Below are 72,089 nucleotides of genomic sequence, written 5' to 3' on the forward strand. Positions count from 1 at the left end.
TATGTGTTCCATTGGCAATAGAATGAGTAGATCTATTTACTGAAGTAGTGTTTTGATTCAAAACTTCAGATTGCACATCAAAGAAGCAAAGAATTGTACCAAAGGTGTTGGTAGAGATGGAGAATTTAGTATAGCTCCATATTTGAGACTCTCATTATTGTTTTGTAGGTGTTGTTAGTGAATTTGGCACATAACCATTGTGTTGTATGGTTATAATTATATTATGCATAATTTACAGTTTGGAGTGAGGGTTTTATATGGTGGTTGAGTGTGTGATATGTTTATGCCGCTAGATGATTATATTGTTGCAGATTTAATGATTATATTATGGCCACTATTTTTTCTTGAGTGGAGAGCATATGTTTCTGGTGAGTTTATTTGATTTACTTATGGTGTCTAGTTGTTGGAGATCGTATTACATAGTTGAATCATTTTGAGTACAAAGTCTTGGGATCTAGTATGAAAATAGATGAAACAAGGTCCTTATAGAGTAGAGGAGAGATGACTTCATGGGTGTGGAGCAGTGTTGGTGAAGCTTCAGCGAAAGGAACAATTTCTCCATCCAGTTAGAGTTAGGTGAGGATCGTTAGGCGTGGTGGCCTTCAGCGGATGGTAGTTCATAGATCCATGTGAGAACACTTTCTTTTGATTTTATCAGTAGTATTGAGTGTCCAGGTTGATTCGTGTTAACCAATAATATATGAGGTCGAGTCATCTGACCGATGGGAGTCATTCATCTATGTAAAATACATTATTTTATTATTAGAATATTTAGAACAACGCAACTGTAGCAAGGGTGGTTTTTTTCCTGGTGAAGGTTTTTCCACTAGATATATTGTGTCTCATGTGTTGATGCTTTCTTGTGTTCTTGTTCATGGTTATGTTACTCAGATGGTTTACTTGTTGCTTATTATTGTGAATAGATCTACAATTTTTTGATGAGTTGTTGCTAATCAACTGTCTATGATTTAGTAAGAATTTTAAAGTTGTAAAATTGTATAACAAGTCACAATATTGATTCACCGCCTCCCCCCCTCTCAGTAGTGTTCAATTTTTTCCAAAAATTGGTATCCTAGTGGCGCTCTTGGTTTCATCTTGATCACTAGAGAGTAGGTCTAGGGTTTGTTGGAAAAAATTTGAAAAAAATAAATAGAATGAAATCTTAAGGAATACCTATTCCTACTGCTGAAAATTTCAAGGTATGGAAAGAACATGTGGAATATAAATTATTTTCTAGTGGATATAACTTATGTATATTTGTTTTTGAAGGATATGGTGATTATTCACCTTCATCCAAAGAAATGAAGAAAAATTCTCAAGCAAATCGAATTATTCTTGAAAATCTCCATAATGCAGATTTAGAAAAGGTTGGAGATTTGAAATCTATCAAGGAGGTTTAAGATAGATTGCATATGTTATTTGGAGCAAGCTACAACAGAAGTGATGAAGACATTGAGAAGAGCAACAAAAATAAGAAGAAGAAGAAGAAATCCAAGAGGAACAAAGCTTCAATTGAACCAATTGTACAAAAAGAAAATAGATTTGAAGATATAAACCATAATGATTTAGTTTTGAGTTATATTTTTTATAGAAACCATGATAATAGTTTAGATCTGGTTAGTGAAGAAAAATATGATCACCTTTATATGCTCTTTAAAGATAAATACAAATCCGCATTAGTTATTGTTGAAGAACTTTCTAATGAAATTGGTAGACTAAGTGATGCATGTAAGGAGCATGGGAAGAAATTGTAGATTTGTAATGAAAAGGAGAAAAATATCAAGGAAGAGATCAATACCTTGAGGACATAACTATAGAATCGGGAAAAAAATAGAAGAGGTCAATTAAAACAAGCAAAAGGATAGGAAAAATTATGTCGAAGCACTTGAAGGTGTGATTGGCAAATTGATAAAGCATCTTGGAGAAAAGGACCAAAAACTTGAGTAACTGAACAGCACCATAGTAGTGAACAAATATGGAAGCACTTTTCAAAAAGGAGAGAAAATCATGCATGCAGGAAAGAATGATAAAGAAGAACCAAAGAAGCATGAAACAAAGGAGAAAGGAGAAAGAAAAAAAATTCACTAGCAACATCAAAGTAGAAAACCAAAGGGAGCTTTCACATTTAGAATATATTTTTCTCCTAATGTTGAAGGTAGCAACTTTCAAAGGAGAAGTAAAAACTCCTTTTTCCCCCTTAATGGACGAGATTTAGTGCTTCAACTACCACAATTTTGGACATGTGGCAGCTAATTTTAGGATGAGAATGCACACTTCTATGTGGTAGTTTGATCAGCCAAGTAGAGGATCTACGTTCAGGTGTAGAAGTTCATTTAATGGTTTTTTTTTGCTTGTAACTTCTTTGGACATAAGGCCATTAACTAAAAATCTAACATGAGGAGATGGAGATTTGGAATGAGAAATAAAATATCATATCCTTTAGCTACATATCTTGCTCATATAGAGTGTTATGTGTGTCATAATTTTGGGCACATGGCCAAGGATTGTAAGATGCCTAGATCCTTGAGGCCTTCAAATAAAAAGCAACAGATAAAGGAAAATGTACAAACAAGGAACCAACCAAGGAATACGTGGGAGAAGAAGGATGGGAAGCTAGGATGTTGTGGCATTACACTTTTTTCGTGTGATGAGGATGCTATGTGGTATATTGATAGTGGATAGTCACACCATATTTCAAGAGATAAGAGAAATTTGCATTTTGTGAATAGAACCAAGAATGGTCGTGTTGTGTTTGAAGGTAATGAATCAACAAGAGTATTGGGAAGCAATAAATCCAATCTTGGTGAGAAAAGGACCAATGTTGATGATGTTTGGCTCACTAAAGGTCTAAGGAATAATATTTTGAGTGTGAGAAAAATGGTTGATAGAGGGTAAAAAGTGATCTTCAATTCCAAATTTTGCACCACCTAGCAAGAATGTTCAAAGAAAGTGATTGCAAAAGGAATCAAGAAACCAGATAATGTGTATGTGTTGAAGGGAAGAGTGGTTAATAATAAGAGACCAACAGAGTACTCTTCCTCATCAGATTCAGAGTATAAGAGATCAACCCCTACTGCAATCCATTCTTGCATGTTATATCTACTCGACTGTAACAATATATATGAGACATGCATGATCTTAGGGGGAGTATTGGTAGCTTGAGGAGTACCGAAAATAAGGAATTTTTATCCAATTCCACCATGCCTACTCAAGTCCAAAACATCAACATACTTTTAGCTATATCAAGCTTAGGGGTAGATATTTCTCCAAGGCTTCTTTTTTCTGTTTATATTTCTTTTCACTCGTTATTTTTGTAGTTGATGTATTTACAATGTATGAGTGGAAAATACATGTATATCAACCTTGTTGCAACATTTGTTGATCATCTTTTTGCTACGCTAGCATGACGACATGTTTGAAATGTCATGCATACTGTGACTTGAAACATATACCATCCATGTATGGGTTGTTATATTCATTTTATTACAATGATTTATTTATCATGATTCATCATTTTATGTTGGTCAAGGGTCCAATTATTAGTGGTTTCAGTCTATGTCGATAGTCATGTTAAGGAGGAATCTTATGGAGTCATCTTCCAGCCACATGTATGGGCTAATGTTGATGTAACAATCATGATATGTCAGTGATTCATTGATCCATAGGATATGATCATAGTCGCCATGTATTTATTGATATATTCACGTAAAATGCTCACGAAGCCTTCTTTTATTGTACTTATCTTTGGTTCATTTAGTCATGATTCATGAAGTGAGGTTATGGTCATATATTTGTCATGTATGAGGTCTTATGCCATTTCTATAGTCATGTATTTATCAATGTATTAGTCATTTGAGTCATAGTCATGTGGAGTATTGGTCCATATGGTGCTTCTTTCTTAGCAAGGAACCAATCTTTCAATGGAGGAAATTCACTTCAGGATGGGGATGATATTAGAGATTGCACATTTTCAGGGGGGGAATTATTTTCTCTTGTTTCCATCAACCATAAAATATTTCTGGCATTATGATCCACTTGGAGGTGTTATAATGTGCCTCATGCCATGTTATGTTTGTTGAGGGTTGGCCTCATTATATGGGCAGAGAGGTTGATGATACCCATTGATGTTGTTGTTATGTGGTTGCTCTGTAGATGTTGGTTGATTCCTTGATGTGCATATTATTGGATATTGTTTGATGTTTCTTATTGTTTACTGTTGCCTCATGTGCATATTGTTCTTGCTGCTAGAGGTTGTTTAGTGTGGCATGTTGCTTTGACGTTGTTTGGTTCATATGTTGCTTGTTGCTTATATGGAGAGTATAGTCATTGGTTGATATGTATTATATTTCAACCATATAGAGATTAATTTCTCTAGTATGTACTTGTATTCTTTTTTCCGTATTAGATAGATTTGACCCCTTTCCATTGATGTCAAAGTGGGAATGATATAGGATGATGGTCTGGAGATTGTGTGTGGTTGTTGTCGTAACTTATTTTTACCCTTAGAATTATTTTACAATTTTATTTTGATTGCAAGAAAATATAAAAAATACAAATAAGAAAAGAAATGAAAATAAAAGATTAAAAAAAGGAGAAAAAGAAAGAAAGAAATAAAATAAAATAAAAAGGAAAAAAAATTATCTTTGAGAATATGCACACACATTTAAATGTGACTAACTGTATTGTTTTTATTCAGCAATTTTATATATATATATATATATATATATATATATATATATATTTTAAATAAATATGTAAAATAATATTTTGATTTGATTGTCGCCAAACACATAATTTGTTCACATCTTCCAATGGTGACGATGCCACGTTCCTACATAAATGATGATAGATGAATTGCGAGAACCCTCACATTCTTGACAGTTAATTGATGGTGGGTGTGCAAAATAGTTTCCCTAATCCTGCGTTGTATATGTGTCCACCTGAAATGAATTGTGGGACCCCGTCCATCAAAAACCATATATTGCCACCACCCCCCCACAAACCCCTTATCATCCTCCCCTACTATTTTTGTCATTACTACCCTCTACCAGCCTTCCACAATTTCTAGTCTCATCTATTTCTCCTACCAAACTAGTCTGGTGACCATTGTCGCATTTATTACTCCCGTCATCATTCAAAACATTTAATCCCCCGTGCCAATAAATGTTAATTCAAAAGAAAACTGTTATGAACAAAAAAATAAAACCATTACCCTGCTAAAACAAATTACTTTAGCTTCTACTTGAAACCAGAGCTTCTAGAACATCAGCGAAGTGAATTCCAATGACCAGCAGTGTTGGAAATAATACTGAGAGGGGGTGTGAATCAGTGTTATCAGATCAATAATTTTTCATTTCCCAAACAAATTTATATATGCTACTTTTATGAAGTGAACTAGCATGTACACGCTATTGTGATTAGATAAACTAGTGTATACCTAGAGAAATTCTGATTTAGCCAATTTATCATGTGTTCATCTTTAACCAGTGAATCAGTAACTTATTAAATAGTGCAGAAAAATTAGAATAAAAAATCACACATAAGAAACACACATGAACACCAAGATTTAAGGTGGAAACCCAATGTGGGAGAAAAATCACCTACTGCTATCTTCTTTTAATATAAGAAAAACCTGTTTACAATCTTGTACAGGTGCAAACTCATACCAGTACACAGGCACCCACCTGCAAAAGGCTACAACCTTCTCTCATTTTCCAGCTGCAACTAGAAGGGAGATCTAACCCCCTAGCTCTTGTACTAGATGATCCATTTACTATTACATAGGTGCCGACCTACAGAAGGCTCCAACCTTCACTATTTTTCGAGATGCTATTGGAAGGGAGTTCCAGCCCCCTTGCCCTTGTACTAGCCAATCTATTTACTAGTATGTATGCGTCAACCTATAGAAGGCTCCAACCTTCACTCGTTTTCCAGCTGCTACTGGAAGGGAGCTCCAACCCCCTGGCTCTTGTATTGGCCGATATGTTTACCAATACATAGGCACCAGCCTATAGAAGGCTATGACCTTCTCTCTTCCTCAAGGGACCATGTTTCATTAATTTTCATACTGGATACCCCTGCAACACAACACCACAATCTGAAGGCCACGTTTCATCGAATTTTCATACTATACATGTCAGCAACATTGAAGCTCAAAATCAATCACCACTGTAATACAACTAATTACTGAAAACCCATCATCACTGAATCAAATCACAATCAATCAAACTGAACATTCAGAACACTATCACCATAACACGGAGTAGAACCCATAACTCTGCAACAATAACTAGAACCAATTGCAACTTCAGGCATCATGTTTCATAATGTATACGCTACTTTTATGTATCGGACCAGTGTGTATATGCACTTTTAAGAAAGTGAACCAATGTATAGGTCTGCAAATACTAACTTAAAACTTCACAACTATTCTACACTTCAGCCATACCCATATTATAAAATTTACAGAATAAAACATGTGTTCATATTAAGATCTAGACCAATCAACATCAGATCATGCAATCATAAGTCATTTGAGTTCTTATGATCCCGATCTAACATTGTATCCAAGGTACACAAAATATTTCAGATCATCTCATAATCATAGCCCCTACAACATAACATATACTTCAGATAGAAGTATTCCTAAGAAACCCATTCACTTGCACCCCCTGGCCTAATGATCTTATCCTCCTTATATAGTTTTAGGAATTTCTCAATACCTCGGACCAAACCCACTTAGGACCCATGGTATTCTTGAGTGGGATCAAATAGCCATTACTCTGCTCAAGATTGTGGGATAATGCCATGGCATAGACCCTTGGTATTCTTTTCTCTTGAATTTCCTTGTTTTTCCAACCTGTACTGGCTTTTCCTCTTATGAGAGTGCGTGTATATGTATATTCTCTTTTTTTCTATGGACCTATGCATACACGCTACATAGAAAAAATGAACCAGCGTATACTTCACTTTCGTCAATCTCTGGAGTCTGATCTATAATCCTTTGTTGTTAACCTGTTGCACTGTCAATTGTCATCTATGTGAGTTTCCATCAAGGAAAACATCTATATCATAATGCCAATAATCCCCCACTTTGGACTTGATGGAAACCACAACACCAAGATACTCTCCCCCTTTGACATCAAGGGCAAAGGGAAGACCAAGATATTCTCCCTCTTTGATATTCATTGTGTTGTCCATTCTCCCCCTGAGTACATGCATAGTCTACAATGACATTTTAAAAAAAGAATAGCATGACCCTATAACTCAACTAAGTGAGTATGAATTCCCTAAGACCAATGTCTCATACATACATCAATCACCCAACCAAGTGGGGATACACCAAATTTCACTCATCCACCCAACCAAGTGGGGATATACCAAATGTTTATAGATCACTGAAATACCAATTATCACATCATCCTTCCCATGCATAGCAGGATTACAAATAAAGTATTTTCATGACCTTTACATCAAATGATATACATTACATTTATAGCAAGGACCAACAATCTAAATAATACCATTATAGTCATCAACAACTATCATACACCATATATGATCTGTACCATCAACATTTGTCAGTAGCATCAAGATCAACAACATATATATGTCCATCATTAAAAGAGTCACCTAAATCAAACAACTATGTGGATCAAGAAATATAATTATTGTCATGTACCAAGGTCTTCTAATATAATGCCAACAATGCATTATTAGAAACATATGCTCCCCCTAAACCTGTGCCAACTATTCACTATCAGATCTGATCATTGCATTTGTTAGTAAGAATCATCAAGGCATCATCATCAACCAGTTATTCATCAACTTATTAATAGCTTATGAGGGCCAAAAACACTTCCACATATCATTAGCATACTGTAACCATCATCAATCAGAACAAAATAGATAATTGATAATTAACTAAACCATACCAGACCCCTTTTCCTGAGTCTATCCCATTGCTTTTTCTTCAAAACACCATATACGCGACTGTGCAGCTTCTATCCCACGTATATACGTCACTTCTCTTCATAATAATTGCGTATGAGAATTGGAATACTGAAGCTTTACACTTTCAGCTCCCCTTGGTTCTGTTATGTCTGTAAACTGAGCTATGCCACATCTTTCTGACAACAATTCCTTCTTCTTCAATACCTTGGATTGTGATGATGTTTTCTCCTTTTGGTATGTTGGATGAAATTTTCTCTTTCATTCTTTTCCTATGTGCCCAAACTTGTTACAATCATAACATATTATATGTTTCATATTCCCTCTATATCAGTCAATGGCTTTGTGACCAAACATATTGCAAGAAAAACAATATCCCTTAAAGTACTTGAAAGCTGATGATCTTTCTGTGTGACTGTTAGTAGCCTGAACCATTCTACTTCTGCATCTGGTTGCGACATGTTGAAAATTATGACATACAAAACATTCAACATTATTCATCAGAGGAAATAGCCTAATATCACTTCCATAGTTAGGAGTAAATGATTTTCTTTGAAGACATTCTTTCCTTGGTTGTTGATGGGGTTGACCTCTTATCTCCTTGTTGATAATTTTAGAATTTGCATTAGAGTTCTTTGCCTCATCTTGTGAGCTACATTCACCTTCAATAGTTTCATGAAAACCAAGACCAGTTTTGATGGAAGGAGACATTTGACTACTAAGAATATTATCCAAAATCTTAATAATGTCTTGAAATCAGAATAGTTTATCCTTTTCTTCTAATTTACCTTTTAAGATATTTACATCAACTTGATATTGCTCTTCCTTTTCCAGATGTTGCTTCTTCATGATTTCTTCAGCCTCTCTTCCTTATTCCACTTGCCTTAATTTGAGAATCTCATTTTTTGTGTTCTTCATCTGCTTGAGGTAGTTCTTCATTCTGCTTATTTGGATTTTCAAGATCTTCTTTTAGAGAGAGGATCTTAGATTTAAGACTTTCATAGTAACTGGATCTATCTTTAAGTCTCTAAATTGTTGTACTCTTTTCACTTACTTCATTTCTTAATGATGTCACTTCTTCCTACAGCTTTTGACATTAATCTCCCTATTCCTTGTATTGCTTCCTTACTTTGTTTCCTTCCTCCAATTGAGATTTTAATCTGGTAACTTCTTCTTTGAAGGCAGACTCCCTTTTGTTAAATAAATCTTGTTGATCTCTAATTTTATCTGTGAGTCTTTTAACTTCTGCCTCGATAGTTATTTCACCATCACTTTCAATATCTTCAACATTACATGAACAAAGAAAAGTATCACCAGAGGACCAAAGATTTGTACCTGATACTTCTTTTTCTTGTTCATATTCAATCTAAGGTTGTTTTGAATTTGAATACTTTTTTCCACCTTATGGCCAATTGTCTCTATTGTTGTCACTATTCCTTTGACATGTCTTCTTCTTCTGAGGTGCTTTCTTCTTTAGCTTCTTTCCCATTATTTCTATGGATCTTCTTTAAGCGATCAAGCTTTTGCCAAAGCACCTGCTCTGATACCAATTGTTGGAAATAACACTGAGAGGGGCATTGAATCTAAATATCATATCAATAATTTTTCATTTCCCAAAAAGATTTATATACGCTACATTTTGAAGTGAACTAGCGTGTACACACTAATGTGATTAGAGAAAAAAACGTATACCCAAAGAACTTGTGATTTAGGCAATTTATCATGTGTTTATTTTTAACCAATGCATCAGTAAATTATAAAACGGCGCAGTAAAAACAGAATAAACCATCAAACATAAGAAACACACATGAACGCCAAGATTTGAGGTGGAAACCCAATGCGGGAGAAAAACCACCTATCGTTGTCTTCTTTTAATATAAGAAAAACCTATTCACAATCTTGTATTAGTGCAAACTCAGACGAGTACACGGGCACCCACCTGCAGAAGGCTTCAACCTTCTCTCATTTTCTAGCTACTACTGGAAGGGAGCTCCAACCCCCTAGATCTTGTGGTAGCTGATTCATTTACTAGTATGTCGGTGCTGGCCTACAGAAGGTTCCAACCTTCACTCGTTTTCCAGCTACTACTGGAAGGGAGCTCCAACCCCTAGCTCTTGTAATATCTGATCCGTTTACTAGTACATAGGTGAAACCTATAGAAGACTCCAAACTTACCTTGTTTTTCAGCTGCTACTGGAAGGGAGGTCCAACCCCTGGCTCTTATACTGGCCGATCTATTTACCAGTACATAGGTGCCAACCTACAGAAGGCTACGACCTTCTCTCTTCCTCGAGGGACCACGTTTCATTAATTTTCAAACTGGATACTCCTGGAACACAACACCAAAATCTAAAGGCCATGTTTCATCCAATTTTCATACTAGACCCATCAGTAACATTGAAGCTCAAAATAAATCACCACTGCAACACAACTAATTACTGAAAATCCATCATCACTGAAAAAATCACAATCAATTAAATTGAACATTCAGAACATTCTCACTAGAACACAGAGCAGAACCCAGAACTCTGGAACAACAACTAGAACCACTTGCAACTTCAAACATCAGATTGCGTAATGTATACGCTACCTTGATGTGTTGAACCGGTGTGTATACGCACTTTTAACAAAGCGAACCAATGTATAGATCTGCAAATACTAACTTAAAACTTCACAACTATTCCAGACTTCAATCAGACCCAACTTATAAGATTTACAGAATAAAAATGCGTTGGTATTCAGATCTAGCATAATCAACATCAGATCATGCAATGATAAGTCATTTCATTTCTTCTGATCCTCATCTAACATTGTATCCAAGGTGAACAAAATATTTCAGATCATCTCATAAGTGATAGGACTAGCCCAACATTGTTCGGACTTTAGGCGATTAAATGATTGTTTGTGTGATTATGTGATTGCATAAATATTACAATTGTGATGACATGTGTGAGTATCAACCATTAGATATTTTGGAAAACAGTTAGGTGGAAATAAATTTCACAATTAAGTATGTGTACTCGCCTTAGGTTGCATTTCCCGCTCCTTTCTATGCCAAAACTCCTCCTTCGTCATTCACTTGGTCATTTTCATTGTGCTTGCTGAGGGTTCGTTCTGCTTTGGCTCTATGAGTTGGGTGTGCAGCTTTGCTGCAAGTTCTGGGCGCGCCTCTTGGTAACTTCTGTACTGGTTCCTTTATGTCTGCGTGGGTAGTCTCTGGCCTGGTTCATTGGGTAGTTGTGAATGTTCCTGTCATCACCTAGGTAAGTGCTCTATGTATATGTATATATATATATATATATATATATATATATATATAGATATATATATATTTCGCTGTTGGCTCAACAGGTCGTCGTGTTCCGAGTTGTAGTTTGGTATATCATGTTCTTGTTTGCAACTCAGTGGTTGGCTTGCATTCAGGCTCAAAACGATGGCGTCCTTCCATCCTTAGCTCCAATGCAGGTAGTCCCTCTCTCCTTGATTCAATTTGTTGTTTTCTTTCCTCAGCTCCTAACCTATTTGCTCCTTCGTCTCCGCAGTTGGTTGAAACCCGTGGGTGGAAAGCTTGTCCTCTGTTCTCACTGCAATCCCTCAGGTAAGATAAATGTGATTTCTGTTATTTACTTTTCATGCACTGTAATTTCATTTTCCTTGATAATGTGGCACTAACACCTGTGTGTCAGCCTCTCTGCAGGTGTTGGGGGTTTGCGGTTGGATGTCTTGGCAATGAATGCTTCGGTCTTTGTCTGGTAGGCTCTGTCAACATGAATTTCCTTTAGTCCTCATTATGTTTTTAGAATAGGCCTCTATTTGTGAGGGTTTGTCACCCCTCGATGCTTGTCAAATGGTTCTCAGTTGTAAGTAGTGTCTTGTCGTCTTGTTGGCCTGGGCTTCCACTATCTCGTGATTTTTTACTGTAATTTGCTATGCATAAACGCAATTCTCAAAACCCTCACCTAGGGTTTGTCATCCACTGGATTATACTTTTGTTGCTATGTATGAAATAATTTTCGAAACCCTCACCTAGGGGTTGTCATCCACTGGCTTTACACTTTTCCGTGTTTTATCTTGCAGTGCTACTATGTATTTTTATACACTTGTTTTTGTAATTTGAAGAAAAGAACTTCAGGAAAAGAAGTTGGGTTCAGTTTACCTGAATGTCGTTTATGCGATTAGGCCATCATTCTTTTGTTTACTCTAGATTCTATGTCTGAAAATGCAGTTATTGTTTTATGGCTATGCTTGTGATATTTTACACGAACATGAGAGAATGTTGTAGTTGCTCTGGTAATTTTTTTGACAATCAATTTAAAAGAATAGAAAATTTTGTCTGGCCTATGGATGCTTGGCCCATACTGGAATTTATTTGTGTTACTCCTTTTCTGTCAACGTTGTTAGCTTCAATGGAAATGTAAGCCCTCGTTCTGGCATCTGCTCTTCTGTCTCGTTGTTAGGACTGGTTCTTTTTCTCAGGAAAAGAAAAGAGAATTAAACACAATGGTCTGTGAACAGTATGTTGTCTATTCAGATGCTCATTAATTAGAAAGCACAATAAAAATACAGTAGGACACACAGATGGACTGAATTGATTTCACTGTTATTGTTATTATTCGAGTGCAAGAAGTGTTGAACCCTGTACATGACTTTCACTGTTACATTTATATGTTTCTTGTTCACAGTTAGTGAAACTGTACAATTACTTTTCAGTTGTAGACTTTACAGTTACATGGCTACTAAGCATTCAGTTCTGTCTTTATGACAAGATTTCCCTTTTGGACACATTTGTTTTTTTCCTTTTAGAATAATAGGACAATTATTAATCCATGGTTTATTAAAGATAGACAAGTAAATAATCTGAACCTATCAAACTACCTTTGACTAATTCAAGGATTAAGTTAAAAAACAAAAATCCTACCTCCTATTCTGACAAACTAACATAAAAGACCAAAAAAGTGTTAACTCAATTTTTCAACCTGGTAGAGACTGAAACCTGGTCATGGTGCCTGAGCTAGATGCTCCTGCATCAGGCTCCTGGGCAAAAATAAAATCATGACTCTAGTCCATGAGCTTCTTGACTGAAGAACTTGTTTTCTCAATCTGCCTGGCATCAAGCCATGAACTGTCCTCAATAGGACAATTCTTCCACTTGACCAGGTATTGTAGATACTCCTTCTGCTGAGTTCGTTTGGCCACCTGACTGTCGAGAATTCTCTCTATCTCGGGAGGCGGAACGTAAGGCATCTGTCTCATCCAAGCTTCTCCTCCATCCTGGGTATTCCATGTAGGCCGCATAGTTCTATCATCGTTTCCTTCTTCTGGGCCAGTGGTGTAAGGGAACAGTTCTGCTACATTGAAGATGGGTGAAATATCTATCCCTAGTGGCAGCTGTAACTCATAGGCATTTGCTGAAAATTTCCGGAGGATTTTGCAGGGTCCTATCTTCTTACACTTTAACTTATTGTATGCACCTCTGGGGAAGCGTTCCTTGCGCAAATGCACGAGGAATTCATCTCCTACATTAAACTGTACTTCCCTTCTCTTCAAATATTCTTGCTGTTTATACTTTAGGTTGTTGTCCTACAATTTAATTTTCACCTACTCATGAAAATCCCTCATTGCGTTAGCGAAGTCTTCTCCATCTGTGCTTCAGCTTTCTTGCAGTCCAAGATCCCACAACTCATGCACTCTGAGAGGATGCATGCCGTATAGGGTCTGAAATGGACTGTAGCCTGTGTTGTGATTAGGTGAGTTGTTATAAGCGAACTCTTCCTGTGCAAGCACTCAATCCCACATCCGAAAATTCTCACCAACCAAGCTTCATAGCAGGTTCCCCAGACTGTTGTTTACCACCTCTATTTGTTCGTCGATTTGCAGGTGATAACCAGAGCTGTAACTCAACTGTGCATCCGTCTTCTTCCACAGGGTATGCCAAAAGTTCCCTTAAACTTCACATCCCTATCTGAAAGGATAGACTTAAGCAACCCATGTAACCTAACAATCTTTGTGAAAAACAAGTGGGCCACATGTGTGGCATCACTGGCTTTTCTACAAGGGATGAAATGCGCCATCTTCGAGAATCTGTCCACAACTACCATCACTGGATCATAACCTCACTGTGTTTTAGGTAGACCCAAGACAAATTCCAAGCTGACTGAGTCCCACAATCTGCCTAGAATAGGTAATGGTGTGTACAGTCCCATGTTTTGACTGTGACCCTTCGCCAACTGGCACACTTTACATCTGGTCACAAATCATTGTACATCCCTTCGCATCTTTGGCCAAAAGTAGAAATGACTGAGCTGCTCGAGTGTCTTTTCCATGTTGAAATGTCCAAATAGACCTCCACTGTGCTTTTCCCGAATAATATTCTCTCTCATCGAGCAGTGAGGTATGCATAGCTGTCCTCCCTTAAATAGAAGTTTCTCTTGTAAGTTGTAGTCCAACCATCGACTGTTATCTCTCACTAAGGGATTTTGACATGCCTCATAGGCTTCTTTCAAATCTGTATCAGTCTGGTAGAAATCCTTTAAGTGCTCAAAACCCAACACTTGCACAATACTCTCCTGCAGAAGTAAAGCTCTCCTACTCAGTGCATATGCCACCTTGTTGGCCTGCTCGCCGATGTGTTTCAACATGAAGTTGAAACTCTGCAAATACTCCACCCATTTGGCATGTTTGTGATTCAGCTTGTGCTGTTGCATTACATACTATAGTGCAAAATTATCTGAAAACAACACAAATTTGTTTCCCAGTAGATAATGCCTCCAGTGTTTTAATGCCTGTATAACAGCATATAACTCCTTGTCATAAGACGATTATTTCTATCTGTTTTCATTTAGCTTCTCGCTGAAGAATGCCACAGGTTTATCCTCCTGGCTAAGTACAGCTCGAATAGCCATACCGCTAGCATCATAGCGAACCTGAAAAATCTTCTTGCAGTCTGGAAATCTCAGGATCGGTCTCTCTGTGATCTTTCTATTTAATAGCTGGAAACTTCTCTCCATGGCATCCGTCCATCAAGAAGGCTAACTAACCTTCTTAATGGTGTCCAACATAGGTGCACAAATTTCGCTAAAATTCCTTATGAATTTCTGGTAAAAACTCTCTAGTCCATGAAATCTATGTACATCAAATAAGCTTTTCGGAGATGGCCAGTTAACTATCGTCGCAACCTTCTCCGGATCCATCTTCAATTCACTTTTTGCTATTACAAATCCCAAATAAATCAATTCCTCCTATAGAAAAGTACATTTTTTCAGATTTATCAGCAGTTTGTTCTACTGTAATTTTTCCAGCACTTTCTGAACATATCGAAGGTGCTCCTACCTTGTCCTGCTAAAAATTAGTATGTTTTCTAGGTATACTATCACAAATTTTCTAATGTACTCCTTCAGCATCTCATTCATTAACCTCATAAATGTACTGGGTGCATTGCTCAGTCCAAATGGCATGACCAGCCATTCATACAGTCCCTCATTCGTCTTAAAGGTTGTCTTCCACTCGTCCCCCTCTTGTATCTGAATCTGATGATACCCGCTCTTCAAGCCTATCTTAGAAAAATATGCTGCCCCACTTAAACAATCCATCATGTCATCCATCCGTGGCAGTGGAAACCTATACCGGATGGTGATTTTGTTGATGGCCCTCGAATCTGTGCACATCCACCACTCTCCTCCCTTCTTGGGAGCGAGAACCATTGGGACTACGCAAGGGCTCAAACTCTCCCTTATAAATCCTTTGTCTAGTATTTCTTTCACCTGCTTCCTAATATCTTCATTGTCCTTGGGGCTCATTCGGTATGCTGCCTTGTTCAGAAAACTGGCTCCAAGTATGAAATCAATATGATGACTTATGCTTCTTTTGGGGGGTAATTTATTTGGCAAGTCATCCACCATTATGTCCGTAAATTCCTGCAACATCTGCTGGATTTCTGGAGGTAAATCTAATACCTCTGTATGCAACAACACTATTTTTGTTCTTCTTACAATTGCATAACCCATCTCGCTGTCCTCAACTTGTTTTAGAAACTGTTTTCCGCTAACCAACAATGCTCTTGGCTCACTTGTCCCTGTTGTCCCTTCCTCTTTGTTGGGCACAAGTGTATGATTGATTCCATCCTTGACAAACTTATAACAATTCGTTAATCCATCATGCACCACCTTTCTGTCATACTACCATGGCCTGCCTAGTAGTATGTGACATACATACATCGGCATGATGTCACAAATGACTTTATCCTTATATATTCCTATTTGAAACTCCACCTCACACTGTTCATCCACCAGAAACTGATGGCCTTTTTGCAGCCATGAGACTTTGTAAGGGTGGGATGTTTCAACCGCTTCAATTCCAACATTCCCACCATCTCTGTGGACACCAAGTTATTTGTACTACTACTGTCAATAATTAACTTACAACACTTACCATGTGACTTACAAGTTGTTTTAAACAAAGCCTTCTGCGGTGTTTTTTCAGTGATCTCCTTGGCTAGTTTTAACAACACCTTGTTCAGCACCAGGGCTTCCCCTGTCTTTGGAGCATTTTCTACTTCTTGGGGAGGTGTCGTTCCTTCCTCTGGTTATGCAACATATGCACCCCTCTGTCCAGCTTGATCTACCTCTGGACATTTGAATGATCTGTCTCCCCATTTATGACACCTGTAACATTGATAACTAACCCCTCTACCTTGGCCATTTCCCCTGCCTCGCTGGTATGACCTACCGCCTCTCGCATTGTCACCTCTGTCCACTGATCCGGAAGCTCTAGAACTGCTGCCTTACTCATTACTACTAGCAGTCTGCCCTCTACCATATGACTGGCCTTTTCCCCTGCCAACTCCTCATCCTCTTCGGGCATTCTTCCTTCTAGTAATTTTCTCTTCAGCTTTCATCACACTTTGATACGCTTCTTCAATGTTCTTTCGAGAGAAAATACTAATTTCATCTAAAATTTCTAGTCTTAAACTATTTACGTACCTGGTTGTCCTTTCTGCGGTATCCTTTGTATATCCGGCTCCTAGGTTCACTTGATAGAACTCCTCAATGTACTCCCTCACCGTCATTCCTTTCTGTTTCAGATTCTGCACTTGCCTGTGTAGTGCAATCTGATAATCTTTCGGCAAAAATCTTCCCTTCAACTTGGCCACCATCCTTGAGTAGGTTTTAATTGGAAACTTGTTCAATCTCCTTCTCTCCATTTGGACACTATCCCACCATAGGGCTGTGTGTCCCTTCAATTTCATTGCAGCGAACCTAACTCTGCGGTCTTCACTAACTTCCTCACACTCGAAATACTTATCCATCTCGCTGATCCAATCCAATAAAACCTCTATGGACATTCTGTCGTCATAGGTTGGGAGTTCTGGTTTGGGTTTACTGCTTTCCACTAAAACAGACCTCAACAGTCTCACTTTTGGGGTCTCGCCATCTGGTCCATCTGTTGCTACTTCAGCTTCCTCTTCACTGTGATCGCCTACCTCCGGGTCTCTTCTTCTCCCTGCCTCTATTGCCTCTAAACGGGCAGTAAGAATCCCGATCTCCTCTCTCATTCCTTCCTCTGCTATCCTTCGAGCACCTCTACCACGACCTCGCCTTCCTCTCTCCATTTCTTCAATCAATTTAACCTGCTCTGATACCACTATGATGGGACCAACCCAACACTGTTCGGACTTTAGGTGATTAAATGATTGTATGGGTGATTATATGATTGCATAAATATTACAATTGTGATGACATGTGTGAGTATCAACCATCGGATATTTTAGAAAAGGATTAGGTGGCAATCAATTTCACAATTAAGTCTTTGTACTCGCCTTAGGTCACATTTCTCTCTCCTTGCTACACCAAAACTCCTTCGTCGTTCACCTGGTCATTTTCGTTGTGCTTGTCGACTGTTCATTCTACTTTGGCTCTATGAGTTGGGTGTGCAGCTTTGCTACAAGTTTTGGGCATGCCTCTTGGTAACTTCTGTACTAGTTCCTTTATGTCTGTGTGGGTAGTCTTTGGCCTAGTTCGTTGGGCAGTTGTGAGTGTTCCTCTTGTTGCCTGGGTAAGTAGTTCTCTCTCTCTCTCTCTCTCTCTCTCTCTCTCTCTCTCTCTATATATATATATATATATATATATATATATATATATATATATATATATATATATATATATATATATTCCGTTGTTGGCTCAACAAGTCGTCATGTTCCGAGTTGTAGTTTGGTATATCATGTTCTTGTTTGCAACTCAGTCTTTGGCTTGCATTCAGGCTCGAAACGATGGCATCCTTCTCGGCTCCAATGCAAGTAGTCCCACTCTCCTTCATTCAATTTGATGTTTTCTTTCCTTAGCTCCTAACCTGTTTGCTCCTTCATCTCCGTAGTTGATCGAAACCCATGGGTGGAAAGCTTGTCCTCTGTTCTCACTACAATCCCTCAGGTAAGATAAATGTGTTTTATGTTATTTACTTTTCATGCACTGTAATTTCATTTTCCTTGATAAATGTGGGGCTAACACCTATGTTTCGGCCTCTCTGCAGGTGTTGGGGTTTGCGGTTGGAGGTCTTAGCAATGAATGCTTCGGTCTTTGTCTGGTAGGCTTTGTCAACATGAATTTCCTTCAGTCCTCGTTCTGTTTTTAGAATAGGCCTCTGATTGTGAGGGTTTGTCACCCCTCAATGCTTGTCAAATGGTTGTCGGCTGTAAGTAGCGTCCTATCGTCTTGTTGGCCTAGGCTTCCACTATCTGGTGATTTTTTACTGTAATTTGCTGTGTATAAATGCAATTCTCAAAACCCTCACCTAGGGTTTGTCGTCCACTGGCTTATATGTCTATTGCTATGTATGAAACAATTTTTGAAACCCTCACCTAGGGTTTGTCGTCCACTGGCTTTACGCTTGTTTGTGTTTTATCTTGCAGTGCTACTATGTATTTTTATACACTTGTTTTTGTAATTTGAAGAAAAGAACTTTAGGAAAAGAAGTTGGGTTCGGTTTACCTGAATGTCGTTTATTCGATTAGGCCGTCGTTCTTTTGTTTACTCTGGATTCTATGCCTGGAAATGCAGTTATTGTTTTACGACTATGTTTGTGATGTTTTACACAAACATGAGAGAATGTTGTAGTTCCTCTAGTAATTTGTTTGACAATCCATTTTAAAAAATTGAAAATTTCATTTGGCCTGTGGATGCTTGGCCCGTACTGGAATTTATTTGTGTTACTCCTTTTCTGTCAACACTGTTTGCTTCAATGGAAATGCAAGCCCTCGTTCTAGCATCTTCTCTTCTGTCTCGCTGTTAGGACTGGTTATTTTTCTCAGGAAAAGCAAAGAGAATTAAACACAATGGTCTATGAACAATATGGTGTCCGTTCAGATGGTCATTAATTAGAAAGCGTAATAAAAATACAGTAGGACACATAGATGGACTGAATTGATTTCACTATTCTTGTTATTATTCGAGTGCAAGAAGTGTTGAACCTTGTACATGACTTTCACTGTTACATTTATATGTTTCTTGCTCACTGTTAATGAAACTGTACAGTTACTTTTCAATTGTAGACTTTACAGTTACATGGATACTAAGCATTCGGTTCTGTCTTTATGACAAGATTTCCCTTTCGGACACATTTGTTTTTTTTTCTTTCAGAATAACAGGACAATTATTAATCCATGGTTTACTAAAGACAGACAAGTAAATAATCCTAACAGATCAAACTACCGTTGAGTAATTCAAGGATTAAGTTAAAAAACAAAAATCCTACCTCCTATTATGACAAACTAACATAAAAGACAAACAAAGTGTTAACTCAACTTTTCAACCTACCAGAGACTGACACCCAGTCATGGTACCTGAGCTGGATGCTCCTGCATCAATAAGCATAGCCCCTACAACATAACATATACTTCAGATAGAAGTATTCCTTAGAAACCCATTCACTTGCACCCCCTGGCCTAATGATCTTCTCATCCTTATATAGTTTTAGGCCTTTCTCGATACCTCGGACCAAAACCACTTAGGATCTGTGGTATTCTTGGGCGTGATTAAATAGTCATTACTCCACTCAATATTGTGAGCTAATATGATGGTATTAACCCCTAGTATTATTTTCTCTTGAACTTCCTTGTTTTTCCAACCTGTACGTGGTTTTCCTCTTGTGAGAGTGCGTGTATATGTATATGCTCTTTTTTTTCTATGGACTTGTGTGTACACGTTATTTAGACAAAATGAACCAGCGTATACTTCTCTTTCTTCAACCTATGGAGTCTGATCTGTAATCCTTTGTTGTTAACCTATTGCACTGTGAACTATCATCTATGTGAGTTGCTATAAAGGAAAAAATTTGTATTATAATACCAACAATCTCCCCCTTTGGACTTGATGGTAACCACAACACCAAGATACTCTCCCCCTTTGACATCAAGGACAAAGGGCGGACCAAGATATTCTCCCCCTTTGATATTCATTATGTTGTCCATGCTCCCCCTAAGTACATGCAAAGTCTGGAAAGGTATTTTGTAAAAAGAATAACATGACTCTATAACTCAACTAACTGAGTATGACTTCCCTAAGACCAATGACTCGTACATACATTAATCACCCAACCAAGTGGGGATACACCAAATTTAACTCATCCACCCAACTAAGTGGGGATATACCAAATGTTTATACACAACTGAAATAGAAATTATTACATCATCCTTCCCATGCATAGTGGGGTTACAAATTAGGTCTTTCCATGACCTTTACATCAAATGATATACATGAAATTTACAACAAGGAAAAACAATCTAAATAAGACCATGATAGTCATCATCAACAATCATACACCATATATGATCTGTACCATCAACATCTGTCAGTAGCATCAAGATCAACTGGCTGTATATGTCCATCATCAAAAGAGTCACATGAATCATACAACTATGTGGATCAAGCAAGATAATTATTGTCATGTACCAAGGTCTTCTAATATAATGGAAACAATGCATCATTAGAAACATATGCTCCTCCTGAACCTGTGCCAATTGTTCTCTATCAGATCATATCATTGCATTTGTTAGTAAGAATCATCAAGGCATCATCATCAACCATTATTCATCAACTTATTAACAGCTTATGAGGTCCAAAAACACTTCCACATATCATCAGCAGACTATAACCATCATCAATCAAAACATAATAGACAAGTATAATTGAGTGAACCATATCAGAGCCATATTCCTGAGTCTACCCCACTGCTTTTTCTTCAAAACATAATATATGTGACTGTGCAACTTCTAACTCATGTATATACACAACTTCTCTTCATAATAGCTGCGTATGAGAATTGGAATGTTGATTTTTACTTTCATCTCCCCCTGGGTTTGTTATGCATGTAAACTGAGCTATGCCACATCTTTCTGACAACAACTCCTTCTTCTTCAATACCTTGGGTTGTGATGATGTTTTCTCCTTTTGGTATGTTGGCTAAAATTCGCTCATGCATTCTTTTGCTATGTCCCCAAACTTGTTACAAGAATAAAATCTTATATGTTTCATATTCCCTCTATAGCAGTCAATGGATTTGTGACCAAACATACTGCGAGAAAAAAAATATCCCTTAAAGTACCTAGAAGTTGATGATCTTTCTATGTAATGATTATTAACATGAGCCATTCTACTTCTGCACCTAGTTGCAACATGTCCAAAAATATGACATACAAAAAATTCAACATTATTCGTGAGAGGAAATAACCAACTATCACTTCCATAGTTAGGAGTAGATTATTTTCTTTGAAGACTTTCTTTCCTTGGTTGTTGATGGGGTTGACCTCTTATCTCCTTGTTGATCATTTCAGAATCTGCATTAGATTTCCTTACCTCATCTTGTGAGCTAGATTCACCTTCAACAGTTTCATGAAAACCAAAACAAGGTTTGATGGAAGTAGACCTTTGACTACAAAGAATATTATCCAAAATATTAGTACTGTCTTGAAATCGTAACAGTTTATCCTTTTCCTCTAATTTACCTTTTAATATATTTACCTCAACCTGATATTACTCTTCCTTTTCCAGATGTTGCTTCTTCATTATTTCTTCAGCCTTTCTTCCTTCTTCCCCTTGTTGCCTTAATTTGAGAATATCATTTTTGTGTTCTTCATCTGCTTGAGGTCGTTATTCATTCTTCCTATTTGAATTTTCAAGATCTTCTTTTAGAGAGAGGATCTTAGCTTCAAGACGTTCATAGTAACTGGATCTATCTTTAAGTCTCTAGATTGTTGTACTCTTTTCATTTACTTCGTTTCTTAATGATGTCACTTCATCCTGCAGCTTTTGACATTCATCTCCCTTTTCTTTGTACTACTTCCTTACATTGTTTCCTTCCTCCAACTGAGCTTTTAATTTGGTAACTTCTTCTTTGAAGGCACACTCCCTTTTGTTAAATACATCTTGTTGAGCTCCCTTTTGAAGGCACACTCCCTTTTTCCTCCCCATGAGGATTTTTGCATTAGAATATATCAGATAGATGATAAATATGGATGATACTCATTTTGTTTCTACGAAGAAGAAAGATCATTTTAAGTTGAAGGCGTAGTTTGGCCCATTCATAGTAAATACCAAAACTACAGAAAAGGAATTTAATGATCTATTAAAGCATATCAAATTTAAATTAAGTTTCATTTGGTCATATGGTAGTAATATCGTCCATGAGAGTTGAACAAATGTTTGCACCATATGTGCACATTGCAAAGCCTATAATTGAACAGTATGCTAACTTAGAGGAGTTGGAAGAGAACACACTACAGGATGTTGAAGAGCAAGCTTCTAGTCAGACAACATTGGAAAATCCTAGGCTGAAGGAAAAAGAATTGAAAAATATGAGAGAAACTGTATCCCCAGTAGGTTCAGAGTTCCAGAAAGCGGCACTCAAAGTGTTTAAGAGGAGAAAGTCCATCAATGTTGAAGAAGCGTCATAATAATTCCAAACTTCTAAAGAAACTACCACAATCACAAATTCAGGAGAGCCTATATTCTCAATGTAGAAAACAGAATAAGCCATTGTAGAATCTTCTTCTTCTCCTTCTTCTTTAGGACAACATGGTATTTTCCAAAATTTATAAAGATGAAAAAGAAAAATGAGGCATTGAAGACTTCAACATATGGATAGTTATGGAAGCAATCTTTCACAACTTTGACGAGGTTACTATTTTCCTAAGATAGTGAAAGAGGATAGTTTGAGTTAGCATTTCTGGAAGCAAAGGTCCTTGTCCCTAGAAGTGCTGATGATTATAAAAACTTTGTATTTTCTTTTGATACTAAGAAGATACATCCTATAGTTCAAATTGATATCCAAAAACAAGCAAGAGGAATGATCTACACATCTTTCAGAATGTATTTCATGGCAGCATCGAAACTACAAGCATCATTAAACAACATTCACTCCCAACTAAATCTAGAAAAAATGTCTTCTCTAGCTAAAGATACCAAGATTAAGGGGTTAGAATATCTAGTTTTAAATTTATGATTGAATCCTAAAGATGTAAAAGAAACTAAAGAAATAATAAAAAGTAGAAATGAAGACATTCAGGAACTCAGAAAAAGCTAAAGTTACCAACAACTGAACACCCACAAGCACAGGGAGTTGGACAACTAGGAAGAGAAAAGTAAAACATGCTTCGTATGATTGTGGAATAGAATGTGTAGATCCAGAAAATGAGGAAGAGATGGAGAAATTAATCAAGGAAAGAGAACTTCAAATCAACACTAGAGCAGGGACATCTACAGCAGCAGTAGTATCAACATCAGAAATCGAATCTATCAGTAAGAACCTAACAGAACAATTGTGAAAGGTTTTGGGAGACCTATCATTGAAGGACTTGGAGATTGAGAAGCTAAGTGGTTAACTAGAGAAGGCCTAAGAAAATAAAATAAAGGTTGGTAATGCATACCTTACTAAAGTATAGAAAACCTTCAGACTAACTAAACAATTAGAGAAATACACGAATCAACCATCCATTGCTCTGGCCTTGATAGAAGCGAGACATAAAATCTGGGTAGATATCAATTCAACATTTTCATAATTATGGACTTCAATAGAAATTATATTTGAAGAAGAACAACTTGTTAATAAAGAAAATGAAGCCATAACACAGATCAAAGAAGAATTAGGTCACAAGCTTGGAGAGGCTTCCATAATTATAAAATTCTTGAATTCAAAAACCAAAGAAGAGCTGGAATATTTCAGGATCAAGGACAAAACTAAAACAATCTTCGTAGTTAGGAGAGTATTAAGAAAGAAAAATCTCATGTTATAGTTGGAGAACAATTTCCAAAGTTTGAAAGCTGAGATAAATAGATTTCACAAAAAAATCTATATTTTCTTAGTAGAGGGCTTCCTTTGACAAATCAAAATAATTAGCTCATTCACAACAAACTTACCAAAAGAGATTGTACAATATAGCAAAGGGTAATTCCAAATTTTCTAAGGTGAAATGAATGATCAGTGGAAAATCTTTCTTAGAAGGTCTACAAGATGATTTATCCATTTAACGTGAAATTCACCTCCTCTTCCTAATTAAACCTACATTTGAGAAATATGTTGAAGTGGGTGAAACTTAGAAAAACGTCATTAAGTTTTCATGCCCTAGTGAATAAGAATTGTATAAATTCCTTGAGATTATCAAACAGGAATGGTGAATTTCTCAGAAGTAGTTGCAGTGGAAAAGGGATCAAAATGTAGGATTTCAACAACCAGTTGCAGTGAAAGAAGGAGCAGAGAGTGGAATAACAGGAGCAAAAAGGACATAATTCAATTTGAGGCAGTAGTCATCAAACAACACTCTCGAGTAGTGTGTTGATTAGTCACAATCAGTTCAAAAAGTCTATTTTTGTGTTCTGTTTTTTTGTAAAAATCCAAATCAGTTTGGATAATATTGTATTCTGTAAAATAATTATGTTAGATTTATATATTTTTAAATTACACTATAAAAATATTTTGTAAATTGAAGTAAGAAGGGGTGAACCCTTGTGATGATCCTGTGACACTATTGTACTATTCGGAAAATTTTCTAAAGATAATCAAAGGATTTTAACTTCACTCTTAATAGCTTCTATGTTCATGTGAGTCTTTTTGGTTTATTCATTTATGTTTTTCATCATATATTCAAGTAACATAGTATTTAGGGTAAGGCTAAGTTATGTATTAACCTCCCTGAAAGCCTGCTGAAAAGTTATAATCTTTATGGAGATTAACTAATTGAATAGCCTGTTTAGATTAGTTCCTCCACATCTTTAAATTGTTGCCTTCTGTCATCTCTTGAACATATTTATGTTTGGCTGTAGAATTTTTCTGCATGCATCAACTATATTTAATTAATTAATTGTTCAATATGAATGTATAATTATTAAATATCTTCTGATTTTTTACTTTCAAAATAAATTAAAATATTTTATGTTGTTATGAATGAAAATCAACCCTTTGAACTTCTACGAAATATTTGGATTTTACAAGTGTTAAAGATTTACTACATTGGTCATTCAACTCAGTTAAAAAGCCTTACTTAGATTATTTGAAACAATTCCCTAGCCTAGAACTATCTATAAAGATACACCATCAAATTGGCATCGTTGCTAGGGAACGAATTTTGAATTTTTTCCTTGGGACAACAATCAGACTTACCTCTTAAAGGTGAATAAGAGGTTAGTAGGGTAAAATATTTCACTTGGAGACTTCACATATTAAATATGTCTTCACCCAGGCATACTAGATCACATTGAGATCCAAAGCTCTTCTCTCCTTTAGCAAATCCATAGAGACTTGTGAGAATTGCATCTATTAGACATAGATTAGAAGCTTATACTTCTACTTATGCCTCTCTTCCACTCACAACAGTATCACAAACATAGCATTTTCAATCAACCCCAATCCCTATTGAATTATCAGATTTACCACCTAAAGTTTTAGAACTTCTTTCTAAAGGAGTAGATCTTCAATATACATTACTAGTTCATCAACATGAGTCTTTCGAGTTTGCAGCTTCCCATTCCAAACTGTATGATACTCAAGCAAACCATGAACTTCAATTCCCTGAATTGAAACTAGTTTATTTTACTTCTTCTGTCATACATACTTATCCTTCTATTTATGCTAAACCTGAAGAGGAACTTAGCATTTATAAAAATCCTATAACTTTTGAAAATGAAGAGAAAATCATACCTGAAGTCTAGAAGTTGCTTGTTCATCCTCAGTGTTTCAGGAAGCCTAAACAACCATTTCAGCGATCTTCAAGCAAATTCATCTCTCCTAAACAAAAAATTCTACTATAACATCAAATGGATGGATTTAGGCTAATTGTAGCAACTCGGTATGCATTAGTACTTCCACGAGCAACCCAACTTTATGATTTTCCAGAAGGGTATTTGAAACATTTTCCCATATTTAAGGGGGAAACAAGGACATCTACAGAAGATCATTTGGCCACTTTTCTTGATTTTGCAAACAATATGAACATTGAACATGAGAATGTTTATACAAGACTATTTGTTCAATCATAAGAGGGAAATGTCAAAATATGGTTAAGGCAATTACAAGAAAAGTTTATAAATTCATGGACTGAATTAACCAACATCTTCAAGAATCAATGAGGGATTAAAAAGGATCTTATTTACTAGACTTGAGAAGAAACCCTGGTGAACCCGTTGCAGAGTTTATTAAAATATTTAATAAGATTTACAATAAGATACCACCAAATTGTAAACCCTAGTCAAAGTTAGATTTTCTAAAGCATTTGATGATGATTTTTCTATAATTCTTACATAGAGAAAATATGAAACCATGAAACCTTAGCAGACATGCAAACCAATACAATTGAAGTAGAATAATTTGAAGACTTGAGAAGAAACCCTGGTGAGCCTATTGCAGACTTTATTAAAATATTTAATAACATTTACAATAAGATGCCACCAAATTGTAAACCCCTCGTCACTGCAACTAAAGTTAGATTTTCTAAAGCATTTGATGATGATTTTTCTACAATTCTTACAGAGAGAAAATATGAAACCTTACTAGACATGCAAACCAATACAATTGAGGTAGAAGCTAACAAGTCAACATCTCGTAAATTGAAAGAAAAGGTAGAAAAAGATAAAAGGAAAATGAAAGGTATAGAGGAAAGTACTTCATTATGAAAGAATAAAGAAAAAAACACAAAAATGATGAAATAACATCTTTATTAAGAATTTTTTCCAAAATTTCAAGAATGGAAACTCAGCCTATTAATTATAACCACATTTACTGATGTAAAAATGCAGTTACGCTAATTAATGTAATTTTTTTAAATATTGGATGAAAATTACTTGTGAAAGTAAAATTTTGATGACGATTTTTTTTCTAAATGGCTGTGACTTATATATATATATATATATATATATAAATGAATGTAAAACGTATGTTTATTGAAGAGGAAAACCAGCATTACATCATAGAAGAAACCAGACGATTCCTCTATGACTGGATGACCAACTATTATATCATTGAATTTTAAGTAAAATAGATGATGATTGAGTTTACATTGATAAATATGCTATTTCATCTTCTAGCCCGGAGTGACGCATCGTTCAGACTTATCTACTTTGACCCCCTCCTATTTGCTTCACCCTTTCCCGCCTTCAATTATTTTTAACATGTCACTACTGACTTTCAGAATGTATACTCGCCGTCAAATACGTCTAGAAACCCGAAAAAGCTTTTTGTGGAATTCCAAACCTGTGTATGAGTACCGTGATTCTCAACCACTTGCCTACTGTTCGGTGAGCTTGGATGATGTTGAGTGAGCATATATTTCAACTGTTTGGTGAGCATACATTTCATCAACTACTTGGATAATGTTCAGTGACCATATATTTCAACGTTCAGGCAAATGCACAGAAAAAATCCGGATGGAATATGGCTTTTGCAACTGAATTTGGACATGTGTTCAACGCGCTAGTTTGACTGAGAGCTTTTATTGTTGCTTATGTCACGGGTGTTGTGGACTAGAAGCAATAGTGAGTGTTTACTCGCGTTAAATGAACCTAGTACGAAGGATTGGAAGGGTACATGGTATTGACTGGAGCTTTTATTGTTGCTTATGTCACGGGTGTTGTGGATGAGAAGCAATAATGAGTGTTTACTCGCATTTAATGAACCTAGTACTAAGGATTGGAAGGGTACATAGTATTGACTGGAGCAAATGGTAAGGATTGAGTAGTCATCGAATTGATGACAGGGCGGCTGTCATCGTGTAATATTCGAAGAGGAAACCCGTCAAAGTGGCGGTGTTATTCTCGCATACGCTTCTCGTCTCGTGGGTTGTTCAACTGCTTGTCCAGTGCGTTACACGTCGGCTAAGCGTGTTTGGTTGATTAACTTATCCGACTTTTGAAATTTCTAACAGCTTCAACAATTTCAACTTAAACTCATTACTGAACATTGAATTGCTAAATTACATATATAAATACTTGATCCTGGTCCTTCTTTGATTCATGCCTGTTTTGTCTCTTCATGTTGGCTCAAATCATCCAGGACGCATACATGCTTTTCCCCTCTTCTGAAGTTGAAATCGAAATAGTTCAGTTAGCCAAGTGTTCTCGTGAATCTGCAGGCAATGGAGACTTTCAATCAACATCTGTCCGCACACCCATTTGTGGCCAGATTTGTTCAGATGATCATATGCCTAACCCTGTTCATTACTATTGTCTCGGCCAAGCTGCACACTCACACATTCGTTGTATGTCTTCTTACCCCCAATATTCTACATTTCAAATGTATGTTGCTCGGAATTTTATGTCATATCATCTATATTTCTATTTGAGGCCCTACCTTATTCAGGATATGGATCGACCTTTTATTTTATCTAATAGTAAGTTAGACCTTAATGTAACATCATTTATACATATGGGAGAGAATCCTGATGCATAACTAGAGATTTATTTAACTTGGTTTTGCAGTCTGCTGTTTGAGATTCTTGTTTGTGTTTTAAATTGTTTTATTATTTTGTATATATTTAATAAGATGTACATAATCTGTTTGAGATTCTTGTTTGTGTTTTAAATTGTTTTATTATTTTGTATATATTTAATAAGATGTACATAATTTTAATTTAATTATTAATGGATGTTTAGGATTTAGTTTTATTGGAATATTCCTAATACTATATATAATTAAATGTTGACATTTATTTTTAAAATAGTTAGGTATTTTTTTTCTATTTTTAATAAATTATTTTATTAAAAGAATGCCATATAAATAAGTGTTATGAAGTGAGTTATGACTTTATGAACATATGCTATAGATAAAATATAATATTATAACAAAGTAAAATTTTCATTGTAAAATAAGAATAAACTTTTATGATTAGAAATCTTGTTCTAAGTCGTTATAAATTTATATATACTTAACTTATATTATTATTATTATTATTATTATTATTATTTTAAATAAAAACATAATTTAGTTAGTTTTAATAATTTATATAAAATGAAATAAATATTTTTGTTATTAATATCTATTATTATGTATTAACTATTTCATTTATATAACTACTCAATATATTTATTTTTAGCTTTTTATTTAAATAATATTATATAATTTCATTGTGTATTTATATCAAATACTTAGAATATAAATTGATATATTGTAAATATCTAAAAAATTAAAAATAAATATTATTAAAAATAAAATATATAATTTTATAAAAAGTAATCCATTGAAATAAAAAAATAAAAATAAAGATTATAAATATATTTATGTCAAATACTTAGAATATAAATTGATATATTGTAAATATGTAGAAAATAAAAAATATATATTATTAAAAATAAAATATATAATTTTATAAAAAGTAATCCAATTGAAATAAAAAAAATAAAAATAAAAATTATAAATGTCATTTAATTTAACATTATTTTTTATTTTTATGTGTAGATATCATCTAAAACTCATTTTATTGCTTTAGTATTTTTAAACGTGAAACTACTTGGAATTTTCTTAAATCAAACTGATAGCACTTTTCTTAAATCAAACTGATAGCACTTTGACAATATTTACTCTAACTAAAAATTAGTAATAACTAATAACTAAATTACAATAAAAAAATTATCCTGGATCCAGCAGTCCATTTGCACCGCAAAAACTAACCAGCCTGTTATAGTACATTAAATGTCTGGTTAGCTGCGCCCTTATATCCTATAACACACCCACGCAAATAAAAATAATGGACATGTGTTATAGGAATATCGAGAGGGCAGCTAACCAAACATTTAATGCCCTATGACAAACTAATTAGGTCTTGCCGGTTTGCACTTCCGAAAATACTATACATAGTATAATACAAAGTTATCTCGGCTCACGTAGAAAGCACTTTGCTCACTCAATTCAATAAACAATTACGTACAAGCCTTCTGCAGTTAGAATTTCTTTGATGGACGTTTAGTAATTAATTTCCCGGTTGACTCTGATACGGTATCCGTGCCTGTCGATTCTTAACTTATTAAACTAACGATTTGTGGCTGGTTAATCGAAAACTCAGCTTCGATCCACACCTGTGAAAAGGCTATGCGGCACTCACAACATTATCACTGTGAACGGACAGTTCCCCGGTCCAACGCTTCTGGTTAGAAACGGAGACAAACTTAAAGTCAAAGTGCACAACAAGGCGCAATATAACGCTACGATTCACTGGTACGCATTTCATTCTAGTAGATCATCCTGATATACTGCAATTTAAACTCGGTATATGTCATACCGGCATGTACCTCTGATTTGAATTTTAAAAGACATGTAGCAGCATGTACCTCATGGGAAAATCGTTTCTACATGTAATTGCAGGCATGGAGTGCGCCAATTCCGCACTGGATGGTCTGATGGACCTGAATTCATAACACAATGCCCCATTCGCCCAGGTCGAAGTTATACATATAGATTTACTATCACTGGTCAAGAAGGGACTCTCTGGTGGCACGCACACAGTTCATGGCTTCGAGCTACTGTCTATGGAGCCTTGGTCATCTTGCCAAGGCTAGGCACCTCTTATCCCTTTACCTTTACCAGGCCGCATCGCCTGATTCCAATTCTTCTAGGTCTGCTGGAACAATTCAAATTTTGTGTTCCTCTGTTAGAAATATTCAATTTCAATTTAACTCGTAACCCGATGGAAATACTTGACCCTGTTTGCATTCACAGGAGAATGGTGGAACACAAATCCTATAGATATTGTAAACCAAGCAACCCGAACAGGAGCTGGCCCCAACACTTCAGATGCATTCACTATAAATGGACAACCGGGAAACCTATTTAAATGTTCAAGTTCAGGTACATCTACGCCTGCCTTAATTCATCGAATAAACTGAATTTCTCTGGTTATTTCCCAATCTAGCGCTGCAAAATAATTGGCTAATGGCAAACGATTGATGCAGATACATTTCGTGTCCCGGTGAAAGCTGGGGAAACTAATCTTCTACGCATCATCAATGCTGCAATGAACACTGACCTATTCTTCTCGGTGGCTAACCATTCAATGACCGTTGTGGCTGTGGACGCTTCGTATACAAAGCCTCTTCGAACCAATTTTCTGATGCTTGGGCCCGGCCAGACAACAGATATACTTGTCACTGCTAATCAGGCTACAGGTAGATATTATATGGCTGCTCGAGCATATTCCAGTGGGCAAGGAGTTCCCTTCGATAACACGACTGCCGTTGCCATTTTAGAATACGAGGGAAGCTCTCGCAGTACATCAGTTCCAACCATGCCTAATCTTCCAGCTTATAACGACACCCAGACTGCCACTAGGTTCGCTAATGCTCTCAGAAGCTTGGCCTCACCCGACCACCCGGTCTTTGTTCCTCAGAGTGTGGAAGAGAATCTGTTCTACACCGTCGGTCTAGGATTGATCAACTGTCCAGGACAGTCTTGTGGAGGTCCCAATGGAACAAGATTTGCGGCAAGTATGAATAACATATCATTTGTCCTGCCCACAACTTCTTCAATCCTTCAGGCTCAGTACTTTGGCATAAAAGGAGTATTCTCGAGGGACTTCCCCGATAGCCCTGCGGTGACATTTGATTATACAGGAAATAATATAAGCAGAGGCCTCTGGTCCCCTGTGAAAGACACGAGGGTGAAAGTTCTCAAATATAACACGACAGTGCAAGTAATTCTTCAGGGAACAAACATCTTTGCGGGTGAAAGTCATCCTATCCATCTTCATGGTTATGACTTTTACATAGTGGGATCAGGGTTTGGTAATTATAATTCACAAACAGATCCTCAGAAGTTCAACCTGGTCGATCCTCCCCTGCGCAACACTGTGAACGTCCCAGTCAATGGCTGGGCTGCAATAAGATTTGTAGCTGACAATCCCGGTAAGAATATCTTTCACAACATATCACATTGCATTCGATGTTGCTTCTATTTCTTAATTTCCTCGTACTTTGTTTGTAGCGCTAATGGTGACATAATTATTATGTGACAGGCGCTTGGCTGATGCACTGCCACTTGGATGTGCATATAACCTGGGGATTGGCGATGGTTTTTGTGGTCAACAATGGACCTGGCTATCTTCTAAGCCTCGAATCACCCCCTAGACATCTTCCGTTATGCTAAAGGCAACAGCGAGGGATACCGGACAGCCGATATTCTATTCTTGGCCAAAAAAAATCCTTTCATTAATTTTTTTGCTTCCGCTGTTACGTCAACTCGTCCCTATTTGTCTTCCACTGCTATGTCAAATTTATCACTCTTTGCTTTCGCGAAAATACCGCACATTGTTTGTACAATTTTATTTGTTTTGGCAAAAAGTATTGTTCGTCATGTTAATTTGTGTCCGGAATTGTTATGAAAATATCGCGTGCATTGTTTATACTCTATTAGCTGAGGATATATGGATTGTTTTTAATGTTTAGAATTATCGAAAAAAAAAATTAAATAATTTAATTGTGTAATTAAAAATAATTAGTAATTGTATTATATGTGGTAAAGGAAACATTGTAAGATAGAGGTCAAAAAAATAACATAAAAGTAAAAAATTTATGCAATTTTATTTATTTAATGATGTTTCAAAAAAAAATATTGAAATTTGAACTTTGCAAATTTGAGCTATATCATGGACTATAATTGCAAGATGAGTTTATTTCTAAAATTACTCTCTAGAATTAAGAGAGTACTTTATTGAATGTTTCATCATTTGAATATACATTGTCTATTTTAAATCTGAATGGTTAATCTCAATATACATTTTGTGGCAAGTTTAAAACCTTGAAATTTAAAATTTACAAAATTGAGCTATATCATGGATTATAATTGCAAGATGGGTTCATTGCTAAAATTACTTTCTCTAGAATTAAGAGAGTACTTTATTGAATATTTCATCATTTCAATATACATTATCTATTTTAAATCTGAATGGTTAATCTCAATATACATTTTGTAGCAACCTCTTTTTCATTCCTTACATAATTGAATAATACAATTTCTATTGAGTGTAAAAGACTTCTCATCTTAGGACAACATATCACCATATATACACTAATTGGCATCCTAATCCAAGAATCTTAGGTTAATAAAAATTAATTCAAAGAATGGAATGAAATTATAGTACAAGTTAACATATTAAAATCATATATGTAACAATATTAGCATCAACCAACCAAAATCAAATTTGTGCATTCTATATCTCAATAAATTACCACACAAAAAACCCTACCAAAGCTCAAATTCCTGAGCATTTTGGTACCACTTGCTATAATAGCCAAACATAAATCATCTGTTGTTGTAAAACTAAGATCTAACATATGTATATTAGTACAAAGACTCATTGCAAAGAAGGGATGTATAGTGAAGGCAATAGGAATGGGAGGAGTAGGAAAGATTGACGATATGAAGAAGAAACCACCTTATCCTATGCTCCCACTCCTCCAGACTTTAATCCACATAATACGTGCCTTGACTTCTCACAACCAACTAGGAAAAGAGGCCTTATCCAGTGAGACATGATAAGTTGGTAGCATATGGAAGAAGAACATAGATGAAGAGAGATGTGATATGTTATGCGATGTAGATGTTGTCTAGTTTGGAATTGTTCCTTTGCAACATAAATTATTGCCTATAACAATAGGTAATAAATTAATTTAACTTTACAAGAGGCTTACCTAGGCCTACGTGAATGGAGACCCCCAATTTCATGAGGTATGTGCCTCGTGAGCATATTATATGATAGGGCTAGTTGTAGTAAACATTTCCCAATTGTTTCATGGATACTACTCGATAATTGGTTTAGAGCAAGATTTAATTTTGTTAGCTGTTGGAGGTGGGCAATGGATTTTGAGATTATTCCACAGAGATTATAATTATTATGTTTAAATATTTATTATTTTTTGATTAAAATGAGATTGAGATGTTTAATTTAGGAGGGATCGTATAAGTTGGCATTTATGATCTAGAGAAATCTATGCTCTGAGTTGTGCTCAGTGGTTCACCTCTCAGACCTCTCTAATCACTTATAATGTTTAACTTTGAAGGAAGCACATCAAAACAAATGGTGAGTATTAATTGCTAAAACTAAATTGAAAAATAGTTGTTTCTAGTGACATACCTTTCAAGGGCCATTTTCTGACATAAGGAAGCCATGTGTAGTGGCTCACCTCCTAGGCCAGTTTTAATGTTGTCTAACACATTACAAGAAGCAACTTTAAAAGGATACATAGTATTAATTTCCGAGCTAAACAATATAAAAGTTGGTAAATCTATGTTTGTAAAAACTGACATATGTCGCAAACCCAAGACATATTAGGTTGTGATAATGCCAAAAGTAAAAAAATTCAAATGAATTCTATCAAATAATTTGTTCCAGGAAAAAAATATTATATTGTCAATTATGTTTAATCAATTCAGCTTCTAGTAGAAATGGACTCTCGATTTGATAAGCCAAAACTTAAATTTCCTATTGTACTACAAAATTCACTCAAATTGGACGTTCTTCCAAGGATCTTATTGTTCATCTAAGAGATCTATATTTTATACAAACATACTAAAAGGTAATTCTTTATATTGAGGAAACTATCCTTTCTTTCTAAGTGATTCTTCATTTTTGTTTTAATTTATTCCAGGAGTATTCAAAATAAATTTGTTGCAAATAAAAAGCATAAATTGTGAAACACTTCACCAAATTAAGGCTTTGCGAGGCTAAAAAGAATGAAAAGAAAAAATGTTGAATTCACTGCTTGTTGCACTGTATCACTTGAAATAGATGCGATAATATAGAGAATTTCATATCAGAACAAAACAGATTGACATAAAAGCAAATCTTCATTACAAAATAAGAGCAACCAATCTTTTCAAGAATATAACAAAATTGCAAAAGGAAAATTGTTTAAAAAACTCTACAAATTCTTTGCAAATGTTCACTCCATATGACACTTAATGTGCGTTGTTTAGGAATTTTTTTTGCAATGATATATTTGAAAAATGAGAACTAAAAAATAATTAACGATACAAAATAAATTTTGAAAAATGCATGGGTCAATTGATATCTTCTTAAAAGTACTATCTATTTTCTACATCATGTCATAAATAAAGTTATACATGACAGGTAATATCTTTAGCTACAGGATTGATGCCATCAATATGAAGCTGCAAAGAAGATTTCAACTGCACAAAATAGAAGTCTAGGCAACAAAAAGAGATTACCTTTGATATGCAAAATTATGATGTAAATATAGCTAAAGTATTCTTAAGGAATTTTGAAGGTTGGTAACAACATAGTACTAAGGGACTCTCTACTAGAGCAAAGGTAGAATTGTCATGATATTCTTGATGTATTTTACTCGAGGACATGGTATCCAACATAGTGTAGAGGGATTTCCAGCAAAGGTTGAATAATTTGAATTACCAACTCATAAATAGGTACAAAAACAAAAAATTATGTCAAGTAAACATAATACAAAGAAATACATAAGTACAGAAACTCAAGATCAAGTAAACATGGACAACATTGTTTCATAAGTAATTAATCACCAGGTAAAATTCCATCCATTGAATCCTGATCATAGATCAAGGATGCCATCAGAATGGTAAAATGATTCCATATATGTGTAGAGAAAAATTAGTCATTTGAAATAGAAATGATTTTTGTACAAAGTATAAGGATTCCTAAATTCGAGATCTAACTTGTCAATTGTTTAGTTAGGAAGGGTGATGACCTAATTTTCAAAGTGATAAGAGTAATTAATGAAAATATTAAAATTCATTGTTACAACTCATATTTGAATTAAGATTATGAGTTTGTCATTTAACTTTGCCAAACTACATTTGATTTATCAATCAATGGTTAAATTCCCTCAGGTTTGATAGAATCAAGTCTATCAAGGAAAAAGGATTTTGAATTTCTTTCCACATTCAATTTTCCATATTGTGCTATTAAAAAAGGTTTGCATCAATTTTGGTCCTTGGACACTTAAATCTCACTAATTTGACTCATCTCAATGTTTGAGAATATAGGGAAGAAACATAAATAGTGGGGAGTTAGGGGCTTGTATATCAATTAGGCATTGATTTTTTATAAATAAGGGCATGTTCAATACTCTATTCATCTTCAAACATGGCAATAGAGAAATATGGTTTGAAGGTGATATCCTTTTAAAAATATTCTACTACATCTATCCATAGACTCTAGTTCAAACTATCAAAATTAACCCCTAGATTACAAAGTACATTTTGAAACAGGTTCCTCCCATATACTCTCCAAAAAGCACCATGAAAGACTACAAATATACATAACGTGACCAAAATGTAAAAGACTAGAGAACTAAAGATCCTGAAAACCATGAACGACTTGGACATCCTCTGCTACTGCTTCGAGTTGAATTGGAATGAATCCATGTTCATTGATGTTGATGCCTTCTTCCTCATCCATCTGATTTTCTTACTTAGTCTACTCCTATTGGTCTGCATCCTCGTGCATGAGCTCATGACCACCGTGCCTTCCTTCATTCCTTATTTTCCACACGAAATTCAAGCATCTCATTTGCAAGTTGTAAACAATCCATCTTTAGATCTAACATACCTTTTGGGAGAGAACTTCAATTTGAACCTTGGATTCTGCCAAAATCATCTCAGAATGGTGGGAAATCAGGGTGATTACAAACTCCAAAGTTTCATCCACCCTTGCGAGTAAAAGCCCAAAATCCTCCTCTGTATCTCCTACATTATTCTCCATGACATTGATATTATACTAAATATGATTGAGAACATGAAAAATTGTGTTCCTTAATATAATTCCACTGCTTCCAAATTCACCCCTCTTAAATATATTTGGCTTGTCCCTCTTAGTAACATTCCCACTCCAAACATCATTAATACCTGGATATGAGTACTGATTCCAAATATGTAGACTACATTATGGAAAGATTGCAGACACAACAAGTTTCGATGCGAAGATATCCAATGAATTGAGGACCAGACGCAGTGAACGGACTTTTCCACATCTAAGATGCTATAGGTATTAAATTAGTTATTCTCCATTTGTCCTATGTCAATCTCAATATGATGCTTACTTCCCAATTTTCCTCTACAACACATCTCTCCATTACGACTACACACCTCCATAAACTCTTAATTAATGTAGATCCTTTATAATGCGCTACTAGATTAAAGGAATGAACTCAGATCAATAACCAATGCTTACTAGTCCACTCCCTGTAAACATATCAAGGCCGAGATAAATGCTTACCACTCCACTCCCCATAAACATATTATGGTTCATATAAATTTTGATCATTATGGGATTGATTTGATTATAAAATCAACATTATCAACTTTTAATATTTCTTGTTCCAGTTGTGCTCCCTAATTGACCATGACATCAACTTCCTTATTGAGGTTTCTCTTAATGTGGAAGAATTCAATCTGATCACGTTTGTCTGTAGCTAGATTTATTCAATGTAGATCTATAGGGAGGAACTACTCATTATTTCCTTAAAGTTTAATCACTTGTTGGATCACTATCATAGAGTCTCCAAAAAGTGATAATTGGTGAAGACTTCTGGAGGAAGCCATTTCCAAACCCTTCTAAAACACAAGAAATTCAACTTGATTATTTGTTGATATTTTTAGCGCGTAGAAAAAATGGATCACTCTTTCTTCTTCGGGGCTGTCAGGCCAGGGTAACTCTAGAATGGGTAGAAAAAACTGATTGATCATTTCATTAGCTAACTATTGTTTATATACATAAAATGGACGGATCAGTTCATCTTCTTGATGACTGTTCACGTTCCTGTTTACCCAACCGTTGAAGATTAGGTGTGAACATTCCCCCCCTTAATCTGAAGGGATGTTGGTGAGTCCAAGCATCGTTCTGAATCTTTCAAGCTTTTCTCTTCCAAGCGCTTTGGTGAAGATGTCTGCAATTTGCTCATTTGTGGAACAATGACGGAGATGGATTGTTTTGGCCTCAACATGATGTCGGATCAGATGATATTTAGTATTGATGTGCTTAGTACAATCATGGAACTTTGGGTTCTTGGCCAACTTTATTGCAGAGGTGTTATCAATCATGAGTGGAGTTGATTGTACTTGTTTTACCTGCAAATCTTCAAGAATTTTCCTTAGCCACACAATTTCTTTCGTTGCTTCAGCTGCTGCCACGTATTCTACTTCTGTTGTGGAATCTGCTAGAACTGATTGTTTGCGTGATCTCCAGGAGACAGCTCCTGATCCAAGACTCATAGCATATCCTGAAGTAGATACCCCAGTTTCTTTGTCTCCATCGAAGTCTAAATCAGAGTATCCAGTCAAGCTGAAGTCGTCCACCTGTGTATACTTGATTCCAAGGTCTTGAGTTCCCTTCAAGTACCTTAGAACTCTTTTTGCAGCAGACCAATGTCCCTCACAAGGATTTTGCATAAACCTGGAGAGGATTCCAACAGCAAATGAAATGTCTGGTCTGGTAGTAGTGAGGTAGATGAGACTTCCTACAAGCTGTCTATACTTTGTTGCATCCTCAAATTCCTTTCCTTCAATAGATGTAAGCTTCAAGTTTTGTTCCATTGGAGTAGAAAGAGGATTGCACTCTGTCATGCCAAATCTGTTTAACAAATCTCCAATGTATTTCTTTTGAGAAAGAAATATGGATTTTGGATGTTGGGTTACTTCAATGCCAAGATAGTAATGAACATAGCCCAAATCAGTCATTTCAAAACTTTTTCCTAATTCTTTCTTTATGGATGCAATATAGCTTTCATTGTTCCCTGTCATTAAAAGATCATCTACATATACCACAAGATATACAACTGTTTTGCCAACTTTCTTGACAAATAAAGTTGCATCATCAAGATCAAAATGTTTGAAGTTGAGTTTCAGAAGATGCTCAGTTAGTTTTTCATACCAGGCTCGTGGTGCTTGTTTGAGGCCATACAAGGACTTCACAAGTTTGCATACTTTATGTTCATGTCCTTTCACAGCAAATCCTTCAGGCTGGGACATAAAAACATTCTCTTTTAGATCTCCATTCAAGAATGTAGTTTTTACATCCATTTGATGGACTTTCCAACTGTTCTGGGCAGCTACTGCAAAGAGTGTCCGGATGGTGGCCCATTTTGCTGTGGGGGCAAAAGTTTCCTCATAATCGACCCCTTCCTTCTGTGCAAAACCTTTTTCCACAAGCCTAGCTTTGTGCTTGTCAAGTGAGCCATCAACTTTGTACTTGTTCTTGTAGACCCACTTGCAGCCAATTGGTTTGGTTCCAAATGGAGGATCAACCAGCTTCCAAGTTCCATTCTTTATGAGGGCATCATACTCCTTCTGCATCGCTTCTTTCCATTCATCATGAGAAGCAGCTTCTTTGAAGGAAGTTGGTTCAAAATTTGTAGACAAGTTCAATTCACAATCATAAGTAACATCCATATCAACAGGTGAATTAGAGTTATCTACATCACCTCCATCTTATCGGTTTGTATTTCTGGTTCCTGTTTTTCCAATTTCATCAGGATGAACACTTTCAAGTGCCTTTGTCAGCCACTTTGGGGGACCTTTCTGAGATGGTCCAGGCTGCTCTGTTGATTGAGTTGGGACTGAATCAAGATTGAGTCTCCCAATTCTATCAATTACATCACTTAAAGGATCATCCGGTGTTGGAGTTTCATGCAAGGGAGATTGTTCTTCAGAAGAAGATTCCACATGTTGATCTAGTATAGGGATCCCCCCTTCAAGATGTGGATTCTGATTATCAAACTCTTGAAATGATTTCGTTTTTGTGAATCTATCCAAGCGATCAAGTTGCCGCTCAACAACACTGTCAGATTTGGATGATTCAAGAAAAATGACATCTCTAGATACAACAAACTTTTTATTTACTTCATCATAGAGACGGTATGCTTTAGAGGTGTTTGAATACCCCAGGAAGATACACTTACGACTTCTAGCACCAAGTTTGTTTCTATGTACCTTTGGTATTAAAGCATAACAGGTGGAACCAAAAATCCTAAGATGTTTTACCAAAGGAACATGTCCATACCACAATTCATAAGGAGTCTTGTTTCTTATAGCACTAGATGGACATCTATTCTTTATATATGCAGCACATAGAACATCATCAGCCCAAAACATTATCTTTACATTTTTGAAGAAAAGCATGGATCGTACCATATTCAAGATTGTTCTATTCATTCTTTCTGCTACACCATTCTGTTGGGGATTATAAGGTACAGTTGTTTGATGTTTGATCCCATGTTGGCGAAGATAGTTTTCAAATTCATTTGATGTATATTCTTTTCCATTATCAGTGCGAATAGACCCAATATGAGATTGTGCATCATTTTCAATCCACTTATGAAAATTCTTGAATGTTTGAAAAGCATCAGATTTTTTCTTCAATAAATAAACCCAACACATTCTGGAGTTACCCTGGCCTGACATGTTGTGCATGAGCAGAGGTTCCTTGCAGTTTAAGAAGTCTTTCTTCTTCTATTCCCCTCATGACCAGTGAGTGGTCAGATGCCTTTCTTACCTCAAGCTTTCCATCAAACATATGAATGGAGTGACCTTGCTGGTGGATGTGGACCAAGGACAGCAAGTTTCTCTTGAGCTGTGGGAGATATAGAACATGATCCAGAAGAAAGTCTGGAAGACCAGGCAGTTTAAGCCTGATTGTGCCAAGCCCTGATGGCTTGATTTTTGACTGATCTGCAAAGTATATTGCTCCATCAACATTGTCAGTGTAATCTTCAAAAAAATCTTTCCTATGAGTCATATGACAGGTTGCTCCTGAATCAAGCAGCCAATCATTTTTCGAAGAAGCAAGTGAAGCATTAAACAAATCTTCATTTACTCCAATGTTACATTGTGCCTCAATATAGTGAGCGATTCAGGTGCTTTACCTTTGTCTGTGTCATCAGTTTTACCTTTCTGCTGGTTTCTTCTCTGCTCAATTTTGTCCCATGGTAGCTTGCATGTAGAAGCATCATGTGATCCATTTCGTTTGCAGCGAATGCAATGCAGATCTGCCTTTTCTCCTTGAGAATGTCTGCCCCCCCTGCCTCTTAAGTATCTTCCTCTTCCTCTTCGTCCACCTCTTCCTCTTGTAGAATCTTGAGCAGGATGCTTTTCTTTATGAGCAAGGCAAACAGTCTCTTCAGAAGATTCAGGGACTGTCTTCTTTCCAAAGGCTTTCTCTCTTTCAGCAAACTTTTTCACAAGAGAGTCAAAGGTTATATCTTTAAGATTTCCATTTGCTTGTAATGACTCAAGATAATTGGAGAAGGTAGGATAGAGTGCTTTGAGAAAGGCAATAAGAGAGATATCCAGCTCAACCTTAGTGGATTTAATATCATGCATTATAGACTTTATTTTAGATGCAAGAGCAAGAGGATCATTATTTTTCAGTTCAAGAGTGAAGAGTTTAATCATGAGCTGAACAACTTCAAGTGCAGAATGTGAATCATAGAGTTCTTTCAGCTTTTGTAAAGCTTCAAAGGCAGTGGAATAGGATGAAATATGACGACTTACTTCTTCATTTACAGATGCTGCGATCAATGCATAGGCTTTGCTGTTCTTGTTTTCCCAAATGACAAGTTCTTTATCTGATGTAGGCTGCACAGGGTCTTTGTCTTCTTCTCCGACACACACTCCTTTCCACAACTCATTGTAGATGAGGGTGTGTTTTACCATCCGAGACCATTCAGTATAGTTCTCCTTGCCAGTGAGAACTATTCCGACCATAGAGATGATTGAATGCATTCTGTAAAAAATTACTTCTGCTAAAAAAAATCCTTACGTTACAACCTTCAAATCCCTCTAATATTTGCTAAAAGAATCAGCATTTCATTGTACATATCACTGCAACACTACTATGTTTTGAGAAATGCGCAATGGATCACTTCAATATATCACTTCACTCTATTAATATATCACTTCAATATATCAATATATTATGCAATTGAAAAAAAATGCGCAAGGGATATATCACTTCAATATATATATCAATGCAAAATGCATAAGGGATATATTACTTCAATATATATCAATGCAAAATGCATAAGGGATATATCACTTCAATATATATTACTTCAATATATATCAATGCAAAACTATTATGAAAGCAACGCAATATGTAAAACTTTTGAATGATACTGCGCATTTTAATCTTCACTGATTTAGCAGATTGCAGAGACAGTATGCTCAGAAAAGAAAATTCCTCCTCTTGCGCCGAGTAGAACAACCCTTCCACCTCAAGTTTGCAGCTTATCAACAAATCTCCTCTTCACAGATTTCTGTGTCTACATGTGAAGCAACGGGACATATATAACCCAAGTTCTGCGTGGGATGTCGAGCAACGACACATATATATCACAGATTCTATGGCTATGATTGTCCCACAGATTCGCAAAAACCACGAACAGGCACCAAGGCACCACCATGAATAAACACCACCACACTTCAGTTGTGTCCACAAATCCATGCATCCACCAGCAGTGACTGCTTCTCTGATGTTATACGCACAGATAGTCAATCTGCTACAAACGCCGGCTCTCCAGCAATGCAAGCGGAGCTACAAATGCCGAAAAATACAGTCCGGCCTCAGAGCTCTACTTGTGCCCCACGATGGGCGCCATGAATTCTCCAACTTGGGAATGGACTTCACTGTCTTCACTGTGTGGGCAGGGGACACGTTCAGCAACAAGAACTTGCTCGAGCGGCTTTCAATGAACCGGGAATATACATCCAGACCCTCACAGACACATCTAATACCCAGCACCTCACAAACGCATTGAAGCCCAGTCTTTAGCCGGATGTGTTCAAGGCTTGATGTGGAGCGCTTCAGGTACCTTGACGGTTCAATTTCAAATGTCAGATGCAGGTCAGAGACAAGCGTTGTCACGCAGAGGAACGCTGGAACGATTTTGGATTCTGGGTGAATTCAGGGCAGCGCAGGTGTGGCAGAATGACATAGCCGTTTGAGGACAGAGCGCTGGCAGAGGCAGAGGCGTTAACCAACGGATGCAATTACACTAGAGGAGAGAGCGCTGGCAGAGGCAGAGGAGTTACAAGGCACACCAGAAAAAGGGACCTGGGACTTGGCTCTGATACCATGTCAGGCCAGGGTAACTCCAGAATGGGCAGAAAAAACTGATTGATCATTTCATTAGCTAACTATTGTTTATATACATAAAATGGATGGATCAGTTCATCTTCTTGATGACTGTTCACGTTCCTGTTTACCCAACCGTTGAAGATTAGGTGTGAACAGGGGCGAAAGGATATGGATAATGTTACATGATATGTAGATGTGGTAAATCTATAGGGTATAATATTGATTATCAAACTCATTAATATATATGCTCATGCCACATTGTGTGACAAATGTGAATAAAATGTTCCTTTGGGAACTAATAAGGATGTTGGCAACCTAAGAGAGGTTGAAAAACGATAACTAAGGTGAAGAGACATTTTTATAAGTCCATATTTAAAATATAATTTTAATGCTATATTTACTAACAAACTAATTTGCATGATAACTAATAATAAAATGTATTGAAATGTATGTACAGATAGATGGTATGAAATATCTTTCAAAGAAATTTGAATATTATAGGTTTAACTATCTGTATAATTTAAGTTATAAGATAATTGTATAAGTGTAAGAAAAATAAAGAAATAAATAAAAAACAATATCAAATAGTAGTCGATAAAGGGAATAAATTGTGAGTTTGCTATGAACAATTTAATTGGTGATGGTCATGTTATAGTAGTAGTGGTAGAAATCAACCTTATCATGTGAGTACAAAACTGGTTCAATTACCAATTCCTCTTTTAAAAATATTGCAAAACTAAAATTTAATGAAAATAGTTAAATAAAACTAAACTCTAAGTAAATAGATTGTGATAAAAAAATTCACATTAACCATTATAATGATATTTTGGAAAATGCTCCACGGAGCTTTGGATTGATGGTGAATGGGTGCACTGTTAAGGCACTCCTTGTGATAGGTCACCGGTTCAAATCCCCCGTGGGTACTTAGGTTAGTCTTAACTAGAAAAAAAAAAAAAAAAAGATATTTTGGAAAATGCTACTATTACATTATATTTTAATAAAGAAATTGGATAATGTGTAGAATAGTTTTTTTTTGGATAAAATTGTGTGATGAAGAGTTGAAAAGTCTAATATTTTTGATGAACATTTCATGCATCATAAAAAACATAAATAAAAGACCAAATATTAAATTAAACAAAAAAAAACCAAATAAGAAAAATTAATAATATTATTAACCCTTAATAAAAGTTAGAATATTTAGAAAATTAGATAATGATTAATGTTCACTATGATAATAAATAACATGTTAAAATCAAAAAGATTAGTCCATTATTATTGTATCACAATAATTAATAAAATAAAAATAATTACATTATTACATCACCATAAATAACAAAATTTAGATTTATTGTATAAATATTATTAAATATATGATTAAATTTTTATAAACCATAATATGAAATTTAAGCTACCTTATTAATTTTCTTTCTCCATTTTTTATAATAAAATATTCTACAAAACATATCATTTATTAATTTTCTTTCTCCATTTTTTTACAATAAAATATTCTACAAAACATATCATTTATGTAATGGTTTTTTACAATAAAATATTGTACTAAACATATCATTTATGTAATGGTATGAATATTATTATATGTTTGTATGAACTTCTAATTTCCAGGGGAATTCTACCAACATTCACATTTTCTTTCGTTGGTCGGCAAAGAGAGAATGTATAATATCTCAATAAAATTCATAATACCATGTTATATATATTTTGAAATTTGGAAAATAAAGTGGTGAATGTGGGATTAAACATGTAAATAGGGAATTATAAAATAGAACATGAAATGTGGGATTAAACATGTAAATAGGGAATTATAAAATAGAACATGAAATGGTTACAATCATTCCCATTAGCGTGACACATTAAAATGTATTCTCGAAGCTCTTGGTAAAATTATGAGGTCGGGTAAAGATGACATACGCCCAAAATTAAAACATGTGACTAATGGAGCCAAAATTTTGTATTGATTAGCCAATATTTGAATAAGGCCTCATTGTAATATTAAATGAGGAGCACATAAAAACCTCAAAAACTTATTCTTTTAACACACTAATATATTTCTAAGAAACCAATTTTTGGCTGACTTGTTCACGTTATAAACATTTACTTGTTACCACATAGAATGTGACACAATGGAGTAATTCAATAAGCGTTGCCTTGTGTCATTTCTTGCAACCAAAATCAATGCCACACTAGTGACTATCCTTCACCATTTCATGCGAAATATGCAATGAATTAAAATCAAAATTAGCATTGTTGTTATTATTGGTAGTGGCATTGTTACGATTTTGAACGCAAGGAGCTCCATATCCCTCAATGCATTCACAGATTGGTAAGAGGCCGCAAATGAAGTTTTGCTCCAATCTGTTTTAATCCTTCCTCTTTAGGTAACCCCTTTAATTTGTGTCCATTCCAAAGGCCGAAGTGGATCCTCCTATGTTGAGTACTCTGGGATGGGATATATGCAGATTCTTCAATGTTCTTGAACGCCTTGATGGACATAGAATCTATCGAAAACCTACTTACAAAATGCAAAACATATCATAAACTATAAATAGAAAATCTGAAACATGATTGAATATTGGCACAAAAACATACCAATAATACCATTAAAACCATTCGATTGTTGTCATTGGATCGTAACGTGGGTGCTCCACTGCTCAAATCTGGAGCACAACCAATAAAGCTATCTCCTTACTCCGCTGCTCAAATCTCACGCAAAATTAGTGAAGCTACTTCACAACTCCATCGCTTAAACCTAAGCCATAAACTCCGACCCACCTAAATAGTGTAGCCAAAAATGCTAAATATCTTGGGAAGGGAAATCGATGTTATTTCAATGGTATTTCATGGTAAAAACTGATATTACCTTCCTCACAGTCGCGCGGCGTGGAGAAATGATCCCTCACCCATGAAACAATCAACCACCTAGATAATGGAACAACAATGATTCATCGACGAGATAAGGGAAGCGACCCCATCTTTTAACTACCCAAATGAAGAAGTAGAGTACTTGATGAATTACTTGGTAATACTTGCTACTATAATGAAGAAATCGATAATTTGATATGTCACATCTAGATCGGTGGATGTCAAGACTCCAATTGCATTAAAAACCAACAATAAAAAAGTTGGAACGGCTGAACTAAAAAAGTCAGTTGACAACCTAAGTCAAGGAGTCAGTTGACTGGGATCCCAGTCAAGGGACACTTATGAATCCTCTAACGTTTGATCTAAGGATGAATAACAAAGACACTTAGCACCAAAGAGGAGTTCATTTCAAAGCACCAAAGAGGACTTCATTTCAAAGGGAACGCCTTATGACATCATAATAATAAAATTATAATTCTTTATTTTACTTAAAACAGAATTTGAAATAATTTATTCATTATTAATTTTGTGTTAATTATATTTTAATTATACAATGTATTTATTTATTAATACAAAATATTATATAGAAAGGAAAATAAAAAGTTGTTTTAATTTCTTTTTAACTTGAAATTCTTAATTTTGTGGAAGAATTTTTAGCACATTATATATATTAAAGAATATAATATAAATATAATAATAGTATGATGATGATTAATATCTACAAAGACCAATGAAGTATATTGGACTTTAAGAAAGAAAGAGATTAACTGAGATTTTTTAATATTTTATTTCTATGATCAAAGAGAAGGGAAAGAAGTATTCCTAGATTATTATAATTTTGTTGAATGAACAAATCGAGAAGGTTCGTAGTGTAGAAGATGTTTTGGAAATGGGAATGGATGTAACTAAGAACCTAAAAATCCAAGAGAATGTGTTGTTAATCTTCAACCTTATTTGAATCTCACAGTTGACACATTCTTTCAACCTAAGATGTTTTGGGGATAGACCAACTCTTGGTTTCACTTCGTAGCTCATGGGAGTTAGTTCTTATCCTTGCAATGTTCATCTTCTTCTTAGCACTAGTCAAGACATGGAGATAATTTTGGTTAGTAAGAGTGGGGCACCGCCTTATAGTACCTTAGCTTTCTTTTCCCCTTTAACTCTTCACCATCCCACAATTTGGCCTTAAATTTAGAAATAATAGTACTTTTAATATATTTATTTACATTTTATCAATTTCACAATATTAATAAGTAATGTATAAGAGAGTGGCAAGAATATATTCTATTACCATGGCGATACCTAATTTATAATTAATATCTACTCATATATATTTTTTCTTCAAAATATTTAAATTAATTAATATCTACACCTAATTTATAATTAATATCTACTCATATCTATTTCCTCTTCAAAAGATTTAAATTAATTAATATCTATTCATATGTGTTTTCTCTTCAAAAGATTTAAATCTTTTCTCGCTTTGAGGATAGAAAGTTCAATCCTCCTTTACAATTTCTATGAGTAAATAATATTTTTCTTATTATTTTTTTTAAGCTCTTTACACACACACATATCAAACTTAACCATTTATTGTATATTTTCTAATTTCCCTAGAAAATACTAAGATATCAAATAAATTTTGTTTAAATATACTTATATTAATTGTCAAGTCCCTTTTGCACAACTAGTTGAGGATGGGCCTCCTTAGCAAGGCAAAATAAGATCAAACATCACGGAGGTTGTTACACCCATGCTAGGGGGAAGGGAAATGCTAAAAATCCAATTAGATTAGGGCTGGTGTGCCCTAGGTCGAGTACGATCCCTGGGTGACTATGATAGATTAGACCCTCGGCCACTTTGATAGATTAGATGCTCCCATGTCTTTCTAATATATATATATATATATATATATATATATATATATATATAAGTGTAGTTTAGCTTGTAGACGAAATGACCTTTTTCATGACATCTTTTCTGGTTATTTTTAATAAAAAATCGGCATAGATTTTTAAAAATTTGAGTTTAAGTTGTTTAATCTATAGAATTCGAGCGCCATAGGGGTTTTCAGGGTGTTGAATCCATTTATTCAAGTTATACTATATATAGATAGTATCCAAGAGGAACCCAACAACACATCTGACACATAGCTAGCACTAAATTTCGGGGTTTATGATATATCCTCCTCCCCATAGCTCAAGTCATAACAGGGGAGATTTGGACCTAAGTCTTTTAAATTTTAAAGATTTCAAAATTCTCAGATTAACCAATTAAACAGACCAGAGACAAAATGAACTCAAAAATTTCTAATATATTTAATTTATATAATTTGAAAAATAAATATTTATTCTAATAATTTAAAAAAATTATAAAATTATAAATAAATCAATTCCAATCAGAATCCGCTTAAACTACACGAAATATACAGGAAAACATTTAATTATGAGCCGAATTTCTAAAATCGCGTGTATAAATATAGATTCAAAGGCAAGCATAGTGAAATGGGAAAATATCAAACCTATAATTTTCATTGGAAGGCTAAGGATGTACACTTTAATATGATCCTCATAATGTTTAAACCACAAAACTCTCCCAATCAACCATCACCTTCAAAATTACTGAATTGATATGAATTTCGTTATAGGTGGACGATACGATATAAATAATTTTATACGGTCAAAGGAAGTAGAAGCGTTTTCATCTTATTTGAAGATATTAAAATTTGTATGATCATATAAATATATATGTAAGTGCTGTGAAGATGAAGAAGCACATAATACCATAACTTTTATCTCAAACAAATGCATATCAATACATAATTGTTGCGAAAATGAAGCGGGATATATTAATATGTATTATTGTGTGATCATATATATATATGTATGTTGTGAAGATAAAGAAGCACATAACACCATAACTTTTATCTCAAAAAGTGCATATCAATACATAATTGTTGTGAAAATGAAGAGGAATATATTAATATGTATTAACGTAACATTAAAATGTATGAAATTGTTAGTAAAAGTAAGGTTGAGATAAAAGCACAAGTGAATGTAATGCGTTGAATTTGAAGGCAATGTTTAGATATTATGGGGAAATTATTATTTTAATCATGATATATATTTAAATATATCATTTAAAATTAAATATGGATTTAAAATGAGTTGGGAGATTTTTTTTTAGTGATTTTTATTTTATGGGTTGATATTTTTAAATATTTTGTATAGTTATTTTATTTTAGATTTTTTATTTTAGTTTAGATGAGCAAAATTTCAACATTGATAACGAACACACCCTTACACATCATATTGGGCTGTAGAATAAACCTCTTGGCTCAATAATATATATAATATGTAGTTAAGTTTAATGTTTTTATTAAATTTATATATTTTTAATAAAATTGGAATAAATTATAAATTGTGGTAGAATTTTTTGGTTTTTTTCTCAATTTTTTCAAAACTCAATCAAGTATACTAAGACATCCATATAAATTAAGTAACTCATAACCATCAAAACATTTAATTCATGTTACATTTGAGAATATCAAGATTAAAAAAAAAAATCATAAAAATTAACTAAATTATAACTTTATTATTATTATTATTATTATTATTATATAAAAAATAAATGCATGAGAACCATATTTTTTTTAAATGAGCTAAAAAATAAAAAATTATGCTACAAATTAAAAAACTACATATTTTAAAAATATATATCAATAAAAAAAATTGCTCCTCTCATATATATATATAATTAACTAACTAACTTGAAGTTACATAGCACACCCTATAAAAATGTGTATACATATGGATTATGTTTAAGAACCTAGTAAGGATGGAGATGAGATTAGAGATTGAATGTGTTTTTCTGTATGTAGATATGTGGAACATATTTAAAAAGTTTGTTAAAAATGGAAATAAGAATAGGAAAATATGGAAGATAAAAAAAGATTGAATAGGCTTTTGTTTATGTGAAATTAAAATAGGAACAGGAAAAGATAAAAATAGGGATTGAATGTGTTTTTGTTTATGTAGCAAATAAAAATTCAGATTAAATGTGAGTTTTTTTCTTTTTTCTTTTTAAACCATTAAATTTATCAACCAAAACTAAAACCAAAGCAATAAATTCACTTCACATTGAGGGAAGGAAACAATCCCCTCATTTTTATCCAACTTACGTAAATGTGAATGCATTAATAAAGTTCGCATGTTATTTTTTTTCCTTTTTATAAGAATATGAAAAACTCATATAAGGTTGACTTAGCATTCCTATAAATAACATGTACATTCATAGAATATTACATAATATTTTTAATTTCAATTTTAACTTCCAAAATTTAAAATTATATCCTTTGAGATTAAACAATATTCCTAATTTGATTTTTAATTCCCAAAATTAAAAGTTATACTGATTGGCATTCATTGGGCATGAGAATTTAAATGTCCCACTCCCAAAACATGTTTCCAAAAGAAAATAATAATGGATTATTTTCAGCAAATATTTATGTTTTAAACATTTTAAAATAATAAATATAATATATATTTAAATTTAATGTTTTTATAATTTTTTATTTTTTAAAGCAAGTTGGAATAAGTTATAAATTACAGTTATATTTTTTTTGGTTTTTTCTCAAAATAAAAATCAAAATATAATCAAATTATAATAAGACATCTACATGGATTAAATAGTTAATAAACGTGTCAAGATTAAAATAAAATCATAAAATTTAATTAAGTGCTGCTGCTGCTGCTGCTTTTATATAAAAAAAATTTATACTTGAGAAACAAATAATATATTTTTTTCATATAAACTAACAAAATTAAAATTTATACTACAAATTAATATATTATGTATTTTAAAATCTTGATATATTTATAAATATATCAATAAAAAAAATCCTCCCCTCACTGTCAGGCGGAAAGAGTCGATAGTGCGGACACAACCAACCTCCCTAGGAGCCTAAGACTCTCTAGTGACAAACAAGACAAATAAGAGCAATCCTTCTCTAAACATGCATTTACTATATAAGAAATCAAGTGTTTAGATCCTACCTGTAATCCAACGTTGTTGTAGTAGTCCAGCCTCGCTGATCCGGATGAGCTCCTCCTTCACTTTGAAACCTGCGTTCACTAACAATCAAACGATTAAATAGCACTTGATAATCTCATAAAATAAAACATATTTAACACATAGACCAAGGAGTACATGAAACAACTCATAAATAACAAGTTATTGAGAAGAATGGACTCATTTGCATTAATAGGAAACAAAAGAAACAATTACAACCTGAGCCTTGGTGTTGTGCAAGTCCCTCCCAGGGTCCATCAAGAGTTCTCCTTTACTTTGACAAAGCTCACCCACTTCCAAAATAGAACAAGCAAAGATGACAATCTCTCCTCACAAGCTTCTAAATGGGAGTCCTAATTCCTGCAGCATCTACCCTTAGAAATGTTTAGCTTTCAACCCCTCCTCCTTCTGGCCCAATGCCTGTATTTATAGTGTTCAAGAGGAAGTTAATGAGGTCCACCATCAATGGGATAATCCCCTCTTTGGATGGGATATCTCCTCTCTTGATGGGATAAGTTCCTCTTTGGTAGGGATACATGAACCATCTGGAGGCGCTCAATACACGTCGAACAACCTTCTAGAATGCTCTAGAAATGACCACAAGTAACTTTTTTAAGATGAAACTCGCGCCTTTTGACCTTTACAAGGGGACGCACCTGCCCCTTTACATACAGAGCGTACAAGTACGCAGCTTTTGTGAACATTGGGTGCGTACCCGCAGGTAAGGTTGAGAGAACTTGCGTACCCAGAGATAAATACATTTATAAAGACTTTCTCTCTTTTTGGAGTTTGACATGGAGAGCAGAGGCATAAGACTTGCCTAAGAGGATAGCATGACTGTTGATAGAGCCATACTAACTGTAAATAGTCATGGTGACATTTTTTAGTGTAACACTCACCCATATAATTAATTTGTATACAAATCTCTATAGAAATGAGTATGCATTTGGATTATATTTAAGAACCAAGTAAAGATAGAGATAGGATTAGGGATTGGATGTGTTTTTGTGTATGCAGATATGTGGAGCATATTTATTTATTTATTTATTTTTTTGGGTCAAAAATAGGTAAGAGAATAGGAACAAATGGAGATAAGAATAAGGATTGAATATGTTTATTTATTTTTTTAATGTGACAAATAAAAATTGTGATTAAATGTGATTTTTTTTCCACTAAATTTATCAACCAAAACTAAAACCAAAGTTGTAACTTCACTTAGCATTGAGGGAAAGACACAACCTCACCCATTGTCCAACTTACATAAATGTGAATGCATTAATAAAGTGCACATGTTATTTGCTAAATAGAATTGGAAATATGAAAAAGTAATGTGGGGTTGATTTATAATTCTTATGAATAACATGTGTATTCATAGAATATTAAATAATATCTTTAATTTCAATTTTATCTCCTAAAATTTGAGGTTATAGCTCTTTAGTTAGTATTTAATAATACTTCTAATTTCATTTCTAGATACCAAAATTAAACATTATACCCCCTAGCATTCATGGGGCATTAAAAAATTCCCCTACTTTCATTTTTAAAATTGAAAATTTAAACTTTATACCCACTTCCAAGACATTTTTCCAAAGAAAATAATAATAACTTATTTTCACCAAATATTATATGTACCATTTTTTAAAACATTTTCTACACCTTTATTACTTTTACCATGAGTATCTTTGTTCCAATATTTTGTTATGGAAAATTTTGATTAACATATGTAAATTTATTTTTCAATCATAAACATTAAACATGTTCTATTGGAATTAGAATACAATTTCATATTTAAATCCAACAATTATGAAGCCTTTAGTCATTTTCATGGCTTGTTCAAGGAATTTCAGAGTTCATTGAAACGTTCTAAAAGGTACAGGGAATATAGATATATCTACTTAATCTATCAGAAGATGTTTCATTTCCATAAAATATTCGTAGAGATTAATCTCACACCATTGCTAACTTTCCTCCCAATAACCCCCCTCTCCGTTACTATCAAATAAAATGTTGTTAGATGGTTTACCACTTACCCTTCCCCTGCTCAGCATATGCATACCCCTATTTTAGCTTCAAAATTGACCCTCAACCCCTTAATATTATTTAATATATGATATCTCATTTTAACACTTTTATTCCCCAATATGAACCCACCTCTTTCAATAAAACTACCTAATGGAACCTATAATACCACTAAAGGTCAAAGATCCCACAAAGAGGGTAGGTGTTGCGCTTAAAGGCATTTATCATAATGATTGAGGCATATGAGATTCATTTTCCTATATAAAGCCCTTGTTTAAATTTTAGCACCATGGAATAGTTCCCTAGACCCAACATTATTATCCAAAATCAATTAATTGGAGTCATAACTCAGTGCCAAAGATTCCATAAAAACCTCCTATGTTATTTTTTTAATGCATATTACATGATGCTTAAGCCCAAGAAGCTTTGTTAAAATTCCAATGCCCTTATTATATGTCTATGATTGCTATCAAGAGATGAATATCCATAAATGTTATTAAACAAGATAATCTCCCTTGATACATATAATTTCTATCAAGAGATAAATATCCATTAGTGTTATTAAACAGCATAATCTCCCTTGATAAATCAATCATAGTTGAAGAATTCCCAAGAGAGGGACTTTTTTTGTAGATTGTAGGTTTTTTCATGAGGATTGAAAAAAAAATCATTTAGAACACAAGTCCTTAATTTCCCACTCATGGCTTTGGTTAAATATCTAACTCATTTTCAATGAATAATTAACCTAGTCATGGTGCCCATAACACCCTTCGAGGCAATTAATAACCAAAATGACTATTATGTAGTGGTTTAAGGAATCATACATAGTGCTTGAGCCTAATACGAAAGTTTTAGGACTGAAATATTTCATTTATCTCCCTCATATATTATTACAAACCGAAGAATCATCTATAATGCCCACCTCAAAATGGCGCTTCGATTCAACTGATATACTAAAGACTCCATAGATAGGGATTAAGTTATGTTTTTTAGGTTTTTTCATGCTGTTTGAGGTTGAGAAGATTCAATTATTGATTAAGTCCATTATTTCTCTCTATTTGTGCTTATAACTTAACATACATTTCTAATGCGCAATACCTACTCATGGTGCTTTTATCACACTCAAAGGCTAAAAAACTCCTACAAAGTTCATATGTGTTGGTTCAAAGGATTGTTCAAGGGTTTAGATCTTCAAAAGTATTAATATCATCTTGAAGATTTTTTTTTCATTATTTGATGGTGGTTAATGCCTTGTGACTTTTCCATGGTCATGTTTGATAGTCTAAGGACGCATTGGTTTTTCTTAAGCCTAAGAATTTATGTTTAAGGCTTAAGGTTGTTATTTCACCTCCGTAGGCATGGTCAATATCCCGAGTTTTGTAGGTTTTAACCCTATACAAAAATTACTTGTAAACGAATTCTTAAAAATAGAAAAATATAAAATGGTGAGAACATACAAAAATATATAGAAATATTTTCTCTTAGAACCCAAAACCGAGAAGAGCACTTTGATTTTTCATTATATTTGTTTCAATGTTACAATACATTATATACATGTCATAGCATTCATAAACCCCTATCCATTAACCGTAGGTTAGAAAATAATCGTAGTTCCCTTGGCCTAATCTACAAAATACCATTGCCATCATGCCCAAAACCATGGGTAGGTCCTCCCACCATCCTTGGGCTTTCCCCCATCCTTGGGTCTATATAAAAAAAATCTCAAGGTGTTGCCTTGAACCCCATGTAGGGGGGCTACTGCCCCCTTGCAAACCCCCTAGCAAGGGGGGATACCACCCCCCTGTGATCCCACCCCTCCCCTCCATTGTGTCTTTTGCAACATAGTAATGCATGGGGTTATTCATGGAGCAAATATAACGCACACCTAGAAAGGTTATTCTTTCCCTACCATGACTATAGTCAAGGCCACAAGACCCATAAAAAATGTCTAAAATATATTAATTCCACCAACATCTAACTCTTAGGCCAAATTCCCACTATTTAGGGTTCATGCCACTATATTTAGGTTTTTTCGTAATGCTTGAGCTACAAAAGGCTTAACTATGTATTTACATATCTATACCATTTCTAGTGCATAAAACCTACTCATAGCGATTGTATGTCACTAGGATACATGCAAATAACTCTAACAAATGACTCATGTGTTGGTTTGAGGACTTGCTCAAGGTTCTTACTGCAAAGTAAATTTAACAATTAACCAAGGGATGTGTTATACTTCATTAACCATGATAAAGGCCCTATGAAAAATCCTTGATGCCTAACATAAATATTGAATTTTGATGCCAAAAGGCCCACTAGAGATGCTTTCGCTATGGTTTAGAGGTGATTTTCATGGCAATAAATATTGAGAAGTGGTTCTTCAAGTCTAAGGTAAAGATATTTGTTTCCCCTAACCATAACTCATAATCTCTAGAAGATTTATTTAAGGATGAAACCCCTTGTTTCTCACATAACCATGTCTAAACATCAAGACACACATCTAGCATATCAAACCTACTCATAACACATATATCGCACTTATATTATACTTAGACCCTAACAACCCCATGATGGGCCCTTAAATTAGACAAAAAATAAGGCCCATGTCTCTAAATTAAACATAAATTAAGACCCATCTAACCATCCTTCAACATATTAAACCTCTCTTTTTGCATTAGATAATGTATTTTTAACTTTAATATGTTCATTAGGAAGACTTATGAATAATTTCATGTTTGTGCCTAATATTATTTATTTTTGTGGAATATTATGAGAATATTGGGTAGAATATGAATATTTGGAGTAGGAGATAATTTAGGGACTTGGTCCCGGGTCAATATTAAATAATAAATCAAAAAAATAATATGGAATTATGACACAGATTGTGGAACTCCAATGATTGAGAAAATCTAGGAATGTGTTCCCTCCCATTTAATGCAGGTTCCTAATATTGGGAAACAGATCCACTAATCAAGGGTTTTTGGTGGAGAAAGCTTCCTCCTTTCATGGGGAATGATTCCTAATCATTTTGTATAAGTACCAAGTCTAATTTTCCTCTAGGGATATATTTTGATTAGTCTTCTTGTGGAGATAACTCGTACTTTTCAGCTCCATTATATTTTCTTGCAAGGATGTAATTGTATTAATGAAAATAATAAAGATTGGTGTCATGCTCAACTTCTAAATTTTGGTCTCCTCCATAGGACTCTGAGTTTCCTTGGGCTTAGCCATCCGAGTACCCTAAGAGCCCTTTTGAATCATTTTCTTTTCTTCTTTTCACTTCTTATTCACATGCATCTCGTGTTCCTATTTCTTTCTATTTCTGCATTTAGTATTAATGATTTCTTGTTGTAGTATTGGGTTAAATGGTTAATGTAAGTTATTTTGCAGGATCACAAGCATCATTTCATCCTTGGAAAATATTTGGAAGGTCATAGTAATCATTGAGCTACTTGGATTAGTTTTCTTATTCCTAAATCTAGATTTTTGGAACTCCTTTGTGGCAAAGAACAATAAATTTTTGTTATTTTTAGAGCATTCTAATGAGCTTCAATCAAGTTGGTTCCACTTGCATTAGATCAAAAAAAAATTCTATTTAATAACAAAAATTACCCCATTTCATTTTCACTTTATTAGGTTAAGCATTTTATAGATTTACTAGCTCACTAGTTCTCGAATTTCTAGATTTTAGACTAGTAATTTTTCGCTATTTTTTAGCATGGGTTAATTGTCTTTAAGTTTCTTAGGACAAGTTGAAATTGTGATTTTGATCTCTTAAGTTCTTTATTGGTTTCAAAGCACTTCCATTCATGAAATTAGCCATTAGATGGCAATAACTCTATTTTCTTCCATTTAATAAATCTTTCCCATGTATAGATGAATTTGTGTATCGATGAAGACAATAATGTGTGTTGTTGCAGGAGCTTATACGTTGTAGGGATACCTCATCTCATTCACCTCATCCAAGTCTCATCCACCCATGTCGCCAAAATAGACTAAAATCTCAATACAAATTCTTGTTCTATCAGCAAAAATTTCCATTTACATTGAGCAAATCCAACCATATTGAAGCCCTTCCCTGAGTTCTGGGTAGTGTCCACCACCTCAACGCCTTATTATTCCATTATCCGCCTTTCCCAAGCTTCATTCCACCTTCTATACCACTTCCTAAGCTTTCAGCTTGTTCCTATAATAAAACAGGGGATCCCGTAGGAACTAGTACATCTTGTAGGAAATCCTGTAGCAACCTGTTTTGAGCCCAAACTGAGAAAATTTTCCATTAAAGGTGGGATTAGGCCTCTATTTGACCTCTGATACATCAAAACCATTGTACCCCTCTTCGTCCACACTTGTCTCCCTTGACAAAGAATAAGGAAATATTAGCATTTGCATTTATAAAATGAAAAGATAAAGAAAAATAGTTCTTTTTATGTCTTAATTAGCACATGCATGCAACAGTTAATACTCCCTAGATTAGATTCCATGCTCAGTTAGTTTAAATCAGCACATGTGATAAATAGGGTTAAGTTATGTTTCTTTTACATATAGTTCATGATCTTTATGCAATTAGAATATGTTTCTTTCATTGTACTTTAATTCTTGTAATAGGTTAGGGTTTCCATTTCGAGCAGTTCATTTTCTGCAATTAGTTTAGGATTTGATTTCAGTACATGTACTCCATTACATCATGACAGCAAAAGAAGGACACATTGTACGTTTCACATATAGTGTTGATACCTTTTAATTTTGCACGAACCTCGAGTTGATAATTAAAGTCGGTAACCTTGGAAATTAAAACATTCTTGTTTTAATACCGAGGCTCATCACTTTTTGGCGTCATTGCTGGGGAGGTGTCAAAATATGCATTATTTTCTTCCCTAGTTGATTCATTTCTTTTTACTTTTTGCAAAAACAAAAAAAAAATTGCATTAGGCATATTTCATTCCAAAAACAGAAAAGTGCATTGCATTAGTGTTTTCATTCAATAATAAAAACAAAAAAATTCTCCAACACCAGCCCCCCCATTTGATCACATGGTGAAGTAAGAGACATATCACCATTCACTTTTGTAGGTAGAAGAAGAAGAGATGGCAAATAATGTAGAAGAAATGGATGGAGAAGGTAACAATGAGGAATATCCTCTCAGATTCCGCATTCAATATACTGATGTTGGTGTGCACATGAAGAACGTCCCTCCTTCTTTTCTTCCAAAATTTCATGGTCTAAGGTCAAAGGATCCAGAAACCTTTCTCTTTGAATTTGAAATTGTTTGTAGATCTTATGGTTACTTATTAAAAACTAAAGAATTGAGATTGTTTCCGGCAAAATTAAAGGATAGAGCTCTTATATGGTTCATGAGTTTAGGGTCTAATTCAATAAGATCATGGAATGATATGAAAAATGTATTTTTATAAAAATATAAAGATCATGATTTTAAAGAAGAAATATTTAGAATGAATCAAAAAGAAGATGAGAGTCTAGGGAATCTAATAGAGAGGTTCATGTATAATGTTAAGAGGGAAAAACTACATCATTTAGGATCCCACAAACTAAAAACCCTCTTACTTACAACAATTAGAGATGAATGGATTAATCTCCTTGATCTCATGAGTAGAGGTGATGTATACCAATTATCATTTGAAGAAATTTGTGAAACATGCAAACACATATCAAGAGGAAGGGAAAGAGTGGGTAAATCAACATCAATATTGGTAAATCAAGCTAAACTTTGAAATTTATTTGATGATTTTAAAACATAAATTCTTAGCAATCTAACCAAACAAGTAGAAATGCTAAGAATGCATGATGAAGAAAAATAAGATGCTAATATTTGTGTTGTCCATGCAGAATCACACGATGTTAAACATTGTCCATCATTACCAAGGTTGAAGGAAGTTTACCAAGAGGACAATGGAGAAAGTCAATCACCAAAGAAACTATGTTATGTAGCTCCAAGAGGAACATGGTAGCCTATTCAAACTAGTATGATGCAAGAGTCAAATTCACAATTTCAAGGTTACGCATATCCACTTCAAAGTAATTGGAACACACCCTTTCCTTGGCAACATTGGCCATCTCAACCCCAAAATGAATCTTGGAAACAAGGTTTGCAAGGAAATTATGGGAGCCATCCACAATATCATCAATATTTTCTTCAATATCCTCCATACCCAACTCCATGTTATCCCTACCATTCACCTCCACCGCAACCACAACCTCAACCAGATCCATCTCAAATATCCACTCCCACACAACTACTTGTACCACCATTTTAAGAACCACACAATGAAGTAGCTCAACCCACTTACAATGTTGAGGTACAACACTTCCAAATATCTCCTTTCTATCTCAATAGTATTCATCTCAGCTCAAGAAGAATATTAAAAAAAAAAGAGATTCTCTTGATGCCATTGAATGACCACATCCAAAATAAAAATATTCAAATGAGAATATCGAAGGATCATGGTCTGCATTTGATGAAGAGAAGACATCAAAACTAGACATTGAGAAATCTCCCTCATGGTTGCCATCAAATCACCCCATGTGTTCAAGAGAACAATCAGAAAAGAGAGGAAGATTTGAAGGTCATGGAAAAAGAAGACATCAAAGATGATCCAAATGAGCAAGTGGACCAAGGGTATCACAATTATATTGAAATATTGTTCCAGACAGTCACTAAGTTGCATCAATACCCTCTTCTTCGAATATGTTTGATATCATCAAAGTCAAATCATTTGATCTCTTAGATTCAGGTACATGTCAAAGCATACATCTCAAGCCTACACATCAGTTTTTTTGTCATCTTGATGTGCACATGGCTCCATTGGAAGTATTCTTATACTTGAAAGTGATTTTTTTTTCAAGTAGAGTAGGGTAGAAAAAAATAAAAAATGAAAAATAAGATAAAAAGGTAAAATCTTAGGTGAAAACCTCCTTTGAGGCGTCAGACTTTGGATCATTGATTGAAAACCTCCATGAGCTGGTCAATGGGTTGGAAAAAAGAAAGAAAGAAAAAAGAGAATATCCTAGGTGAAAACCTCCTTTGAGGCACCTAGGCGGACCTACTAGTTGAAAACCTCATTGAGGCGGCTAGTAGGCCTAGAAAAAAAAAGAAAAAAATAATAATAAATACGTGCTACATGTATCTCTCTAATGAATGTAGGTTCTCTCCAATATCTGCAAGCAACAAAACCAAGTTGAGACCAACAAAAGAAAAAATAGGTCAAACCTAGTCAAAAGAAGTCAAATTTTGACTTTCTCCTCCTTTTCTCAAATGCTCCAACATGACCAATGTTATAGACATTTTTGGGCGCTACAACCCCAAGCATGAAATGTCCATAAACCAAGGGCTCCTAAGTCCCTAAAAGTGTTGTTCTAACCCCTAAAGGAACAAGGTCAACTGATTACAGCTTCTCCCAGAAGTTCTCCATGAAAAACTGCTCAGAACTGGTCAAAACAGGATCACTTCAGCTGCTCCATAGGCAAAGTGCATTGCATCTCACCTAAACACATTGTGTAGGTGCATTGCATTTCAAAAATCCCTTCTATGGGGTGTGATGGGCGAGAAGTGACAAATGGCAGTGTCATTCCGCGAAGTGGAGAGGCATGGAAACTTCCAGAAACTTCTCCTGTGACACTTGCCTCTCTGGATTCGACCAAGGATGAGTAAGAGATCATCAATCTCCAAATGGAAGCAAGAACTATCAGAGGGAAGACACTAATCAAATCACAAGCTGACTCATCTCCCTTACAGATATCTATATATGGATCCCTCATCCCAGAGATCTAGGGGCTGGAATTTTGCATATTGTAAGGAATTGCTGTTGGTTTCTTGAGACAACATCAGATTGTTGGGTGATCTAAGCTTTGTATGAGGTGAAGAGGGGATTCTTTGCTGAGAGGATGATGCTGGGTCAGAACAACTGGTTGTAACTCCCTTGGCTCTTTCTTGTTTATCAATAAAAGCTATTCAAGTTTTCCTCCATACTCTTGTGTCATTTATGTTTGCTGCATTTGTATGGTCAATTTACATCTGATCCTAGATTGTTTATGATTATAGATCCATGTTCTTGTATAGTGCCATGCTACTGTGATCTTACAGGTACTCTGTGAAGCTAGGCATGCAAGGGAACAAGTAGTGAAAGACTATCAAGAGAGAGAGGAATCGAACCAGGAGATTAGCGCAAGACAGAGGTTGGTCTTCTTTGTTCTTCTCTCATCTATACTTCATAAAGGAAAAAGAAAAGTAGCTTTACTTTGTTTGTTTCTAAGGTAGCTATCACACCTTAGTGGGATAAGCAGTTCTGTGTAGACACTTTTCCCTGTAACAAAATGGCGACTCCGCTGGGGACGAATTAGTTTGTTTGTTTATCTTCCTTGTTGTCTATTTTATAAAGTTACATACAGAGCCTGAAGTCGAGCCAGGTAGCTTTCGAACTGCATTTGCTATGAAAATGCAAAGTAGATAAATGCCGCTTCAGTCAATCTCCGGGATTTGTTTATAAATTAAGCAACTGATTTACAAACTATCTGATTGCTCTTTGTGATAGCTCTTAGATCCTCCTTAGATCTACCCCTGATTGTTGCATTACTGATTACCGTTTGCTCGGCCAAAACCCATGAACTGAATTGCAAACTGTGACCTGGAAGCCAAGTAAAGTCTCGTCTCTGGCCTAGCGCAGGTAATGTTCTATGAATCTGAAATTCAGCGCACTTCCCGAGTGTAGTAGGTGCACTGCATTTCAAATTCCTTGTGTTACAGGTGCGCTGATCAGACTAGGCATTGTTTAGTTTTGGTTTATGTAGTTCATTCTTTCCAGTTCTATTCATGAATTTTGCTGCCTGTGATCAGTATATCTCTATTTGAGACCCCTTTTCTTTGCTGTTATTCCGCCTCCTTTGTACAAAAGAACTGTAAATGTTTTTGTGTGTTTGTTGGGTCATTTTCAGTTCTCCTTTGCAAAAGTAACGTAATCGTACTGTCGTCCTTTGATTTGAAAGCGTCACAAGTGTTGTTTTTAGGCATAAGAAAGAGTTTGATTGCTGTAGATAGTCGGTTATCCTGTTACTATTGTATTTGGTCTGAATTTGTAATTTTTCTAGTGTCGAAAACAAGTATTCATTTCCAAATCGTAAGGTGTTGTGATTGCCTCCATTTTTGACTTCGAAAATAAACTTGTTGATAATTGTCGCTTGAAAAGTAATTCAGATTTGTGCATCAAATTTATTTTTACCATTTACATACTAAGAAAGTTGAAAACAAATACATGCATGTGCATCTGCATTTAGACTGTTTGATTGGTTTGATTTAGGAAAGTGCATTTAGAGTGTTCTCTTTTCTCTTTGTGAAAGAATACTATCTCTCTTTCCTTAGTAGCTAGGATTTTCATTGCACAAAGAAGATAAAAGACTGTTTATCATCTTAGATTGCATTTTAGGAATTACACATCTACATCTCGCGGTGAACCTGAAAGGCAAACTTCATAAACAAGATCAACTATAAAATAAATTCAATGAATCTAACAACACTTTGGAACCTAACACACAACATTTAGAAGTCTAGGCTAGAGACGTATTCTGGCGTCGTAAAGCCTGGTAACTATTGTTCTCACTGATGGTTGGGTGATTCCTCCACTTTGAGACGATAAGTGCCAGTACGGACTTGTGCTCCCACGTACCGTCGAGTATATTTTGGGAGATCACAATAGGCTTAATCCTTTATCCATAGGAAGCCGTGTCTGCCGCCCTTTCGATCGCAATGCACTGAACACAACATTCGGGAAGATTGACTGCCATACTGTAAAAAGTATTCTACAGTTTTGTGATTGGTTTGATAATCCCTCTACCTAGATTTCCAGAGCAGTCCCTTTCATTCCTTTTTAGACTCCTTAACAGAAAAGGTCCATCTGAGCACTTGTCAATTCAAGCTCATTAAAAATCGAAGGAGACTAGAGTCATATTTTGTTTTTTCTCGACTCTTAAAAATTGAAAAAACAAGTTGTGTCAAAGCGTCTAAAATTTATTTTAAACAAAATAATCATCACCTTTCCCTACGTTGATCTCAGGTCGAGAAAATGGAATCCACCAACCAAGGAATTCCCCTTGGAGGAAATCCTAGTCCTTTCTCCTCTTGGGGAGATGTTGGTGCACCCCATATGGCCACATTGTCACTTCCAGGATTGACAATCAGCTTGCCCGTATGGCTCTTCTCAACCTCTGTCGTTCAGAACACCGCAATTCCTGAACAGTCGAGTTAGCAACTAGACGAATCCAGAGTTACCCACCAACCTTCTACTTCCTCCAATTCTTCCTCTCCTCCTTCTTCTTCGCTTGATGGGGTTGGTAAAGCCAAAAATCAAGTATCTGAGAAGAAGAAGGAAAAGAAGAAGAAAGAAAAGAAGAAGAAGGAGCCAAAAGCGAAAGGGGGAAACCAAGCGTCGTCTAGCAAAAATCCACACACTGCACCGACCAAGCCTAAATCGCCATGTGTCAGTTGTAAAGGAGACCACTATCATAGAGATTTTCCTTGCATCCCTCGGATCTTAAGGGACTGGTCTCCTCGTTTACACAACCCGGTGTCGTCAACCTCTGATGATCATGTTGAAAACACACAGTCAACTAGTGAAGGTGAAGCCCCAGGACAAAAAGGAAAATATAGATTTCCTTGTAAACTGTGCGAAGGCGATCATGCCGTCCACCATTGTCCCTTCTTAGACAAGGTTAAAAGAGTTTTGGACGATTGTCCGGTTTCACCGTTACGACTTCCTCCTGGATATAAAAAACTCTTGCCGAGTCCGTCTCTAGTTGAAAAGCCGGCTGACCCGCCCAGGTGGTTGGTCGAAGCGTCTATCATTGAAGACAAACCATCTGAACCCATACCAGACGAAATTCAAAAGGTCAAGGCGGCAGTTGACCCGGTCTTGCCTTCAAAGGTTCCATCTTCAGATGATACAGTCACAGAAGAGAATAAGGATGACACCGTCCAAATTCTTTTCGTAAGCACAGACTCCAATGAACATGGGGGCAATTTACCCATTCCTTTACCACAGGAAGGAAATTCGTCAGAGTCGTACCCGGCCGTCTATTCGGTCCCACCTCCAAGCAACCTAGTTGTCTCCTTCGACTGGAATCAACTAGGCAGACCCCATTTACCAGCTAGTGTACCATTCCGAATTATTGCTCAAGTATATAGAATGGTTATGGCTAGTACCATCATAGATGAAGGGGCTTCTGTGAGTATCCTTTCCTCGACTGCTTGGAAAGTGCTTGGTTCGCCATCGCTTTTGCCTGAGATGAGAAATCTAACAGGCTTTGACAAAGGAACCAGTTGACCGTTAGGGATCCTTCCCAATGTGCCCATAACACTGAGAGGGAAAACCATTCACATGAACGTAATGGTAGTTCAAGGACCCCTGGATTATAATCTACTCCTTGGACGAGACTATATTTATTGCATGGGAGCCATTGTCTCATCACTCTTTAGAGTAATGTGTTTTCCGCACGAAGGAAGAGTGGTCAAGCTCGTAGACCAGCTTTCATTTCCCGGATCACGCATAGCAAATAGTCATATACCATCCCTGAATGGTCTTTTCACACAAGGAATGTCTCATCAATCCCCAGTCCGTCCACTTGATGAGCGCGAGTGATTCGAGGGACATGACTGAAACCCAGGGGGCATGCACCCTGGTCTGCTTCGGCAGGAAAACTTTGGGTATAGGATAGGTTTCCACGAGAGATATATGACTAGACTGTACTCCTGTCTGTGATTGGAAGAGGGGGTTAGAATGGAACAAGATTCTCTCGTCAAAGTTATGTGAGTGGATTGTATGACCTTTGTCTATTTCGGTAGACATCGCCGAAGAAATGTTTTGTTTGCGCTGTGAATAGAACAATCTTTGGTAACCTGAAAGAGGATTACCTTTCTTGATAAAACAAATGTTTTGTCGGTAGAACAAAAGGTGGCCTTGAAACTTTATTTTATACCTGGGGGCATGCAAACCTTTTGGCATGCAAGCAAAGAGCAACTATTTATTTTTTAAATTTGTAGGTCCTCTAACCCTTTAAACTCGTAGGATTGGTCATTTCCTAACTTGCATAAAGAAAGGATGTGGGGCAAAACTCTAAAAATTGCCGTTTTTAAATGGGACATTCTTATTATACGACTGGATTAATCGAGCAGTTTTAGCACATAGTTCAAGCTCATTAAAAAATAAACATAAGCCATGAGCAAATGTTTCCCCCCGCGTTTAAGCTCATTAAAAAATGAACTATTTCCCGGTAAATAACCATCGTGAATGTAGTACTTCAGCCTTTAAAAGCCTTGGTCGTGTTCTCATCATCACCTCCACTCTGTATTGGCCGATCATTCACCTCCATTTGATTGTTTACCCCTTTTTGAGGAATAGCTGCGAAGAGTGATCTCACTAGCCATCCTTGTAACACTGCCATGATTGGAACATTCCAAACCTTACCTGGAATTAGCTGCTACCCAATTTTATCACTCATTCCTCAAAAGACGAGTCTCCTTTAAGCTCTTTTCAACTGACTCGTAAAATATGAAAAGATTGCCGAGCCATTGGCCTCTCCAGCTCGTTAAAGGGACCAGAAGTGCTATCCCTCCTCTAAATTTTAATCTTTTTGGACCTGAGGGATCATTACACAAAAAGATCGAGTGCTTGTTTTGTTCGGCTCGTTAAAAGTATAGAAAATTCATCCCTTTTGTATCACTTTATACTTTTTTAGACTTAAGGGATTAGATGACGAAAAAGGAATTTTGGAGTTTCCTTTACGTTCCTTTTTAGAGTCTCTAAAATTGAAAAGGACCGAGTTATCTTTGTCGTTAAACTCGTTAAAACTTAATAGCGACAAACTTGTCCATAGCAGACAAGAACGAGTTTCACTATCACTAGGCTCGTTAAAACATAGCGATGGGTTTGCCCGAAGGGCAAATTATAGAACAATCATATGTTATCCTCCTCAAGCTTGACAAAAATAAAGCGGTATTGGTCAGCAATGACTGGGGAAAATTGGGAAGAAAACTTGAAGAAACTTTGTTGGTAGCAAGTCGCTCTTGAACATGACACTTTCACTCCACATCCAAGTCAGGTTGGGTTGTTTCATTCACTGGTCACATCGCCATAGTCCCATCACACCATCCACATTTGGGGTAATGCTACCAATCCATCATGTCAGTGTCGCCGATATGTTCAAGAGAAGTCATTCAGAGAATTCACCTATGTCTCACCCGCTACAATACATTCATACTCCATTCTTTCATTACCGCCGCCCTGAACCGTATGTCATCAGATCATTTTCACCTCCATTAAAATCATTTGCTCCGTTCCATGTCATTGATGTGGGATTCATTAAGGCCCTCCTGTGACAGATCACTTCTTGTCGACATCAGCTCATTATCCAAGAAGTCGATCTAGGAACACCCCGTTCAGTAATTTGAAGCTTGCATGCCTCAATGGCAAGTTTCTCACTTCCAGTGACAGGTTTACATCAATGGCCTTCAACCGAAAGATTTTGCGTGGTGTTCGATGCCAAGTCCTTTATTCACACCACATGAATTGTACTGCAGTACCTTGAGGGTCATTATCATTATCAGCGATTTCTCTCGCGCCTGTTAATAACTTACATCATTGGCTGGTAATCAGGCGATGTCTTTCCATGTTCGACTCCAGAACATCTCTCACATGGATAGACTTGTACTTCGAGTGAAGATCGGACGAGATTGAAGACCCCGGATCTAGTTTCATCCATCCGGGCTGCGATATATATTCAGGGAAATAAAGACATCAAATGTACACAGATAATCATCCAATCAAAGGGATGATGGCTCTACCAGAATCATCAGTCTACACTCAGACGATTGTCTGTCCTATGTACATGAAAATGAATTTATAAAGCTGAGCATGGGAATGCCCGCCTCAGCTAGATCATGAAAATATTATGAAGATAATGTATTGTATTGTATCTTATTAAAGGTCTCCTCCTAGCTTGAAAGAACTTCGGATCCTCATAATAAAGCATTTCACCCGACATCAAAAGATTAACGAACTCATGCTTTAGGTGGCAACTCTTATAGACATTTTTGGGCGCTACAACCCCAAGCATGAAATGTCCATAAACCAAGGGCTCCTAAGTCCCTAAAGGAACAAGGTCAACTGAAAAGTGTTGTTCTAACCCCTAAAGGAACAAGGTCAACTGATTACAGCTTCTCACAGAAGTTCTCCATGAAAAACTGCTCAGAACTGGTCAAAACAGGATCATTTCAGCTACTCCATAGGCAAAGTGCGTTGCATCTCACCTAAACACACTGTCTGGGTGTGTTGCATTTCAAAAATCCCTTCTATGGGGTGTGATGGGTGAGAAGTGACAAATGGCAGTGTCATTCTGCGAGGTGGAGAGGCATGGAAACTTCTAGAAACTTCTCCTGTGACACTTGCCTCTCTGGATTCGACCAAGGATGAGTAAGAGATCATCAATCTCCAAATGGAAGCAAGAACTATCATAGAGAAGACACTAATCAAATCACAAGCTGACTCATCTCCCTTACTGATATCTATATATGGATCCCTCATCCCAGAGATCCAGAGGCTGGAATTTTGCATATTGTAAGGAATTGTTGTTGGTTTCTTGAGACAACATCTGATTGTTGGGTGATCTAAGCTTTGTATGAGGTGAATAGGGGCTTCTTTGTTGAGAGGATGATGCTGGGTCAGAACAACTGGTTGTAACTCTCTTGGCTCTTTCTTGTTTATCGATAAAAGCTACTCAAGTTTTCCTCCGTACTGTTGTGTCATTTATGTTTGCTGCATTTGTATGGTCAATTTACATATGATCCTAGATTGTTTATGATTATAGATCCATGTTCTTGTATAGTGCCATGCTACTGTGATCTCATAGGTACTCTGTGAAGCTGGGCGTGGAAGGGAACAAGTAGCGAAAGACTATCAAGAGAGAGAGGAATCGAACCAGGAGATTAGTGCAAGACAGAGGTTGGTCTTCTTTGTTCTTCTCTCATCTATACTTCATAAAGGAAAAAAAAAAGTAGCTTTACTTTGTTTGTTTCTAAGGTAGCTATCACACCTTAGTGGGATAAGCAGTTATGTGTAGACACTTTTCCCTGTAACAACCAAGGCCATGTAAATCCATCATTGTCATCTATTTCCACCATCCACTCATCATTTCTGAGCTTCTACCACTCATTTTCCTTGTTGTCCTAAAAAACTATAGGAATGATCTGTTTTGCTACAGGAAACATAAATACATAGAAAAGAAAACTATTTTTGCCATATCTTGCAAACCATGCATCCATCTTCCAATATATTTTAGGGAGAGATGCATATGGATGATGGTAACTTGCTCAAGAAATTTCAACAAATTCCAGTTCACGGTTTTCGAGAAATCATCCTCTATCACCTACAACCATTTTTTAATTTTCTCAATATCCGTGCACCCATTTAAAAATTTGTTCCATGGGGAGATGCACATGGATGATAGTAGCATGTCCAAGAAATTGTAGCAAATTTTAGTGCATGGTTCCCAAGAAATCAACCTCCATCACCTTTATCCATTTTTAGTTTTTCTCCAGATTCGTGCATCCATTGGCCAATATTTTTTTATGAGGAGGTGCATAATGATGACGAAAGCATTCTAAGAAAATTTCAGGTCAATCCGTTCTACCATTTAGGAGATATGGAAAAAAAAAGTCTGCTACAAGAGGCTATCCTGAGTTACTACAAGATCTCTACAAGAAGGCTGAGAAGAAGCTACAAGAGGCAATATGATGGAGAAACGGGTCAAAATGTCAGGTATTATTTAGGGAAGGTTGATATAGGCCCCCCAACACCTGTACATCAACAAGAAGACAACCCATCAACAAAATGAGATCAACAAAAAAGTAAAAGGCAGTCAAGAAGATGTGCTTGAGTCATTAGCAGCACAGCAACATCAACTCAGCAACAGCATGCATGTCTCTCCAACAACCAATAGGTAGGTACAAGTATGCAATATGCTTGACCTCTTATCTTGAGCATATTATAGTTAGAAATTTTTTGTCAATGCATGAGATATGAGGTTTTATAAGCTAAGGATGGGTCAACAGTCTCAGCCACCTTCAACTAGTTAATTTCAGCTCACATATTCACTCTTGAAATGTGGAAAAGTCAAATTATGAAGGGTGATGATTTCAAAGAATGGGGACAATAGTTAAAAGAAGAATTTTTGCAAAGGCCAAGTCACCGCAACACTCCAAGCCCTCCATCAACTTCATATTCCCTATCTATCCATCATTCCTCCTTCCCATTTCATAATTTCAAGAACAAACCCTATACTCTGTCTCACCTTAAAAATTTCTTTAAAAAAATAAAGAGAGCATCCTCTCCATTTTCACAAACCTACACTACTCCCCCTGAGCCCTAGCATCGTCCTCCAAACTTTCTACATCATTTCTCATCACTCCCATACAGTTAAAAGACTCTGGAAGAGAAGGAATGGCTACTACAAGAAGACAAAATGTTACTACAAGAAGGAAGAAAGGAACAAATGGTGTTAAAACAAAAGAAAAGGCAGTGCCTAAGAGAGACCTAATCAAAACAGAAAAAAAAAACTCCAAGGCCATTAGGCAATAACCTAGGCCACAAAAGAAAATTAAAAGGCAAACTAATGGTCTTAAGAAACAATGATTTTTCTATGCCAAAATATATTTTTGGGCTTTTCCTTGCAGAACTTATAGCCAATATTCTCAAGAGAAAGGATTGAGGAATGCATAAGATAGAGGCCACGAGGACCATGAATGAGGCACAATGAGGTCACTAAGTTTCTCAAAGGATGAGCAACACTTTCAGCAGGGGGGTATGATGGGCCTCTAAATTAGACATAAATTAAGGCCCATGTTTCTAAATTAAACATAAATTAAGGCCCATGGATCTAAACATCCTTAAGCATATTAAACCTCTCTTTTTGCATTAGATAATGTATTTTTAACTTTAATATGTTCAATAGAAAGCTTTATGAATAATTCCGTATTTGTGCCTAATATTATTTATTTTTGTGGAATATTATGAGAATATTGGGCAGATTATGAAGATTTGGAGGAGGGGATAATTTAGGGACTTTCTCCCTACCACAGGAGGATCAATATTAAATAATAAATCAACAAGATATTATGGAATTATGGCACAGATTTTGGAACTCCAATGATTGAGAAAATCTAGGAATGTGTTCCTTGCCATTTAATGCAGATTCCTAGTATTAGGAACCAAATCCACCAATCAAGGGATTTTTGTGGGGAAAGCTTCCTCCTCTCATGGGGAATGATCCCTAATAATTGTGTATAAGTACCAAGTCAAATTTTCCTCTAGGGGTAGATTTTGATTAGTCTTATTGTGGAGATAACTCATATTTTTACAGCTCCATTGTATTTTCTTGCAGGGTTGTAATGGTTTTGATGAAAATAATAAAGATTGGTGTCATGTTCAACTTATAAATCTTGGTCTCCTCCATAGGACTCTTATTTTCATTGGGCTTGGCCATCCGAGAGGCCTTAAAGCCCTTTTGTATCATTTTATTTTCCTCTTTTCACTTCTTATTCACATGCATCTCTTGTTCTTGTTTCTTTCTATTTCTGCATTTAATATTAATGATTTCTTGTTGTAGTATTAGGTAAAATGGTTAATGTAAGTTCTTCTACAGGATCATAAGCATTATTTCATCCTTGGAAAATATTTGGAATGTCATAGTAATCACTGAGCTACTTAGATTATTTTTCTTATTCCCAAATCTAGATTTATGGAACTCCTTTGTGGCAAAGAACATTAAATTTATGCTATTTTTAGAGCATGCTAACAAGCTTCAATCGAGTTGGTTCCACTTGAATTAGATTAAAAAAAATTCTAGTTAATAAAAAAAATTACCCCATTGTATTTGCACTTGATTAGGTTAGGCATTTTATAGATTTACTAGCTCACTAGTTCTCGAATTTCTAGATTTTAGACTGGTAATTTTCTACTATTTTTTATCACGAGTTAATTGTCTTTAAGCTTCTTAGGGAAAATTTCAATTGTCATTTTTGATCTCTTATGTTCTATATTGGTTTCAAAGCACTTCCATTCATGAACTTAGCCATTAAATGGAAATAACTTTGTTTTCTTCCATTTAATAAATCTTTCCCATGTATAGATGAATTTGTGTATCAATGCAGACAATAATGTGTGTTGTTGCAGGAGCTTCTACATTGCAGGGAGACCTCATATTGTTTGCCTTATTCAAGCCTCATCCCCCCATGTTGCCAAAATCCAATAAAATGTCAATCCGAATTCTGGTTTTATAAGCAAAAATTCACATTTCCACCGAGCAAATCCAACCATTTTGAAACCCTTGCTTGAATTTTGGTAGTGTCCACCAACTCCATTCCTTATTCTTTCATTATCCACCGTTTCCAAGCTTCATTCCACCTTATAGACAACTTGCTAAGATTTTGGTCTGTTCTTGTAATAAAATAGGGGATCCTGTAGGAACTAGTACATCTTGTAGCAGCCTATTCTGAGCCCGAATCAAGAAAAATCATCATTGAAGC

General features: G+C 35.4%; 1 protein-coding gene across 1 annotated transcript; it reads left to right on the forward strand.

The window, feature by feature from the left end:
- Nucleotides 1–28,446: 28,446 nt before the first annotated feature.
- Nucleotides 28,447–32,772, forward strand: LOC149193373 (laccase-12-like). Its single transcript, XM_089406615.1, has 6 exons — nucleotides 28,447–28,684; nucleotides 30,485–30,636; nucleotides 30,784–31,034; nucleotides 31,138–31,266; nucleotides 31,371–32,318; nucleotides 32,429–32,772. Exons 1-6 carry the CDS (start codon nucleotides 28,562–28,564, stop codon nucleotides 32,557–32,559), a joined length of 1,734 nt encoding a protein of 577 aa, XP_089262741.1. The 5' UTR covers nucleotides 28,447–28,561; the 3' UTR covers nucleotides 32,560–32,772.
- The last annotated feature ends 39,317 nt before the right edge of the window (nucleotides 32,773–72,089 follow it).

The sequence above is a fragment of the Pinus tabuliformis genome, chromosome 2_2 (assembly GCF_031772625.1).
Source record: "Pinus tabuliformis cultivar Carrire ecotype Pingquan chromosome 2_2, CPIR1, whole genome shotgun sequence".
NCBI lineage: Eukaryota > Viridiplantae > Streptophyta > Pinopsida > Pinales > Pinaceae > Pinus > Pinus tabuliformis.

What these genes read in the sequence shown, in the direction of transcription:
- LOC149193373 (XM_089406615.1), top strand. Translation starts at nt 28,562, where the DNA reads ATGGAGACTTTCAATCAACATCTGTCCGCACACCCATTTGTGGCCAGA. An exon ending in CCTGATTCCAATTCTTCTAG is followed by an intron (nt 31,035 to 31,137) that starts GTCTGCTGGAAC and finishes TTGCATTCACAG; the next exon opens with GAGAATGGTGGAACACAAAT. An exon ending in ATTTAAATGTTCAAGTTCAG is followed by an intron (nt 31,267 to 31,370) that starts GTACATCTACGC and finishes CGATTGATGCAG; the next exon opens with ATACATTTCGTGTCCCGGTG.